Raw genomic sequence first — 72,089 nt, forward strand, 5'->3', positions numbered from 1 at the left:
TAATTCTGCGCTACTGGTACGATAGTCGCCTCACTTCAAGATGTGAACACTGCTTCTGGCAGTTTATCGTCAATTCTGATTTGTTCTGGTACTCGTGTTTGCCACAGTATTATGCAAATATTTATGCATAGAATAATAAAAATATTTTGATAATTAAATGTAATAATATACCAGTATACATAAAATAGTTCTAATACAAATGGTAACTTCCAAATCAGGGGTGTATATAGTTCTTTTGCGTCGAACTTCTTTTTACACAAGTATTTTCATTGGAAAATGTGTACAAAGGGTCTAAATCATAGTGAAGTAGTGTTCATTACTTTTGAAATTTTTGAACTTACATACAAGTAAGTACATATATGTACATTTTTTTATCTTGAGGCTCTTCTCTATCCGTCCATACCCTCAGATGTGAGGCCAAAGACATCGTAATTTTGCCCAAATATTTTATATTATTTGTCGTGACTTAATAACATATTTTACAACAGTAAGTTTTTATGCGGCGGTTCTTAAAATTCGTCTTTTCTGAATGCGCATCTGTATTCACAGTAATTAGGTGTAAATATATATTGACATATCTGTATTCAGAATTAAGTCGTGTTGACTTTGTTAAAGGTTTTTTGCTATAATAGATATAGGTATATCTCATGTTTATTTTGTGTTCGTGCACTTAATATTAACTTAAATTAATTTTAATCAATATTTTTTCTTTTCCCCTTTATTTACATTTTTTATAATTATTACTATTGTATAATGCCGATTGGCGTACGTGTATTAAATACAATAAATAAATATATGTATATTGCTTACGTGTTTCCACAAATGTATTCTTCTATTATTATTAAACACAAAATGCAATAACGCATTTTGCATGTGTATACCTGTTCATATATTTTTTTAAATCTAAATTGTCGTTTTTTCTATGTATTTCTGCCAACTTTGTATATCTGCCAGCAATCTGCTCAATTAAGTATACAATCGCTTTCTTTTTTTCCATTTGTTTAATATATATAATTTTTTTTATTTTTATTTCAACGTTGTTATTAATATTTAACTTCACCAAAAGAATAACAAATTCAACACATTTGACGGGTGATCTAAAAAATCGGCTGATAATCTCCTTTGGCTATATAAACGGTTAGATTGTTGAACCAGCTTAAAACGATATTATTTTCATATGTAAACGTACTTTTGTGGTGGCACCCTTGACTTCCTTCAATTTAAATGCTGGCTACCCTGTAGAAGTGTTCGATTCTTACATTCAATGAGTTGGTAACACTTCAAGTATAGAGCACGCCAAATTACTCGTTACTCGTTGACAGTAGCTGCCATCTTTGTTTTTCCTTATTTTTTTATAGCAGCTTACTTAATTTATAGCGTTTCTACGCAGTCTGGTTTATTACAGTCTTCGGTAAATCGAATTTCAAAAGCAATGTCTAAGTATTAATCTTTAATAACACTTAATATAAAAGTTGTTCAAATAAGTTTTATGTATATGTGCATAAAAGGATGTGAAATATACATATGTAGATGAAGACAGTAATTGTCATAAAACTTGTTTTGCGTGCAAAGTGAATTAAAACAAAATTTTTTTAAGAAGATATCAGTTGTGTCAAATTTGAAGTGCGGATTGGTTTTTAAGTATTTGGATTCGTCATTATTCGTGACTGAAACGAACTCATTTTGAATAAACAGAAATTGTGTATATATAGATAATGGATAATATTATTGTAATTGGCTGCGATATTGATATATAAATTTAAAAAAAAATGGTTTTAATTATTGTATTTGCACTCGTACACTTGCGTAAAGAGCCATATGTCTTTTTATAATTTTGTATATATAAAGAAGATTCAAAGAAGTGTCATATTATGTATATGTAGATACACATGCGTAAAAATATTTGTTAATTTCTAGTAATGCCATAGTATTAACAATTGTGTTAACATTCTCATAAACATTGGGCTAGAAAATAACTAATTTAGGTAATTGTATAGTATATAGCGAAAATAATTTTTTGGGGGTCAATTTTAGCGCAGGGATTTAATAGCATCATTCCACTTCGGGGTTAGAATGAATATGTATGGATTGAGGAGGTTCTCCAGACTAAGAAAATATGGCACGATTACGATTTTTCTGGCGCCGCGATCTGATGGTATGGGTGGATACAGAAGGTTCTCAGGATTGAAAAACATATGCACATATACCAGCCTCAGACTTATAGATTTCAACATATTTTTATTTACAGTTCAACATTTGTAAAGTAATGCACTCACAGTTTCAACAAATTTGTGTGTTTACATTCCTAACAAATACCAGTGTTGCCACATAAGGTGTTATGAAAATATAAAGAAAAAATTTTCTCTACCATATCAAGGGACAATGGTCCAAATGGGGCCAGCTTCAGAAAACCGGGAAAACTTTAGTTAAGCATCCCACGATTTCAGGGTTAAGAGGGGTATGGTTAGATAGAGGAGATTCTCCAGATCACGAATATATATAATTATTGCCGCCGGAAACTTATAGTTTTCGAGATATTTGCATTTTAACTTGAAAATTTCAAAAATTTCATTTTAAAATTTCTCGATTTATGGTTATCTTTTCTTTTATATTATGCACTTATTATACACTAACTTTTCACTTCAATGTTTCTACATATTTATTTTGGGAAAACTTTAGTATAACGTCCCACGCTTTCGGGGATAAAATGGGTATGGGCGGATAGAGGAGATCCTCCAGATCAAGAATATATATAGATATAGCCGCGGGAAACTTATAGTTTTTGAGATATTTGGGTTTAAAGTTCAAAATTTCGACTATTTGAAGTACGCATTTTTCCCATTTCGAATGAGTTATACACTTATATTTTCCACTTTTATATCCACTAACACTTCACTAATTCGTTTGTACACATTTATTTTACATTATATAGTGCAAAAATAGTTTAATTCAATAATTAAATTATTGTTAAATTCTATTAATTCTGACAATAACAAAAGGGTTGCAAAATTTCAAATAACCAGTGTTACCTTATCGACATCTTTTGTAATTGAACTGAAAGAAATTAAAACAGATAATACCCCAAATACAGGTATCCAAAACCTAGAGAAATAAACTATTACAAAGCATTGATGTTAAGTATTATGCTATACCCTCTATGACAATATTACTTTTTTCTTGTAGAACTTTTTGCGTTGGCGGCCTTCGGCCGCGCTTCAAAAAAATAACCCTGGTCGGTCCAACACCGGGGTGTATCAAGGTTTTTTTGCGCAGAACTCCTTTTTGCGTTGGCGGCCTTCGGCCGCGCTTCAAAAAAATAACCCTGGTCGATCCAACAACGGGGTGTATCAAGGTTTTTTTGCGCAGAACTTATTTTTGCGTTGGTGGCCTTCGGCCGCGCTTCAAAAAAAACATAACTCTGGTCGATCCAACACCGGAGTGTACCAAAGTTTTTACGCGCAGAAATTCTTTTTGCGTTGTTTCCCGTATCTAGGATACAATCTCTCTGTTAATTTTATTTTTCTTCGTTTGCAAAATGTATTAGTATGGCAACACTGATGTTTTGACATTCACAACCATTTTGTTATTGTCAAAATTAATAAAATTAAAGAATGATTTAAATATTGAAATAAAGCTATTTCTGCAGCATCTAATATAAAAAAAATTTCTAAAAACGAATTAGTCAAGTGTTAGTGGATATAAAAGTGAAAAATATAAGTGTATAATTCATTTTAACTCGCAAAAATACGTACTTTAAATAGTTCAAATTTTCAACTTTAAACGTAAATATCTCGAAAACTATAAGTTTCCCGCGGCTATATCTATATATATTCTTGATCTGGAGGATCTCCTCTATCCGCCCATACCCGTTTTATCCCCGAAAGCGTGGGACGTTATTCTAAAGCCGACCCTTTATTTTATATTAAATATTTAAGTATTTGCTTTAAATAAGCATTTAATTTTTACACATTTTTCGTAATATGAACAATAACAAATGGATTCCATGTTGTCAGATAATAAGTGTTGCCATATCTATTATATATATATATATATATATAAATATATATTTTGAACGCGAATTAAAATGAACAATAAAAGAGGATTATACCCCAAATACATGAACTATAATTTTGTTCATTCCCTTCTATTGATAAATTATGGTATTGGATTGGCCAGGGTTATTTTTTTAAAGCGCGGCCGAAGGCCGCCAGTACAGAAAGAAGTTTGACGCGATTGAATTATGAACACCCCGGTGTTGGACGGACCAGGGTTGTTTTTTTGAAGCGCGGCCGAAGGCCGCCAGTGCGGAAAGAAGTTTGACGCGATTGAATTATGAACACCCTGGTGTTGGACCGACCGGGGTTATTCTTTTGAAGCGCGGCCGAAGGCCGCCAGTGCGGAAAGAAGTTTGACGCGATTGAATTATGAACACCCTGGTGTTGGACCGACCAGGGTTATTTTTTTGAAGCGCGGCCGAAGGCCGCCAGTGCGGAAAGAAGTTTGACGCGATTGAATTATGAACACCCTGGTGTTGGACCGACCGGGGTTATTTTTTTGAAGCGCGGCCGAAGGCCGCCAGTTCAGAAAGAAGTTTGACGCTATTAAATTATGAACACCCCGGTTTGGACCGACCGGGGTTATTTTTTTGAAGAGCGGCCGAGACCGCCAGTGCAAATAAAAAATCTTAACAAAAAAAAAGTAATGTTAAAGAGAATATATCACTCTCTATAAACTTCAATTTTTATTAAGGATAATTATAATAACAGTTAAGATTTTGAAAATTTGATATATGAATACATATGGCGTAAAAATATAGTAAATCAGCATCATGATCCATTTGTTAAATTATCAGATGCAATAAAACATACCTACCATAAAACCTTTTTCGTTTATTTAACGCTTTTTGCGTGCAACTCGCCCATGATAACCAGCCCTTTTTAATAATTTTATTGCTGTCTCGCTGCATATTGTTTTTTTAAATTGTAGTTTTACATCTTCTGCTATTTGATATTTGCTATACAAGAGATACATTTTTGCGTGTTTCCCGATCAGTCAATATTCTCGGACGTCCAGATCGAGGCTTTGAAGTAATAATTCCCATTTTTTTTGAAAGTCTGGGTGACGCATCGCTCTGATGGCTCCGTTCTGTTGACAACTCGTTTAATTTCACGAAAGCTTCTACTGTCCTCCCTCAATTTTAATATTATATTATTTTCCGCTCATCAACACTTATTTCTTTGCCTTTTGTATTTATTTCGATTGAGGCTGAATAATTCGAAAAATGTACTCACAAATTTGATATTTTTCCTTCGATTATCTGTGATATTGACAACAACGCACAAAAAATGATCAGGTCTTAAACGCGTAGAAACTACAATAAACTAATGTATTAAGTAGTGAGCGGATACTTTTTGTGCTTATTCTCCATTAGTAGAATTCAAAAAATGCCATTAACTTTGCAAACATAGGAATTCCATGAAATTTAGCGACTGCAATGCTATTAGCATGCACATCTGATATTCTGAAAAGAACTTCAAAAACGCATTTATTTTATTAATATTTTTATTGAAACGCATTCCACGGATTGGTGAGCAGAGTAGATATTGCAAGACTTATTATTTGTCACCATGGATTGTTATTGTGCATATAACGAAAGTTGTGTAATAAATAAAATGCTTATTTAAAGCAAATATGAAAATAATTGATATAAAATAAATATGTAGAAACAATGTAGTGAAGTGTTAGTGTATAGTAAGTGCATAATATAAAAGAAAAATTAACTATAAATCGAGAAATTACAATATAAAATTTATCAAATTTCTAATTTCAAATGTAAATATCTCGAAAACTATAAGTTTCCGCCGGCTGTAATCTATATATTATATATTGTATATAAATAAAACCCGTTTCCCGTTGTCACGCCATAACTTGAGAACGGGTAAACCGATTTGGCTGTTTTTTTTGTGTAGTTTTCTAATACTCTGTAGAGTAAGAAAATGTCTCAGAAAGATTGAAGAAATACATTTAATTTTGCATATTTTAAAAAACGCGCGTAACGAATGTTATCGTCATTCACAGCCATAGACTATATTGAAAGAGCATCGTTTGTTCAGAAATGTGATTACTTAATTAAATTCTATCGCACTAATTTACTAATTTTTGAAAATTACTTGCCACAATTAAATGTACCGACTTTGACGGTAATATTAATAATACCAGTGATGATTTCACTTTAATGTAAGTATTTAATAATAATAAAATATGTATACTAAGAGTTAGATTTCAGAATTGAAGTTAGATTTCATATACTAACTTCAACCGAATATGAAATGCCCTAAACTTCCAGCCAATTTCAGCATTATTGTACGCGGACAAAATTAATTAATTGCGCGTATTTTTCCAGTCGCACAAATTAATTATTTAAATCATAACTGGCTCGGTAATCGAGCTATATAGACAAAAAAAAATGCTGAAATTAGTTTTGATAATAACATTTTGCTAAATTAAACTGCTTACTCAATATAATTTTTAGTAATTATATATATTCTAAATGTGGAGAATCTTTTATATACAACCATACCCCTTTTAACACTGAAATCGTGGAATGGTATACCGACCCTTACTTCGGGTAAATGTATAGTTTAGGTCCCACGTCGAAGGAGGCCCCGAAAATTAAATTTTTTTAAACCATTTTTTTACGCGAATAATTTTTATTGTTTTTTGAATATTTAAAAACAAAATGAATTTTTACAAAAATATTACACACTTTGCACATGTTTTTTCGCGTGCAAACTTCTTTTAGCACTGGCGGCCCTCTTCAATTATTCTTGCACTATATAATGTAAAATAAATGTGTACAAACGAATTAGTAAAGTGTTAGTGGATATAAAAAATAACCCTCATCGATCGAACACCTCTGTTAGTCGTAAGAAGAAAATTACTGAAAAGAGATATTACTAATTAGGCTGGGATTAAGAATAGCATCCCTCGACTTCGTTCTCCAGATTAAGAAACGAATTAGTGAAGTGTTAGTGCATTTTAAATAGTTGAATTTTTAAATTTAAAATGCAAAAACCATAAGTCAACGGCAACTCAGTGTACTATATATAATATACTTGTATACTAACTATTTAAATGGCTATTTCTTTGATATATAATGAATTTTACACTAATATTTTTAACTTTTATATGCACTAATACTTCATTCATGTCTAAACATTGCTTTGTATTAAATAGAGCAAAACTAATTTTAATTCAATATTTACCTTTGGTTCAAATACATTTATTTATACAATAACAAAATGGTTGCATGCAAACAAAAACTGTTACTATACTTTGCAAACAAATAAAAAGAAAGGATAATACAATACCGTCAATACAAAATTCATAATCGTGTGATAAGTGACATCAAATCTTTCAGAATTTCGTTTCTCTTGTTAAATCCCGGTGTTGGATCGACCAGGGTTATTTTTTTTTTGTGAATTTTAGAATAGCGTCCCCCGAATTTGGAGTTAAATGGGTATGTGCGGATAGAGGAGGTTCCCCAGTCTTCTTGTAGGATATTTTTTACCCCGGCGTCGATTTTAGATAACTAGGTGTTTAATTTGCTTTAGTATCCAGAACGAAGTTGCGTGAGGGAAGCTTAAGATTCGCACGACAACCTGAGTTCTTGTTGTTGTAACGATTATCCAGACCCTGTTTGGGGGAAAGTAACAAGTCATCTAGCATCAAAGACACTTACCGATAGACCCAGGAAACGAGCTGTTTCGACAAGTTCGGACCATAGGCAGAGAGGGGTTAAGCAACAATTCCCACAAAAACAAAATTCACCCTGATTTTTTCCGGCCAAGAGCTTTTTCGGCGATCGGGAAGTTTTAGTTTAAGTCGTCTTTGGAGCTATACCTAGCAGTAGGGTTGTACCGTATCCTTCTGACCCGTGCTGGCATCGACCCCAACCCGTGCCCCGCGAAATTCTTTAGCTGCATTTGCGCGAAAAGGCTCCATCCAAACTCCACCTCTGTTAGGTGCAACACCATATTAAGAACTGTTCAGTCCCTAAGGCTCATGGAGAGTGGACCATCAGTTTCGTGGCCACATGATGCCAACGCACAACTGCGACACCTGCCTCAACGGACGTGTAATCTGTAATCACCATGTTCGCGCACTCGTAACAAGACCACTTGACCATAATTATCGAGAAACCTCCCGTATTTATTTCTGTGGACCTTTGTTAATTTTAATAAAGCTAACTGGGTCGGCTTCACCGAATTTACCAAGAGCACCTCCGTCGCACTACCCACTCTTACGGACGTCATCGTTGGCGAGCGTCAACTCCGCAAGGTGATCGCTCTTGTTACCGCTCACTTCATACCGGCTGGAAGTATCGCGGAACTCCGCCCAAATTCCCAACGAGCGCGATACCTTATGCCATGCCAATCCCTGTGTTCCCCGAATAAGGGATCTCAGTTTGGTGATTCGGCAAATGGTAAACTAGCATAAGCGGACAAAATGGAGCATTAGAAGGCCTGCAACCTCTCCACCGGTGTAAGTAAGCTTTGGACTACTGTCAAGGCCTTGTCTAATTCGAGGAAACATGACGATCGGGTTGAAATTTAGTTCGATGGCTATGGCTTCGCGGACCCGAAGAAGTGCGCGAGCTATTACAGCCTGCAATTCACACTGCACGCTTCGACAGACAAGACCAAACGATAAAGAATGCGCGCCACTTTCACTGATCATCGTAGCGTTGGACTTTGACACAGTCAATCATATGTACAACGCTACTTGATGTCATAGAACATTCCACGATACCTCCAGGGCTAAAGAGGTCAAAATTCCAAGCTGAGAAGAATTAAACAGGGGGTCCCTCAGGGTGGTGTCCTCTCCCCTCTACTCTTTAACTTCTATATCTCAAAACTGCGCCAACCACCAGAGGGAACTTCCATGACCTCGTACGCTGATGTCTGCACGAAATTGAAGTCGGGCAATGGAATCGATGACATGTGCTTACAAGTAAACGGCTATCTTTTCGACCTTTCTCGCTTCTTCGACGCAAGGAGCTTAACACTCTCCCCCACTAAAGCCACAGCGACCATATTCACAAACTGGACGAAGGAGTACAGACTGGATCTAAACATTACAGTCGATGGCGATAAGATTCCGACGGTCAATAACCCTAAAATTTTAGTTTAAGGTGGGACGGATATATTGAGATCCTGTCTGTACTCCTTCGTTGGTTGTTGGAGTTTCGAGACGTATTGATTAAACAGTTGTGGGGATAGGACTCCACCCTGCGGGGTTCTGCAGGTTCTGTTGTTTAATACTCCTTCATTTTAATTATTTACCTCGAAATAATACCGATGATTGACGACCGCTAAGATAGTTCATAGTCCACCTTTTCAGTCCTGGGTAGTTTGTTCAATGTCCTCGAGTAGCGTTGTATGGTTGACTGGGTCAAATGCTTTTGACAAGTCCAACGCTACGAGGACAGTCCTCTCAGGGTGACTTCTGGTTGAGTCCACGAGCTATTTGGGCGTTTATGATGCTTAGTGCTGTGGTGGTGCTGTGCACTTTACTGAAGCCGTTTTGATGTTTGGCTAGACTCAGGTGTTGTGTGAAAGGCAAGGTCTCAAGTATTTTCACTACTGGGGAAAGGAGAGTTATCGGACATACCCTAGGTTGGCAGGCTTCCCATGTTTCAGTAGCGGGACCATCCTTCCGATTTTCCACGCATCGGGTATGTGAAGGGTGGTCAGATTGGACCTTGATGAGATAATTTACTCCCTTCGAGCCTAGGTGTTTTAACATCAGCATATTAATTCCTTCTGGGATTTAGATGTCAGCTTTGTTGATGGCACTCTGCACGTCCTCGCCGGTGAAAGCAAGTGTTTCGCAGTCTTTTGGCATTTTGCTCAACCGGATGTGTTACCCATCCTTCCGCATAAAAACGAGTATGATTTCGTCAGATCAAACACTCGTGCCGAAAACACAATCAATTCAGTTCGACTGATCATAGTATACAACATTGTTGATCGACCGACCAGCGTCAGCTCATTTGATGCAACACGAACAATGAACAATTTATTCTTTGGCAATAACGATCGAGTAATGCTGGAAACATTCACCGACGCAAAACCGTAGACCGAATCAGCTGATACGATGAACACTTACCACCGCTTCTACAGCCCGTACGGTAGGATATCCGCGAAACTTGGATTTTTCTCGTAGAAACGAGTCAGCTGATAGCTCTCTTGCAACGCAGGGTTTCCAGTTTCGGTATTTTGTACTAGTAAAAAAATAACTTTGGAACATATTTGAAATATTTTTAAAATAACTCAAAATCACAGTCGAATACATTTATTTATAAACAGGTAGACTACTTTTAACAGTTGGATTTTAATTTTAATCTTTTACATTATGAAACATTATAACTAAAAAACTAAATGTGTGCAAAATCATATATAAAAATTGCGAAATGGCAAGAGAACCCGCTGACTTACAATTTTCGAGATATTTGCATTTAAGGGGCATGACCACTGTAGAATTTTGCAAAAATCGTATCTTTTTTTTCGCTTAAACTATGCGTTATAGTCAGAAAAATAAGTTTAAAGTGGATTTGTATAAAAAGATATTTACAAACGACCTTAAGCGTATATAGTAAGCCCACCTCTGGCTCATCTATACAAACAAAATGTGTCAACAAAATTAACCGAAAAAAAATAATTTTCATCAACTTAAGGTTAAAATGTCACAAGTGTTTCATTAATTCTGTAAATAAATGATTATATCATAAAAAAAATTAATGAATCTGCACATGATTTTATACCCGCTACAGTGGTCATACTCTTGAAGGGGGGACATACCTGTATATTTTTGAAGATTAACATGTGATTTATTTATAATTTAAATTGATACAAGAATTTATTTATCGAATAGTTCGACTTCTTTTGCTTCGAAAAAACTATTTCCTAAACAAATTTTCCAAAACATGTTGGTTTTTATAGAAAATATTGCTATAAAGAAGATATGTGCAACATTTCAATATAATTTATTGTAGATCAAAAATGATAATACCACGAAAAATATTTTGATCATGATTTTATACCCGCTACAGTGATCATAACCCTTAAAGCTCAAAAATTCAACTATTTAAAGTAATGCCGGTGAAGGACAGGCAGCATCCTTTCAAATTAGTTTAGAAATGTTTTCTGGCGCTATAAAAACCACAGCTGATTTCAAGAGAGTATGTCTCATGGGACATGTAAAGAAATTGTTACAGGCATGAGGGTAGTCACTGCTTGTAGGATATTTTTAACGCCGGGGTCGACTTGAGATAATTAGGAGTTTAACCTGCTTTAGTATCCAGCTCTTCTTCTGCAATGGGTGGTTGTTGAACTCCAAGGACGCCATTTACCAAGTCAGTAAATTCCTTTTCACTCCAGCCAAAACTGGAAATAAAATTTTAAAATCTAATTGTTAAGCCCGTGTTTTGTTATATTTACAAAAATAAAATACGGGTAAAAATATGTTATGTGGTTAGTAATAAGAGCCATTGATAGGCTTAATTTGGTACTTAACATTTTCCAAATATTTATGTATACCTATATAAGTTATAATATAAGCTTTTTCAATATATGTCAACACCGAGTACTATACCATCTGAATTAGCTTTAAGCTTTGCTGTTATATTTTTATTTCTGTTGTCTACTAGATGCGATTTAATGTTAACCTCTATATGCCCATCGTGAAGACATAAGAAATAAGCTATAAATTACATTGACTTTAGTAGCAGCAATCATTAAAACATACAAGAAAATTATTAACGGCATGAATAAAAAATTCCACGAACTCCGTTTCAACGGTACAGTAATTGGTCCGAATCGATCCGATCCTCGATCGATATAAATATCGATATACCTATATCTTTAGAATTGGACTTGGCATAGAAGTACGTAGAGACATTGCGATTTCGATCAATATTTTCAAATTTCTCTACGTCTATGGGTATTCTCATGTAGATTAAGGACGTTTTTTTTTATATTTTGCTCCAGGACGACAATTGTGGCATCGCTCGATTTGTTTATTATAGTCAAAAAATTAACCGAAAATATCATCAGCCTGAGGTTCTAATTTTATAAGTGTTTCAATACTTCTGTGAATAAATGATAATAACACAAAAAAAAAAATTATGAACTTGCACATGATTTTTACCCGCTATAGTGGCCATACACCTTTAAGTTCAAAAATTCAATTATTTAAAATTATGTCGGTCAAAGACAGGCATCATTACTTCAAATTACTTTAGAAATTTGTTTTGTCGCTACAACAAACAACTACAGCTGGTTTTAAGTGAGTGTGTCTCATGGGACATGCAAAGAAATGGTTACAGGCATGAGGGTAGTCACTGCTTGTAGGATATTTTTAACGCCGGGGTCGACTAAAGATAATTAGGAGTTTAACCTGCTTTAGTATCCAGCTCTTCTTCTGCAATGGGTGGTCGTTGAACTCCAAGGACGCCATTTAGCTTTAGGGAGTCAGTAAATTCCTTTTCACTCCAGCCAAAACTGGAAATAAAATTTTAAAATCTAATTGTTAAGCCCGTGTTTTGTTATATTTACAAAAATAAAATACGGGTAAAAATATGTTATGTGGTTAATAATAAGAGCCATTGATAGGCTTAATTTGGTTCTGAACACTTTCCAAATATTTATGTATACATATATAAGTTATAATATGCGCTTTTTCAATATATATCAACACCGAGTACTATACCATCTGAATTAGCTTTAAGCTTTGCTGTTATATTTTTATTTCTGTTGTCTACTAGATGCGATTAAATGTTAACCTCTATATGCCCATCGTGAAGACATAATAAATAAGCTATAAATTACATTGACTTTAGTAGCAGCAATCATTAAAACATACAAGAAAATTATTAACGGCATGAATAAAGAATTCCACGAACTCCGTTACAACGGTACAGTAATTGGTCCGAATTGATCCGATCCTCGATCGATATAAATATCGCTATATGATGCGAGAGTTCGTATAGGTCTCCAGGTTACGCTATTTATCACGGCTAGCAATGGAAATATCAGGCGAGCTTGTACAATTCCACATAATTCTGATATGAGATTCGTCATTTATTGTTGAATAGTCCATCAATTCCTCCAGCTCCATCCCGATATGATTGTTTGACAGGCTTAAATGCCAAACATCGTCATGCGCGCAAAACTCACTTAGCATTAATCGGTTCTCACCATGAAGCGGCGCACCTATGCTCGGGTGATATCCTGTTATACACAAGCGTATATGACCCTTTAACTATTTATGTCTCAAATTTGAGCAATGCTGCTTACTTTCAACTAGCTTCAGTAGCCATCCGCAAAGCAAAATTCTACGTACCGCAAGTATAATTCGGTAGCCTTCCGCTGTAGGGGTGTATATTTTTATTCATTTGTCTATTTGATGCGATAAAATACCTTTATGTGCGCATCATAAGAAATACATTTTTAACCCTTGTGCGGATACCTAAAAACTTTACCTTATATTAGAAATTAAACGCATTTGTTTTGGTTTTTTATTTTGCTTGCATATATGTGTATGCATCTTTTTGTTGTTTTCGCGGTTAAAATGGGAGACAAATTTCCAGAATATCATCCCCCGAATTAGGTGTTAAAATGGTTATGCGAGGATAAAAGACGTTCTCAAGGTTGAGAATATGGGTAAACTTTAGAATGGCATTCCTCTTGTTCGGGTAAATGGTTATGCGAGGATGGAGGAAGTTTTCCAGATTTAAAAGATGGGTAAAGACTTTAAGCGTATATAGTTAGCCCGGCTCCGGCTTAGCTATAGTTATATGTGAAACTTTAAACGCGTTTTTGTTTTTAAACTATTTTTTTCCGATTGGCCAGACAAATAACTAACAATTTTTATCCAATCGACTTCAAATTTTCAAACTATTTTTAGAATTGGATTTTGCATAGAAGTACGTAGAGACATTTCGATTTCGATCAATATATTCAAATTTCCCTACATCTATGGGTATTCTCATGTAGATTAATGACGTTTTTTTATTTTTCTCCAGGACGACAATTGTGGATGCTAGATGTCTCGCCGCGGCGCGCTTAAAAAAACGATCAAAGAGGCATCGCACGATTTGTTTATTATAGTCAAAAAAATTAAGCGCTTGAGGTTCTAATTTGATAAGTGCTTCAATACTTCTGTGAATAAATGATATCACAAAAAAAAAATTATGAACTTGCACATGCTTTTTACACGCTATAGTGGCCATACTCCTTTAAGTTCAAAAATTCAACTATTCAACTATTTAAAGTAATGTCGGTCAGGGACAGGCAGCATTACTTCAAATTACTTTAGAAATTTTTTCTGTCGCTACAACAAACAACCACAGCTGGCTTTAAGTGAGTATGTCTCATGGGACATGCAAAGAAATGGTTACAGGCATGAGGGTACTCACTGCTTGTAGGATATTTTTATCGCCCTGGTCGATTTTAGATAACTAGGATTTTAACCTGCTTTTGTATAGAGAACGAAGTTGCGCAAGGCTCACTCAAGAGACAATTCATGCTATTCTCCTGCAATGGGTGTTTGTTGAACTCCAAGGACGCCATTCACTGGGAGGGAGTTAGTGAATTCCTTTTTACTCCAGCCAAAATTGAAATTCTATTTTTTAATTTAACCTTTTTTAAGCAAAAATATATAGCGGCCATATAAATTAAAGGATCAAAATAAAGTTCTTGGAAGGAATCTTTTGTGTTTGTGGAGATGAAACTGAAGTTAACTTGTTTTTTTTTATTGTTTTTTGTATCAGAAGCTTCATTTTGATCATTTGGTACGTACGTAACATTCGTTATCAATTCACGTACTTCAGCATCCATCTCTTCACGTTGTTGTTATTTTTGTTGTAACAATTATCTTGAACCTGCTTGGAAGAAACACAATATATTTGTTGCGGCTCTTTATTTTGGTAGCAAATGCTTTCGTGCGCGGAGTGAAGGAGGGCAGACTGTCGAATGTAACATCTAAAATTTTAGGGTTAGGGACTGTCGGAATAGAGGTCCCGGTTTTCGGCTTATAGCAGTGAAGAGGTGAGGAAGTTCTAAGGGATAGGCGTTCACTTTTGAACACATGCCGTCTATACCATGGTCCGACGTCATTATCGTACAATCATCGGCGTATGAGGTAATAGAAACTGTCTCTGGTGGTTCTAGGAATTTCGAAATGTAGTGATAAAACAGTAGCGGGGAGGGGACGCCAACCTATGAAACTCCGGTTTAATTCTTATTTTGGAATGTTAATGTCGAAATAGTACGGATGATTGTCTGATCAGATAGTTCATGGTCCACCTCTTCAGTCATGAAAGGATCATAGGTTGTTCGATGTTCTCAAGCAGCGTTGTATAGTTGACTGTGTCAAAAGCAAGGTGTTGCCGGGTGGTTAAATATCCCGAGAATTGGAGCGGGATGAAGTTTGGCGAGGGATCTGATCAGTCTTTCTGCCTAGTTGAGCTCCTTGGGAACGTGGAGGTCCTTCGTTGGCCAGTCGTTGTAAGTGTGGGTGCATTGCGCAAACTAGGTACTAATTGAACCTTCTTTGAAGCATTTGTCACAATTGGGCGTTAGCACCATAGGACCACATAACTTGTCAATTTTCTACGTGTCTGAAAGTCTGAACAGGTGTTAAAATGGATTCATTCATTGCATATATTACACCTAACTGAGAAGGTTGGAAATTTCCTGCGGGTCCGGGCTGGACCCAATACCAGCATTTATTAAAAGGATAAGGAGCAGCCCTGCTCCAAGGATGGCAAACTACCTTTACTACTTATTATTACAATCAGAGTTACATAGCCCTTTTTGGGGGTGGAGTCCAGGTCATTTCCGGTAACGTGGAACCGGCTGTTGTGGAAATTAAATTCCTACTTATCTATTTTCGGTTGCAGTAAATATGTGCACCGGTGCGTTCGAGCTACGTAATAATTGCAACAGTACAGCTACTGTGTTGCATATTTGCTGATACTCTGCTGATTAAAATTTAGTGTTGCCAATTATTTGCATAAATTGCGTGCAAAAAAACAGAACGAGAGGCTTTTGCAAGTGTCCAAAAATTCACGCAGAACGGGACTAATTTGCAACCCTGCTGTCGTGATTGCCATCACGAACGCACCCCACGCCTTTTATGCATTTAAAATTTTTACTAAATTAATATTCTGATATCAATTTTTAGATAAAAACGGCACATTATATTATCTATCAATTTATATAATCAGAAATATGTTGTTCACATAGAACATGTTTTAAAGAAGCAGCTCTTAGATTATTAAATTAATATAAATACCAAGTTTACAATATGGAGTCTTCTGACTTTATAAGCACCAGCGAAATGTCTACTACGAACACTACCGAAAATGAAACAATACAAGAGATACCTGTTGTTCGAACTCATACGAACATAAACGGTTCAACTTTCGATAATATGGAAATTCAAATGGAGAATTATGATGAAGACTGTGAGTGTTGTTTGAACGTAAAAAGTAAAATAAAATTAAAGTTATAGAGAAATATTGTATTTCAGGTACGAATATTAATAATAATAATGCCAATAAGTTTTGTTGGAAACGGTTAAGTAATCCCTCTGGACCTCAGCCACGTCCTAGACACGGACATCGAGCCATCAACATAAAAGAATTAATGGTCGTGTTTGGTGGAGGTAATGAAGGCATCGTCGATGAACTTCATGTTTATAATTCTGGTTTGTGAATATTTTAATAAGGTTGAATTTTTCATTAAACCTAAATTATTTTATTAATCCTGCGTTGTAGTTACTAATCAATGGTTTGTACCGGCAATGCGAGGTGAAGTTCCACCAGGTTGTGCCGCATATGGTTTTGTTGTTGTTGGTACTCGTATGTTTGTTTTTGGTGGTATGATTGAATATGGAAAATATTCTAATGAACTTTATGAGTTGCAAGCAACAAAATGGGAATGGCGCAAAATGCAGCCTGAATTGCCGGATAATATGCCAGCCCCATGTCCACGTTTAGGCCATAGTTTCACAATAGTAGGGGATCGCATATTTCTCTTCGGTGGCTTAGCTAATGAATCTGATGATCCTAAAAACAACATACCTAAGTAAGTTAATTTTTGTAAATAATATATTTTGCTTTAGTAATTTGTTTATTTTATTATTTAGATATCTAAACGATTTATACATTTTGGAAACCCGGGGAGTACACAGTCATAACGGCAAATGGATTATGCCAAAAACATATGGAGAAAACCCACCTCCCCGAGAGTCTCATACAGGTGTAGCATTTACGAGCAAAAACACTAATAAACTACATTTATTGATTTACGGCGGAATGAGTGGTTGCCGCCTTGGTGATTTGTGGCTCTTGGAAGTTGGTATGTAGAATCGCTATTTTGCTACTAACATAATCTATTAACCGCTTTTGTGTGGTCAACATTCTAGAAATATAAATTAAATGCATTTAAAGTTATCATAAAAGTTAAAAAAAGATTTTTTTTGTTTAACTAAAATTAAATATGTAGTTTTCATTTTGGTCCATTTAAATAACAAATAACTCGTCTTAATATTACCATATAAGTGGGTAAGCTCCATTTTACAATTGGAGGGGCGAAAATACATCTAATAAGCGAAAATAATTATAAACAACTATTTAAAAATTCTAAGTTGTATTTTCAGAATCTTCTTTAAAATATATAATAACAAAAATACAAGTCAGACTTATGAGATAAGTATTTTGTCTGACATATTGCCTTTTTTAATTTATAGATTCCATGACATGGTCAAAGCCACGAACACGAGGTCCTGCACCGTTACCCAGATCCTTACATAGCGCTACAATGATTTGCAACAAAATGTATGTCTTTGGGGGATGGGTGCCTTTACTCACAAATGATTCTAAATCAACAACGGAAAGAGAATGGAAATGCACAAATACTCTCGCGGTTCTTGATTTGGGTAAATAAGCTTACAGTTATATTTAATCAGGGTTTTCAATCAATATCTGCCACAGATTCAATGACTTGGGAAAACGTAACTGTCGACTCGGTTGATGAAGATGTACCACGAGCTAGGGCTGGCCACTGTGCAGTAGGTATTCAAAGCCGTTTGTATGTGTGGTCTGGTCGGGATGGGTATCGTAAAGCATGGAACAACCAGGTTAGGGTGAGCTGAATATTGGATATGATGTTGTTCATATGAAAACCTAGAACTATAACCATTATTATACACAACTTTTTTAAACTAACGCTTAATGATTACATATATGACGTATAGACATTGTTTAATTTATTTTAGGTTTGCTGTAAAGATCTTTGGTATCTTGAGGTCACTAAACCACTTTATGCCGTTAAAGTTGGTTTGGTGCGTGCTTCTACTCATGCGTTGGAACTATGTTGGACCGCTACCACTTTTGCAAATGCCTATGAGTTACAAACACAAAAAATCGAACCTCTAACAATGGCTGCTAAAGTTGTAACACCGTCATTTGCTCCTAGTGCCTGTGCTACGACAATACCACCCAGTCAAAATCCGGTTAATGGAATGACAACGTCTATACAACCTTCACCAGTATTGTCAGCGAACAAGCATCAGAAGATCCATAATACAGCCCTACCTACTGTTACTTTGCAACAATCTACTGCCAAAGTATCTAGCAATGCTATTATACAACAGCAGGCGCAGCCACAAACGCAAAATCAGCAGCAACAACAACCACATTTGCATGGTTCAACTATCTATATAGCGCAGCAAGTCCAGCAATCTCAACAAATCGGTCAAATCAACGCTAAAATTTTAGCTTCGTCCCCGAGTATTGTGGAGAATACTATGCCTACCCCACGCATTATAAATGCGGCAACATCAGCAATTGTAAATTCCAGCACGTCTGTTAGTGGTAGTGGAGGTGTAATAGCAGCAACGTTAGTAAATGTATCCCAACAACAACCAAGTGTATCAATGATAAATAATAATATAACTACCATATTGCAAAAATACCGGCCGAATGCAGTTGTATCTCGGACTGCTGCCATAACTTCACCAATTGTCACAGGATCGGCTGCAATATCGTGTACACAGGTGAATGCTGGTGGTACTAGTTTACGAGTTGTAAGTTCTGCGTCTACTCCTGTAACAACAACTGCTCAGACGAATACTGTTCGCATTGTATCGGGAAATACTGGTCAGACTTTGCGTTTAGCTACTACACAAGCTACAGGGAATACAGCTACCATATTGAAAACCGCTCAAAATACGGGCGCTAACATGACTGGACAGGTACAAAACACTGCTGTTGCTAATTCAGGAGCGTCCATAGGTACTGCTACTACAATTGGTACCAAACAATATATATTGCAAAAGCCTTTAACATTGGGTACCAACGTACAGTTTCAGTTAGTAAAAACTAGCACTGGCGGAGTAGCCGTGCAAACCCTTCCGAAAATTAATTTGAATTTGGCCAAAAATACTAATGCCGCTGGCACAATAGCTATGGGTCCGCAACAGACAGCAGTTGGAGGACAAATGGTGACAGCTTCACAATCAGTAGTTAGCAATGCTGTTTCTCAGCCACAGCAACAATTTATTGCTACTGTGGGCGGTGGTACCAATGCAAATTGTATTACATCCATAGCAACTAATGTATCCGCCGGACAGCAAAAACCCATAGTATCTGGTAATCTTGTTAAATTGGTCTCCCCACACACCGTTAGTGGCGGTAAATTGATTATGAAAAATTCAAATATACTACAAATGGGAAAGGTTTCTTCAAATGTTGCCGGCAAGCCAGCATTTGTTATCACTAACAAGCAGGGACATCAGTTAACTAATCAACAGATCATAATTGTTACTACTGGTTCGGCTTTACGAACCATATCCACATCAAATGTATCTCAAGCAGGTGCATGCAACATTGTCTCCATAGTAGGTTCTACATCGACAACAGCTACAGCTGCTACGACTAGAAATGTGGTAGCTACTCAGACTGGTGTTAAAATGATACGTGGAGTTACAAGCACAACAGGACGCCCAATTACACTAACATTGCCTTCAGCAACAACACAATTATCTCAGCAACATGTTACCGGTCAACAGCATCAGCAAAAAATCAATGTGCATGCTGCAAATATCCAACAAAAAACAATAACACTTGGAGGTAAAGCAGTAACCGTTCAAATGGCTGCAAATCCAAATATTACTGGGCTAACTAAAACTGTTACTATTGTTGGATCGAGCTCAGGGCACACTCAACCTCAGACAATAGTTACAAGCGGTATCACTGGCAACACCACCGGCAAATTAGTCGTGTTACCTGCTAATACAACCATAGCTAATAAAGGGTTCGTTAATATTTTAAACGCAAGTGGCGTAAGTAATAGCGGTGGAAATACTTTGCAACGGTCGATTACATTAACGTCTAAAAATATAGTGGGGACAACAAATTCACACGTCGGTTTTGCGACACAAATCAATAGTAATGGGTCAAATGAACCGACCGTTGCTATAACGGCATTGACAGATTCTAATTATACTGAGGGTGATACTATGGACGATATAATTGAACAATTAGATGGTGCAACAGATGTATTTGGAAAAACAACTGACACTAATTCCGAATATATTGATGACGAGGCAAACACTTGCGGAATGAATTATCACCAAAACCAAATAATAGAAATCGATGAAGATTTTGGAGAAGTCGACATTACCTATTCAAGTAAAGCAAAAGATTCTACAAATATTCATGCAAACACGAAATGGAAACCTGAGTTGTCAATTGAATGCGTGCAAGTCCCCAATGCGTTAGTCATGAACTCAGAATCTTCCCATATAGCAACAGCAGAAGCAAATCCAAGTAAATAAAGGAAACACTTCAGAAAGACGACTTACAGTACAGGTTTGTAAAAATATGCTTTCTAACATTTTTTATCTGTAAAGCCACGTTAATGTGTAAAGCTTTCGTTTCCTTGATTTCAAATTCAAAATATACGGTAGCACCTCCATTTCATTATAATTTTCTGATTTGTCACTTCGCACTCTTTCGTCGTAGTTTTTTTTTATTTCTATACTTAAAGGGCTGATACATTTTGTCTATACGACACCTCAAGTAACTAATATACAAATTTTAAAAAGCTGAATAACTATAAATTTCTCAAAATTTTAAAGATTCACGTTTAGTGAAAAGGTGAAAAGTTAACTTTTTTTTTGGCACAAAAGTTTTTTACTTCACAAAAGTAAAAACATAACGTAGCAAAAAAAATCAATACTTCTAAAGGTAATGGCTGCTTGTGTTGATCCAATTTACACTGAAGCTCCTTCATTTAAAGTCAAACATTTACGTTTTGGAATGAAAATATCAGATGAAAATAACTTTTGCTGTAGCTTTTGTAACTTTTTTTTATGAAGAGTTCTTTTTACCATTTTAGTTTTAACGAAACAAACTGTTGCTGTGTTTCTGCAGAACAACAAATAACAACTTCTGATACTGTGGCGCAATTAGGCGTTACCATAATTTCTTCATTTTAATTTGGAATTTTGATAACTTCTTTGACATTACGATATACTTGAAAAATACAAATTTAAAAACGAAACGACCATAAAAAATTCAGAAACTAAAAGCAATAGTTGTAGCTTTAATTAAGTCCAGTTAGCTTCGAAAATTCACAGATCTTGTTCCTGTAGCGGCAGAGGACATCTATGAAGTAATTTTGAGGAATGCTGCCGAGTTGGCAGTCCTTGGTCGGATCAAAATTTGGGTCCGTTTCGGTTTAATAGACCAGACTGTCGAGAGAACGTATTTCAAACGATTTCTAGATTTCCTACTCCATAACATTGTGTTTTAATCATATCGAAATCAGTGTGGCGTTGAAATCTTTATATCGTGTGAGAATGTCCCTATTACAATCCATAGCGCAACTTTACTTTCGATGAAGTTTTAAAGCTTGGTATTATTGATAACAACACAACCTGTACAAAAAAAGTTCAGTAAAAATATTAATGTGTTTCAACTTCGATTCACCAAGCGTTACTCTCCAGCGAATCAAACTAACCATACCAGATACTCAAAAAAAAGGGGAGAACTTGTGGTGCAACCCTGCTCTAACATGTCTTCTGACCCATTCGCAATAGTATGGAAATTCTTTTTTTCGCGTTAAAAAACGTTGCTGTAACACTTAATTTTTGTTTTCTATAAATTTCTATAATTGACTAGAAGACCTGGCCTCTCGTTATATGGCTAAGGTATACATTATCTTATATTATAGTAAATTTTTCAATACAGTGAAAATATTCTCACGCATAAAGACGAAAACGCTATAGCCGGCAAATTTAAAGATGATTTATAAAAAGTTTTATAGATCTGTATTATGTGCGTAACAACAAAAGGTAAATTTTGTACAATATAGTGTATTAATTATCTTACATCAAAGTTTGTAACAAATAAGTAAATTAAAAAGTTTATAGTTGATGTTATGTAGCATTTAAAATAATGATCTTTGTACATTTACAATTGCTAACAATTTGAAATTAACATAATAGGGGTATCCACATCAGCTTTGTTTATTCGTTATTCGGTAGTTTTTTACATGCTTTTTGTTTTTTTTTAATTAACAGATTATCGTTCTACCGATAACAAAGTACCAGTGTGACAAGCTCGATATATTTATTTTTTCGTTACTTGGTAACATCAAATCAGCAGTTTGTTTTGCGTCGTAGCCTAAATAGTTCATTTGCTGCTCGCTACAAAATAATTTTAGACAAATTTTTGAAAAATAAGTATTTAATAAAATTGAATCAACTGTTGTAGAACAAAATTTACCACACTCCTGAGATAGAACAAAATATATGTTCACAGTGAAGTTTTTTTTAACGAAGTATCAACTAACGAATTACCAGATTAACATGCTCCGACGTAATATCCATAATATTTTTGTCTACATCAAAAACAAACAGTGGACAAAAGACGTCCCCTGTCCCACATAGTTTTTTTATTTTATTTTTTTGAGGGTGAGGGGGTGGAAAATGCCTTCCACATCATCAGTGCTGTTGTCACAACAACGGTATGAGCCACTTGCAGATCACTAAAAACCTCCCTCTAGGGAACTGTCGGCCACCATGGAACCGCATTTGCATTACTTCAGGGTGGCGTTCCATTTTCCTCATTGAGAGACTTACATTTGCGCACCAGCTAGCTTCGCTCTCCACCATGACGCTGATTAAGTTGTACGCGTTTCTTGGACCGACCAGGTCTTCTACGGCGGTGCGTTCCCTTTGCCATCGCTCACATTTAAAACATTTGTGTTCAGCGTCATCTTCAGTCGCATCGTTGTACAGCCATGACGGCTCTTCGACTTTCCCTATTATGTAGAAGTCGACTTCTCGGAATTTACGACTTGTCCATAAGTTTAGTTCACTTATAAGTCTAGCCGTCCATCTGCCGCGACTCTCATTCTCCCATCTTCGTTGCCATGCTGATATCGTATCTTTCTTTATTTGGTCTAATGCGCTCTTTTTGTATTCAGACATTTTCTTTAGCTCCCACAGCGGTGCGGTATACTTTTGCCAATACCTGACGCCGGTTTTCCTTTTTTAACACATCTGCCCAAATCTGTGCTCCATGTGTGCTTATTTGTTAGCAGTAGTAGCTCTGTTTTTTCCGTAGCGAGTTGGAGATTGTGTGAGTCAAGCCATACTTGCGCCCGTATCCTTCGCGCATCTTCTGTGTCTCGGGCTGTAATTACTGTTGCGATGTCGTCCGCGTAGACAATTAGGTACGATTCGTCTGGCATTTCAAGTTTTAGTATGGCATCGTAGCTGATGTTCCACAAGTCTGGGCCTAAAATGGATCCTTGTGCAGCTCCTGACGTAACCGCTATCTGTCGTGATCTCTCTCTGGATTGGTATAGCAGTTTTCTATTGCTGAGGTAGCTCCGCACCACAGCTCTGAGGTAGTTGGGGATTCTAAAACTTTTTTCAAGAGCTTCGATTATGTCCGCCCATCTAGCACTGTTGAAGGCGTTTTGGACGTCTGGAGTCGCCAGTAAAACTACTCTTTTGTACTTATGGCATCTACGCTCTGCGGCTTCTACGTTTTCAGTGATGCATCTTATAGCTCCTAAAGTTGACCTGCCGGGTTTTAAGCCGTGTTGTCTAGGGGAAAGTCTTCCGGCTTCATTGATGGCCGCTTCGTGTCTGGGTTTAAGTAGCCTTTTATAAAGCTCTCCCGCTGTGTGGAGAAAACGTAGTGGGCGGAATGCCGAAGGTAAGTTGGGATCACCTTTTCCCTTACTGATTAGCACCAGTCGTTGTTTTTTTCAAGGTTCAGGGAATATTCCGGCTTCCAGGCAGGCGTTGTACATGTTCAAAAGTAGTGCCGGTCGCTCTGCTCCCGTCCGGACCGGGTGATTTATTAGCTTTGAGCTTGCCAGTGGCCAGTTGCAGCTCTTCGAGGGTGAACTGGGGGATATGTGGAAGTCTTGTTGTCTGTTCTGGATCACTAATCTTGTTATCGTGTGTGGGGAAGAGAGCGCTTATGATGTGATCCATTTTGGCAGCGGTTAAGTCAGGTGGCTTTGGTCGAACTCCGAGTTTCTTCATTACTATTTTGTACCTAAGTCCCCAGTGGTTTTTGTTGACGTCCTCGCGTAGTTCCTCCCATTTTCTCTTTTTGCTATCGTCGATGGCGTGCTGCAGCTCCTTTTTCGCCGCTTGATATTGCTTGGCTTCTCGGGATGCGGCTCCTCTTCGCATAGATCTCGTATACGATCTACAAAGGCGAAGGCATGTGCGTTTGAGTTGGGCGATATTTTCTGTCCACCAGTAAACTGCTGCTTTATGTTTGCTGCAGGAAGAATTGGGCGTCGATTTGTGACATGCTCTTGTTATATTAAGCATTGTGTGCTTGACAACTTTTTTGGCAATTTTTGGGGAGCTGCTAGATGGGTTATGGTCGTCTATGGCGGAGATTAATTTCGAAGTGTTTAGTTTCGAGACGTTTCATTTACGGGTTCCAGTATTTTTCATGTACTAGTTGGCGTTTGCTCCGGTGTCCACCGAAAAAGAGATTATTTAAAGCTCTCTTATAACTTGACCGATGATGGCCTTGTGATTTATGAATGGTTATTGCAAAAGCCATACGCACGGGAAATTGTAAACGCTTAAATGAGAATGACAAACTCCATTGTAACCATCGGTATAAGCGGGATCGAGACATCCTCTATTTTGTATTTTCCCTTCTTCTCAGCATGTCTAGTTCTATTGCAAAGTTGAGGTTGATTTATGTTAAGCAGCATGATGACAACTGATCCCACTACGAATTGCAAATAATGTCAACTTATTTGTAAGTAAACAGGTCTCTTGAGTGAAATCTGAACTGTCTCATTGAGATTATCGACGTCTTTGTTTTTTTTTCCCTAGTATTGCTCGTTCACACTCCCAATTATGGTTATTATATTGTTGTTTTGGGAAATATTATTAATCCGGCCGATGTGTAACCTTATCATTTCCGATATCTAACAACTGCTTCGAAAACACAATCGCGGTTTAATCTTGTTGCAAAAACACTCGTAAAGAAAACGGTTTCTTTACGTGCCGCCACAAGTCAGTTGATCGAGGAATAACTGGAAGAGTCTGGCGGAAATCGCCTGTCAACAGAATCATGGCTCCACAAAAAATGTGTTTGTTCTCACGTAAATCTTTAAAGTCCTGTCCAGTGCCTCCAGCGACTTCTTGTGGGCCATTGTACATTCGTCCTGAATTATCAATTTGCATATCAGGAATATCTTTGCAATAGCGCTGTTTTTGGCGATGTTGCAAACTGATGTTTCGTTAATTTGCATGTTTAGTTGTAATTTTTGGCAGAATGTGCATTTCGTAACTTTTTTTGAGCCTGATTCATTGCTTTTTTTTGTGCATTCAATTTCGAATTATATGGACGAAAGGTTTCACTCAATCAGCCATGTTCTTTAATTTACTTTTACATACATAGGATATGATTTTGAAATGGAATACCTTGTTCTGAAAACCGAATTCACATATTTAAATGTACTTTGGAAACGAAATATTTATAACGTGTGATTTGTTCTCTGCGTACATGCCAATAAGAGATATGTGATCACAACGAACCGGCGTTTCTTGCTGTCCAAGTCGGATCATTCGTGATTTTATGAATATTAGTCCGATTACCTAACATAACCTAACGGTGTAAAATTTTGTTGATAATGAAAACTTCTTAAATTCGATAATATGAAGATTTCGCTAAAAGATTTTGAAAGGAGACAAAATACAGATTGAAACGTGAACTCAATAGCCACTGCAATACTGTAGTAATAATCTGACCTGCCATCATTCCCAATACAATGTCCGCTCTGTTAGTCAACTATGAACATTCCATACAGTACTTCTTCCTACTGAAGTATCCGTATGTTTCCTAATGGTCACTTCGAAACGTCCTTTTGCTTCCTGTTGCAGATAAAGGAGAATTGTGCTTCAAAGTTGACTAAAAAGTTAAAATATTCAATAAACATATTTGAAAAGCCTTCTAATCTTCTGCCACGAGAAGTCATTATTTTGCAAAATTCTTACTGCAGCACGAATCTTACTTTGAGAAAATTAAATTTTTTGCAAAATAAAATATTTACATTTCAATTGGAAATAAACGTCATTTGCTGCAAATGGCTGTTTGGATGTGAAATAGAAAGACTTCGAAATAAAAGAAATCATTCGGTTTGCAGAACACCTTAATTGAAATCATTCGGTTTGTAAAAACGAAATCACATCAATTTCATTCACATGCTTGTATATTTCAGTGTCTTTCTGTTGTTCTCTTTTTGTTCCATCAACTGTTCTAAGTTGTTTAATAACGTTATAATGGTTACAAAATGACAGTTAACTTCATAAGTTTTTGTGTGGCAGATGGCTAAAATATATACATATATTTACGAAAAAATTTTTATTCATTATGTCAAAACTTTTTTGTTTTTCTCATGAATTTCTTGTTTACATTTTGATAATTTTGTGAGGTTTACAATCTATAATATTCAGTTATCACTCAAAAAACAATTTATTGGCTGGAATGTTTGACAAATATTATATATTTTTGAATTATAAATCAAAACAAAATACCTAATTTTGACGTTATGAATTAAAACACTTTTATCAAATTGTTGTTTTTGGGCAATCGACACAACATTATATATTTGAATTATGTTTCCAATAAGTATAATCATAAAAATATTTCAATACAATGTTGTAAACTCAAAAAAATAAAATTTCTTATTATTATTATCTTCCTCGCAATTTTTTTAATCCATATTTTCCAACTTTTTAAACTCTCTTGGCCTACGATAAACATTTCAAACCCAAACTCAACTATATCGGTCCAGCTCCTTTCCGCAGTTTTTGCAAGATAAACGAACATCAACTGATTCTTATATGTATCGAAGATTATTCCAAAAAAACTGAACCGACGGGACAAACATCAGTTTGTATGGGAAAATAAAATTTGCGTTTTTAGTGTTTTCCTCGCAATTTTTCCATAGTTTCTTACCTTACCCTTGGCTTCCACGAATATTTCAAGGCTAAAATTAGCCGGATCGGTTTAGCCGTTCTAGAGTTTTAGCGAGACTAACGACCAGCAATTCACATTTATAAAAGATTTCAAGCCATAAGTTTTAAAAATGCAAGGAATAAAAAAGAATTTGTATTTTCATTTGTCATTTGAATCTTTCACAATAGAAAAACTGATCAACAATATGCAAAACAAAACTTGGTACCACTAAATATAGCCATATTAATGATAACTTTGTTGTTGCTTTTACATGAAATTTCTTTAACAAGAGAGCAAAAGCGAGCAGACAAATGGCGAATCGAAGACATCCATTATCTATCGCCCGAATAAATTAAGATTAGTGAATATATCCAATTGCCGCATTTCCTGGAAAACATCAGCTTATTAGATTTAGGTTAAAATACTAATTCCGTTTAAAATTAGTTTATCCAAATCCATCACTGCATTTCGAATTACAAAAAAAAATTTGATTTATGTTTAATGTCCATTTTCTTGTAAACTTTACACTGACAAACCTTCCCTGTACTTTTATAATGGGTCGACGCATTAAGCTCTCTACAGCTACAGGCGGTTTTAAACAGAGGTCTTCGCAAAAATTCGGTATGCAGAGCTAAATCTCTAGTGCAGCTATCGCAAAGAGGGCATAGTTAGACTGTTAAGCAACATTCAAACTAATCTCGTCTTCCCAGATGAAATTATTAGGTCCAGGAGGCGTAGAAAGTCGAACAGCTTAATTGGGTACTAGGACTTAAGGGTATAGCCGATAATAAACTGGCTGATGAACTAAACCGCTTTGCATCGGAATCCAGGCTACTGTGAGACCATTCACCATTAAGAAGCTACTCCGGAAGGCGGAAAGAGTTTAAGACAACATTCGCTGGCAGCAAACTTCTGGACACCTTGTAAACTAAGGATACACCAAAGGTATGGCTTCTGGAAATTATCGCTTCTGTGATACGGAGCACCTGCTTCTGGAATACGTATTACTACAGAACTAGTAGTAAAATCTTGGGATTTGCATTTCTGAAATGGGAATACATTAATTCTTTGACCCCAAGCACGATCCTGGAGTTTTTGTGGGTGCGGGGACTAAATGAGACTTTGTAAGAAGTTACGGCGCAATAGCTCAGAGGTCGCAGTGAGCACTTTAAACTTATTTAATCTAGCTGTTATTCGCAATGGCAAGTGGGAGTTTAGTTGATTTAATGTTGAATTGTGTTTCTTTTTATTCATCTGAGTCGAGTGGTAAACAGTAACAAGGGTATAACTATGATGTACAGTACCTTAATTCACAACCAATGTGGAGGTACGCTTGGAACTAACAAAACGGTTTTTTTTTCTTTAATTTGGGACTTGATTCGTTTTTGTGTGGACCCATTCAGCTGAGACGTTAATTCGTTTGTTAAAATGTACTATGTCATTCCCCGTGTAGTTTTAGGAAGCATTCCTGGGGTAAAACTATTAAATCTTATATACATCAGAACTTTTTTCGTATATGCAGGTCCAGCTACCGTATTAAAGAAACGAATCGTTCCGAAAACTGTGAAATTGTGTCACCCGACAGTATTTTCCTAGAAATGAAAATTCGATTGGGTGCTTTGTCGAAGTATACAACTGTTGGAAAATTCAATTTGCTATAGAAACTTCGGTCGTTTAAAAGCGTATGCCCAAGTTGAAGAATAAGAATTCATAAGTATATTCTGGAGGAAAAAAACATGACTAAATTAATCAAATGATTCCTCCAGGATACCGGAGACATACCAATTGGTTTTGTTTTCGGTATATAGATGCATCATAACAAATAAACAGATGTGAACCTTCTCTGACTAAGACCTTGTCAAAGTTATGTAAAGCTTTCTCATAACATTCTGAAATCACCACATTTCTAAGAAGGGTCGAGTTTCTTTAAAGTTATAATCTCTTCACTGCTCTAATTACAATGTGATGCGCCTATAGCAGTTATTTTGGCAATTAATACTGTGTTTTATTTGCAGATAAACTCATTTGAATTAAATGTGTTAATCTCGTTCTTCTGAGAAGGAGCTTACCCTAGCGTTCAATACATACCCATCAAACTGCTGTTTTTCAGATATGTTTCCCGATGCCTGTTTTTAAATTCTAGAAACGTATGATTTTCCCTGCAGAAGATTCCAATATAACTCGGATTTATCTTCGTTGTAAATTTGTTCTGGACATAGTCCAATTTCCTGAATTTTAGCTTATAGGTTAGTTTTGAACGGCTCCATTAAGTCCGGTCGCGAAGATAATTTTTCTTCTGAGATTGAATTCCATAACGCTTTTAATAATTTTGAAGCCATCCATCACTAGCAAAAATCCTTGAGCTGTCCATGCTTAATCTGGCATAAAACTTCTTAGCTTTTTATACTCTCGCAACCTGTTGCTACAGAGTATAATAGTTTTGTTCACCTAACGGTTGTTTGTATCACCTAAAATTAATCGAGTTAGATATAGGGTTATATATATATAAATGATCAGGATGAAGAGACGAGTTGAAATCCGGGTGACTGTCTGTCCGTCCGTCTGTCCGTCCGTCCGTCCGTGCAAGCTCTAACTTGAGTAAAAATTGAGATATCTTTATGAAACTTGGTAGACATGTTTCATGGTACCGTGAGACGGTTGGTATTGCAGATGGGCGTAATCGGACCACTGCCACGCCCACAAAACGCCATTAATCAAAAACAAATAACTTGCCATAACTAAGCTCCGCAATAAGATACAAGACTGTTATTTGGTACACAGGATCACATTAGGGAGGGGCATCTGCAGTTAAAATTTTTTTTAAAAAGTGGGCGTGGTCCCGCCTCTAATAGGTTTAATGTGCATATCTCCTAAACCGCTAATGCTATAATAACAAAATTCACTGGAAGCAAATGTTTTTAGCACTTCTATTAACGGTGTGAAAATAGTTGAAATCGGGTGGCAACTCCGCCCACTCCCCATATAACGGTACTGTTAAAAACTACTAAAAGCGCGATAAATCAAGCACTAAACACGCCAGAGACATTAAATTTTATCTCTGAGATGGTATAAGATGACTTTATAGGAACCGCGTTCAAAATTAGACAGTGGGCGTGGCACAGCCCACTTTTAGGTGAAACCCCATATCTTGAGATCTGCTCAACCGATTTCAACCAAATTCGGTGCATAACGTTCTTTTCATGTTTCTATGTCATAGTGCGAAAATGGGCGAAATCGGACTACAACCACGCTTACTTCCCATGTAACACCATTTTCAATTCCATCTGATTCTTTCACTTTCCACTATGCAAATCAGGTAACAATGATTATATCGGGGTAAAACTTTGCGTGAATAATGCAATTAAAGTATGCCACCTTGCGGCCAAAAATTGTCTAAATCGAACCAAAACTGTTCAAACCCCTAAGTACTAAATATGTGGACCCCAGTGCCTATAGTTGACCTTCTACCGAAAATATCAGTCAATCCACAAAGAAATCTCAAACGAGTATACCATTTGACCTTGCAAGAGTATAAAATGTTCGGTTACATCCGAACTTAGCCCTTCCTTACTTGTTCTCTTTAAAATAATATAAATAAATTAATAAAAACCATTTGTAAAGTGCCTTCTCCATTGTCGGAAGTTCTGATTCACGAAGCATTTTACATTTTCCAGTGGCCGATAGTGTATTGTTAACACACTATAAAAAATTTTTTTCGTTTTTAACAATTCCACAAATTGTGGACTTATCAATAGAGAATATTTTAGTGTTGGGAACTATAGAATGATTTCAACTATCGGCAGTTAATAACTAATTGATTTGGACAATCGAATAGCTTTTTCGTTCATTCATTCCTTTATTTATTCAAGTTTAATAGCTAAGGCCATGTCGCGTTCTTTAAAGAACAATTCAAAGTACTAGTATTTTATTAACTTTTATTTACATGAATACAAAGGTTTTTATGTTTTTTTTATTTGATTATATATTTTATTAAAACTTAAAAATAGTATAACGCAGTAAGAAATTTAATATAAAAATAAAAAGTATGTAAGAAAAAATACTAACTATATATCAAAATTGCAAGTTAAAACAAGTTCGGATGTAACCGAACATTTTATACTCTCGAAAAGTCAAATGGTATACTCGTTTGAGATTTCTTTATATATTTTAATAATTAGAAGTAGGAACTGTTGCCTCAGTTATTTACTGACAACATCATTTATTATATGAATTTCAATTATATATCTTACACATTAACCGATTCAGTAAAAAGTCAACTATGGGCACTGGGGTCCACATATTCAGTACCTAAGAGCTTGAACAGTTTTGGTTCGATTTAGACCATTTTTGGTATTAAGGTGGTATACTTTAAACTCGTTATTCACGCAAAGTTTTACCCCGATACAATCATTGTTGCTTGATTTGCATAGTGGAAAGTGAAAGAATCAAATGGAATTTAAAATGGTGTTATAGGGGAAATAGGCGTGGTTGTAATCCGAGTTCGCCCATTTTCGCAATATAACATAGAAATTTGAGAGGAATGTTATGTACCAAATTTGGTTGAAATCTGTTAAGCAGATCCCAAGATATGCGTTTTCACCTAAAAGTGGGCGGTGCCCACTGTCTAATTTTGAACAGAGATAAAATTTAATGTCTCTGGCGTGTTTAGTGCTTGATTTATCGCTCTTTTAGTAGTTTTTAAAGGTACCGTTATATGGGGAGTGGGCGGGGTTGTCACCCGATTTCACCCATTTTTACACTGTCGATAGAGGTACTAAAAGCATTTGTTTCCAGTGAATTTAGTTATTATAGATTTAGCGGTTTAGGAGATATGCATATTAAACCTATTAGGAGGCGGGACCACGCCCACTGTAAAAAAAAATGTTAAACTGCAGATACAGCTTGCACGGACGGACAGATAGACAGTCACGCGGATTTCAACTCGTCTCTTCATCCTAATCATTTATATATATTAAATCCTATAAATATATTAATTATATTAATCCTATAATACAAAACTATTATACTCTGTAGCAACAGATTGCGAGAGTATAAAAATGTTGAGAAAGAATTAAACATCCATTATTTAATGAAATTGTGATCAAATTACAAGCAACCGTTAGGTAAACAAAACTATTATGCAACATGTTGCTAGAGTATAAATATTATTTGACCAAACTTTTGACCTTTTAGTCTTTTTAATCAAGTAGAGTTTAAAGATATAGTTTACTTTTATCCACGGGTAATTCTATTACTGGAACTGTGGAATCTCTCGATTTCTTTGTACTAAAGCTGTTACCTTTTCTGCCAACCATTTTTGAGCAATACCTGAGTTAGTTTCATCTCCAAAGGCAATATTTTTAAACCGTGGGCTTAAGAAAGTCAATTTGGCGCACACTATGTCAAACTCTAATTCGCCAAGTCGTCGCTAAATAACTTCCAAAAAACTAGTTTTTAAGCATTCTCCCTATGTAGTTTTGTTTTGCTGGTATCTTATTGCATATTGCAGCCCTCTGACTATAGGCACAACCAGTGATATTGTTAAATGCGCTATCGGCTTCAATACGTTGATAGAATCACGTAATCTTTTCCATTCTGATACATTTAGAAAGTTCGATGCAATTGGAAACGCAGTTATTACTGCAGAGAGCAGTTCTTTTGTCAAGCATATACGTACTAACATCAGAAGGCCCGAATTCCATCTAGTAGCAACATCTTGCTTCATCTTAGGTTTAGCAACATCCATTTGCTTTTAAGTTTTCTGCTGCTCGAGAACTATGATTGAAATATGTTACTATAGCTTTGCATTTCGTTATAAGCTCTGAAATCTAAGGAACAGCCTTTATGGCATCAACAACGCATAAATTTAGGGTGTTAGCCACACATGCGTGGTGGCGTTTTTGTAAAATATCACTTATCGCTTTTTTGATATTTGCGCCGTTATCACTTACTATCATAAATATTTTGGTAAAAATTGATCACTAGTCAAAAATATTTTTTAATTCTGTGGAAATGGAGAAATGTGTGAAATATTTTGCAAAATGTTATGAAACTTTTCCATGTTGTATTATATTTTGCATTCAACATCGTGTTGGAAAGAAGTTTCCTGTTTGGGATGCAATACAAAGGCTGAAGCTTTTTTGTATATTCACAGAATTTTTCATTTTCGTCAATAGAGAGTTGTTGTAGATCTCTTGTAATCATTTTAATAAGAGATTCCTCGATACTTCTATTTTCGTTTTCTGAAAGCTCAGACCGCGTGCGTGTAACAAATAACTTTCTTTGCAGTGCCCTTCTTTTTTAATAGTTCACCACCTGAAACATGTCTATTAGGTATTGCTGAAGAACTTGTCGCAGTTTCCACGTTCACAGTTAGTATCAAGGAAGCATCATTGAAAAATTTCTATTGATACTGAATTCACATATCTTTCCATTGTAGAACAGCTTGGCATATCTAAGTTGCTTATAGCAGATGCTCGCCCGACTATCGCCGAAGGAATCTCCTCCACGCTAAGTGATAATGGATGCCTTCGTCGTAGGTGATCATTCAAATTTGAAGTATTACCAGAAATTTTAAAATTCTTTTTGTTTTTTTTACAAATATTACAGTTGACAATTTTTAATTTTTTACAAAAAAAATTCCTGGCCGTATTTTAGTTTGATTTAACCATATATTAAAATATTTTCAGCACTTTCTTTATAAAATAAAATTACATATTACCAGATATTCCAACAGAAAATATTGCAATTTAAAATGTTATACCAATATTTATATAAGTTGGGATCCAATGTAAACGTTTCAATATTGTTTGGTGGAAATACCTGACGTAAATATTACTGACAGTTAAAATTGCTTGCTTAATTCAAAACCATTGACATTTTTTTCAACCAACTGGAAACTGTTAAAAAAAGCTTGCCAAAACTCATCGACGACCACATGAATTTACTTTAGTCATTTTACTTATTTGTTGATGACCACTACATGATTCATAAATCTTTATTTATTACGAGTAGTATGAATATTTTTCACTTAAATCTATTTTAAGCATCTATTCACTTCTATTAATTAATATAATTTAACATAAATCATTCACCATAATTTAGAAATACACAATATAAGCATTATTCGTACATTTGCTGAATATAATATTAACAGTATACGAATAAATTAATTCGTACAAAACAGATTTGCTAGAAATCCATCGCATATACAAAATATCATTCATGTGATAAATCGTTCAAAATCTAAAAAATAATCATTCACGAAAACTTAGTAATAAATGAAAAAACTAGTAACGAACGAAGAATTTTTAATAAACGATGATTTTTTGAAAACTATAGAATGAATGTAATTTGCTGAACTATCGAATAACTTGAAAGTTTTTATTCGATAGTACCCATCACTAGAATTTTTTGGATAGAGCTGTGACACCTTCACCATTTTGACTGCGCTAATTAATTTAGCGTTTTTTGCTAAGCTCAAAACATTTAATTTCCGTTCCATTATGCAATAAAATACACATGATCTTAACCGCGAACAACTACGATTTCTAATGTATCCGTGTAATCCGTTCCCACGACAGTCGGGTCTACGTAACCGGAACGGACCCGGATTTTATCCGGCCAAGGACTGTCAACTCGGCAGAATTCTGCCGCTTCAACAACAACAACAACGATTTCTAATGAAAAATATCAATTAAAAGCGATGCAAACGTAAGAAAAAAGCCACCAGTATAGTATATTCAAAAGAAAAGTTACTAGTCGCGCCTTTAAATAACAAATGCTAACAACAACAGTGCACGCATTGGCTGTTACACAGCCACTAGCTGGATACTAACGTGGACATATTATATTAACAAACAACATGTATGAGTGTGCATGTATATAGTATATGCTATGTTTTCGCGTATAAAATACTAGAAAACTACTCTGTTCGAGTTTTAAAGCCATCAAATTTGGTTCGAGTTTTAAAGTAGCCAATAGAGAAGAAAAAAATTGAAGTTTCCGAACGTTCGAGTTATTGTGTGTTCGAGTTTTCACGAAAATATAAAATCTCTCGTTTGTTTTCTGGGCCTTAAGTTAGAGAATGTCGACTGTCAATTCCCACAACAGCTGGTTGTACGTTGCCATATTTTTTCCAGCCTACGGCTGTTGTTTCGGCAATCTAAACTTATTTGTCACCTTTGGAGCAACACCTCGCAACAGGTCGATCCTTGTGGCCAAAGCAAAAGGGATCTCCATTTGTCAAGGTTAAGGAACATAGCGAACTTCCTGCAGTCAGTTTTTACTAGGAAGGTTTTGCAGAAATAAATTTTTGATTACGACGACGATATGTACACCTCATTGACCAGACTACGGTCTTTCAGACATGAACTGAACTCCATTCACAGTGGACCTATTAACACTTTCATTGCCTTCTTCCCAGTGAATTGAGTCCTTGGAGTCAAACCACCACCCATAGTAAAAGTAAAACAGTAAAACTCTACTTATCCGGAATGGACTCCGAAATGCCAAACCCATGTCCGGCATGGAAAGAGTGCCCGTACTACTTTAACCAACTCCTTGCAAGCCCTAGGAAACGAACTCATATAACACCCTTTTCCTATGGTCCGACCTCTTCGAAAGAGCACGTTAGATGATTTTGATGTCAATTAATTTGCCTCTTGTCACTTAAATAGGGTCTGGATAACCACTACGACAACAAAAGAATGTCAACTACAAAATTTAAACTCAACCCTGAACTTCTTTGTAGATGTAAAATTAATTTAATAATAAGTCTTGTGGCAAAATACTAAGAAGCATTTTTTTTCTTTTTTTTTTTTGCAGATTACATTGACTTTTAATTTGATACTGTAACACATTTCATCATACGCAGCTGTATATAGTGAATCCTAGCTATAAATGCAATATAAAAATGTCTGGATCAATTTACCGTGCATAAACAAATAGACTACAGACTATGTACTAGTTACAAATGCACACGCTAAGATAGTTTATAAAAAAAGCTTTTATTTACTATTAATTTAAAGATTGTATTTTTTGATTCAAAAAGACACTTTATTTGCAATTTCGTTGACATTTTAATGTTGAATTGGAATTTAATTTCGACAACTCATTTTGAAACTTTCTTTTGAAAATTTTTAAATTCGCGGAAATATATCATAAGATGCAAGATTTATGTAATACGTTTATTTATATATTACTTGAGTGAAAATGACACAATTTAAGCTTCATTACTAGCTTAAAGAATTTCAGATGAAATTCAAAGTTTATTGTTACTAGGTCAAACATCGATGCATCTGCATGATATCACTGCACGTGTTTTTAAACAAAAACTAAAATCTTTGATGAATTTGATTATGTATCACTTGGTATTTGGTGAAACACGTTTTTGGCTTTACTCTGTTGAATGGCAAAAACGAGGTTTACCTCATGCGCATATTTTGATTTGGTTGGTGGATAAAGTACGCCCAGAAGAAATCGACAAAATTAGTTCAGCCGAAATTCCAGATCCGAATGTTAATCAAGAATTGTTTGACATTGTAACTACTAATATGATCCATGTTCCATGTGGCACTCTAAACATGATGTCACCATGTATGGACAATGGAAAATGTACGAAACGTTTTCCAAAACCATGCCAATCTGATACTATCACCAGTATTGACGGTTATCCATCTTACCGGCGTAGAGACGTAGACAATGGCGGTCAATCATATGAATTGCGTCTGTCAAACGATGTGAGAGTAGATATTGATAATCGCTGGGTAGTTCCATATTCACCATTGCTGTGCAAAACTTATGAAGCGGACATAAACGTTGAAATATGTAGTTCAGTGAAATCTATAAAATACATTTGTAAGTATGTTCACAAGGGCAGTGATAAAGCTGTATTCGCTGTTCAAAATGTAAATGACAATGACGAAATTACACGTTATCAAATGGGTCGATACATAAGCAGTAACGAAGCTATTTGGCTCATTTTTACGTTTCCTATACATGAAAGGGATCCTGCTGTTATACATTTGGCTGCACATCTTGAAAACGGACAGCGTGTTTACTTTACAGAACAGTCTGCACTATAACAAGCTGTAACGGCGCCAAAAACAGCTCTTACTGAATTTTTCAACCTTTGTTGCAGACAAGATGTTGGTCAATTCGCAAGGACATTAATGTATACTGATATTACTAAATTTTTTACGTGGAATAAACAAACAAAAAATTGGGAACCACGGAAGCGAGGCATTCCAGTCCCAGGATTTACCGACATATTTATGACAAATACTTTAGATCGATTATATACAGTTCATCCTAAGCAACGCGAATGTTTTTTTTTTTGCGTTTGTTATCTTTCCGATTTTTGCGAAAAGTCAATGGTATATTATACGACACTTTCTTCGATGTGTGTCGTGAGTTACATTTATTGGAGGATGATAACCATTGGGATCTCACACTTGCAGATGTAGCACTGAGCTCATCTCCACAACAAATTCGTCAATTATTTTCAATAATATTGACAACGTGTTTTCCGTCTGAAGCATCTGCTCTGTGGGACAAATATAAAGACTCGATGAGTGAGGATATTTTACATCGGATTAGAATTACTAATCAAAATCAAAATATTGAATATAATAATGATTGAGGATATTTGTATTCTTATTTCGAATATGATGCTAATCCGTTTCGGCATGTCAGCGCCGAACCGCCTAGCAGTAGCTACCATCACCAGCGATGTTCAACGGGAACACAACTTCGATAGAACTTCTTTGGTTACTTTTGTTGCCAATAATGAACAATTGCTCACTGCTGAGCAACGAATTGTATATGATCAAATTAATGTATCAATTGCAGCGCAACAAGGTGGATTCTTTTATTTGGATGCACCAGTTGGTACTGGCAAAACATTCCTCATCTCATTGATACTTGCGCGCATCCGATCACAAAATAATATTGCATTGGCTATTGCTTCATCAGGAATCGCAGCAACGTTACTTGATGGTGGACGGACGGCGCATTCAGCGCTTAAATTACCTTTGAATGTTCACACAAATCCCGAAGCAATGTGTAACATAAAGAAGCATTCAGGCATCAGCCTCAAGTTTTGAGAAAATGCAAAATTATTATCTAGGATGAATGCATTCGCTTGAAGCTCTCGACAGATCCCTGAAAGATATCAAGGATAATACTAGGCTTTTCGGTGGTGCTCTATTGTTGCTGTCTGGTGATTTTAGACAAACGTTACCAGTCATTCCACGCGCAACATATGCAGACGAAATAAACGCATGTTTAAAAGAATTTTATCTATGGGGAAGTGTCAGCAAATTATGCCTTACTATTAATATGCGCGTTCAACTTCAAAGTGATCAATTAGCGTCAAGATTCTCTGAACAATTGTTGGATATTGGTAATGGTAAAATTGAATTGTATGAAGATACACAATATATTCGGCTTCCAGAGAATTTTTGCAACATGGTGGCTACCAAAGGTGAGTTAATAAACAGTATCTTTCCAGTTTTGAGACATAATTATACTAATCACGAATGGCTACGAGAGCGAGCAATTTAAGCTGCGATAAATTTAGACGTTGATGCCATTAATTTCAAAAAAAAAAAAAATTACTGCCTGGTAATGAAACTACGTTTAAATCGATCGACACTGTTGTTGATCCTGATGAAGTTGTTAACTATCCTGTAGAATTTTAAATTCATTTGATTTACCTGGAATGCCACCACATAATTTGCGACTGAAGATTGGTTCACCTATAATTTTGCTTCGAAATTTAAATGCTCCAAAATTATGTAATGGGACGCGATTAGTTATAAAAAAAAATCATGGGCAACATTCTTGAAGCCACTATTTTGAGTGGAAAATTTCAAGTGATGTTGTACTTCTACCACGGATCCCAATGATGGCTTCACATTCGTCTATACCATTTAAACGTTTACAATTTCCAATCCGATTGCTATGACTATATATAAGTCATAAGGCCAAACAATGACAATTTGTTGCTTAGATTTAGAAAATCCGTGCTTTTCTCACGGTCAATTATATGTTGCGTGTTCTAGAGTTGGAAAACCATCGAATTTGTTTGTTTATACGCCTCAAGGATTAACTAAAAATATTGTACATCCAATAGCATTAAGATAAATTAAGTTTTTGTAAATTAATAAATAAATGTTATAAAATAATTTCAGTGTAAGATTTTTTATCTTTACTTAAAACAAGTTAAAGTTTGTATTTACGATGCTGTTATTACCACACTCCACGGATAATATCCCAGACTGTAATCACTCATTTCATTCGCTTAAAATTTTCGGTGACGCCTAGAAATATCCGTGTCAATAATCATAGTGGCTGCTATTGTCCAGTCTACAAATTTCATCCGTGGAGTGTGGTAATAGATGCATCTTTTTAGTTAACAAAGCTTCTACATTTCACTTCACTCATACAGTATATGCATGCTTACACACACAGTATATGCATGCTTACACACACAGTATATGCATGCTTACACACACAGTATAGGTATATTCACATGCTACCGATTGGTCGAATTTGAATAAGTGTACATGTAATGACGTTAGATATTAAAATAACTCTTGAATAATAATTTTCATCAAAACGGTCCAGATTGTTATAGCTTATTAAAGAATGTTTGAAATTTTCGAATTAACGACGTGTGTACAGGACAACGTCTGTCGTCTGCTAGTGTATATATATATATATACATATACTAGCAAACCTGGCGAACTCCGTTTCGCCACCAGATGGCTTCGTTTTATGTAATATTTCGTTTGGTGATTAAAAGATGAAGAACATTTTTTTTTTGTTTTATATATGGAAAGGAAAAATTTTATTTCATTTCACAACAGTAATGAATTCATTTCGATTACAAAAATGAAGTGTTATTCTCTAAGTAAATGAAAGTGGATCCAAAGTAAATACTGAATCGAAGCGTTATACGTGTCCGCAAATTATCCGTTTCATTGAAGTGCTCTTTGGAAAACCACATTTTTTGTTTTTTGGTCTGACGTTAACACAAACAAAGCGGATGGTTTCCCAACTCGTGAACACGCAACGTATAACTGCCCATGTGAAAAACAATGATTTTCTAAATTTATCCCGCAAACACTAAGCGATTGGCCATGCGACTTGTTAATTGTCATTGCGAACGCAAGGCGAACTGGAAATTGCAATCGTTTGAAGTCAAACGGAAGATCAGTCGGAATCATTGGTATCCGAGGAATATATACATTTTCACCTGCGTAATTTCCGTTAATAATGGTTGCCTTAATCAAATTCGGCATAAGTCTTATTACCGAAAATCGAGTACCGTTGCAAAGTCGCGTTGGACGCGTTACGCAATATCATAATAACTGTACCAACTTTGAGTTGCAAGTTATGTGGTGGAAATCCTGGTAACTCCAGAGAGTTCAAAAACTCCGTTGGATAATTTACTACATCATCGGGATTTGTTATGGAATCAATGGAATTGTATGTCACCAAATCGCCAGCAATTTTTGATTGAATGGTAAAACTCAGTGCCTGTACATCATTATTCTTTGCGGGAAGAATTGCTCGTTGACTTAACCAAGCATAATTCTGATAATTCGCACTAATGGTTGGGAAAACATTTTCAAAAATAGCTAATTGAGAGTCTACAAATCGGCAAAAGTCGTTGGTAAGAGTAATTAATCCAGATGTCGCATCAACTGGGACTTTTCCATTTCCAACAGCTAACAATTGTTTGGAAAATTGTGCAGCAATTTGATCATTTTGAAGTTGAACTCTCATATTAATGGTCCATAAAGGTGATGCCTTCAGGCAAGCAGTCAATTCATCTGCAGCCGTCCACGGGGAATTACTGGCAACGTCTGCCTGAAATTGCCTGCCAACAATAATTGCAGCAACATCATTAACGGTGGGTGCATTGAATCTTCGCACATGTTTACCTGTTGGGGTACAATCCGCTCTTATGACAAATTTTTGCGTATCCGATGGCATTCGTTCCAATGCTGTTTTGAACATATTAACCACAGCATTATTAGCGTGAAAAAATGCTTGCAACTGTTCAATAATTCGTCTCTTTAACTGTTGTGTTCCCTGTATATTGCACCGCTCATTCAGCTGATCCACCATCGACGAAATGAAATATATTTGCAGAAATTCATGCGGTTCATCTGGTGTTGGCACCATTGAACCATGCAAATGATATATTTGTCCTTGTATCTGTAATTGCAAACAATCATTTGTTGAAGAATACGGTGTAACTTATGATCGTGTGATGGTGTTTTTTTTTTGTTTTGTTTTTTGTTTTTTATAGTAGGGGGAAGCATCGAAAGCCGAAGTGCGAAACTTTAATCCGCTAAACCTAACCTACTTTCAACCCAAATCTCTCCCACGGAACCACTGGACAAAGTATTACTTCATGGGAGAGAAGAAGACATTTAAGTCTCCTCTACGATACGGACTAACTGACTCCTAATCTGTTGTAAGTGTCTCAATCTTTTCATTATCAAAGCTGACGCTTCGCTGACTGTTTTCCATTTAATAGAGGACTCACACATAAGTGCTGTCAAATTTTCCACCGAGAAACTACCGCCAAGTGTGGTTTTCAGATTTTCTCTTATACTTGAGAACCGAGGGCAATGGTAAAAAACATGTTCAGAGTCTTCAATACACTCTGTACACGTCGGATAGTACGGACTGTAGTCATGTCGAAATTTGTAAAGGTAGCTTCTAAAGTACCCATGTCCACTTAGCATTTGGGTCAGGTGGAAATCCAGGTCCCCATGCTGTCTATCTATCCACGGTCTGATGTCTGGTATCAGTCTGTGAGTCCACCGTCCTTTGGATGAGGTTTGCCACCGTTGCTGCCACAGCGTAATGCTCTTGGTCCTTTCCTCTCTTTTTGATGGGATGGTGTAGTATGTGGTGTATATGTAGTTGTTATGTGTTGCAATTCATTGTGTTGGTGTGAGTGATTGGTTATGTGTGTCTTCTCGAATGATATTAGCTCCAAAGGAAGTCATGCGAAAGCAGTTATTGTATTCAAGGATGTGTTGAAGAAAATGGCTGGAATCGGGATCACTTCCATCGAACAATGATTTCAGTGGCTGTGGTGGTGTAAGTAATGGATCCAGTTTGACTTTTCCACTTGCGCAGCACAATCCAGCCGTTTCTCTTTTGAACTTTAACGCATTGCAATATCGGCATATAGTCATCATTGGTCCAATATCTAAGTTTGCATCATCACTGTAGTTCGCAGTGGGATCAGATTTGAATACCAAGCGATTGTATGGTGCCAATGATCTTCGTGTGCCACGCGTTGTCTCAATCGGGCATTTTCACTTATTATATAATATTTTGTCTTTCTTTGCTTAAGTTCTGTGAATACACTTGTTGCTGGCTTGCATGCTTGTGCGGCGGCCGATGTTGGCACGTCGTCCTCTAGGCATTTTGGACTATGGACAGAGTGGTGAATTTAACCTCAAATGCACGCTCCACATAATTTATACAGTTCAACTTACCACCTTAAAGACAAATGCCTGTTGTTGAAATTGAATAAAAATTTGCACAATACACGTGATTGATTTGATGGTTTCCAATTGAAATGTTAGGGAACGAATAACTTATTTTTCACAATTTCACAGTGAACACAATACCGGTTTGTCACATGAAATTAATGTATCACAATGTATCACGCACCGGCGCCATCTACTTAAAATATTGGTTTGTAGTACATGCTATGTATCAGAGATGGCGCTGTATGTGAAAAAAGATTTTCCCGCTTTTCTGTTGAAATATTTCCTGAATTTTCTTTGCTATAAACTTCACGGAGCCCGAGACCTTTCCAACGAATACAAATCCGTGGAAATCGGTTCGTGCTTTCTGGAGTTATAGCGTCAGGAAGGAAAACCCGACTTATTTTTATATAATAGATATGTACGTATACATATATATACAATATATATGGAATTGTAATAAAATGTGGAAAAATGGATATTGATAACTATTTTAAATGGTAATGTAATTTTTTTCTTTGTATTAAAACTGTGTGGTTAAAATAATAAGTTCCCAGAAAATTTTAAGCTTACACATTTATGGATATATTTACTGTATGTAGATTTATACAAAATAAACGGAGTAATATTTCCGTTATGAAGAAAAATTATTTTAATATTAACTGGAGCAGAGTAAAATAGTACATTCCCCATCATTGAGCACTTGTAACTAAATATTATAAAATACATATTAAAAGTTAAATTCAGAAGACATCTGGAAAATATATTGGTTTACAGTATTATATATTATATTATATAGTTTTGTTCTGTGGTATCTTTGTATAAAATTTTCCAACGAACTGCTTTGCATTAAAATTTTTTTAGATTACAGGTCTTGTTACGGTTACTAATTCAGCTGGTTTTCAGTTGAGGTTTTAAAATTTGGTATTATCGATATCGACTAAATGACAATCCGTAAAATAATTTTAGTTGACGATTTGACTTTTTGGAACAATAGAGAAGTTTATTTCCGAAAAATTAGTTTTAAACCATTTTTATTAGTTATTTTGTAGAAATACATACAAGAAACTAAAAACTTGTTGAGTTCGAGGAAAAAATCGTAAGAGACCTTTTTGTAGAGCATTCAATTTCCTACAAAATCTATGAAATGAGATATTAATTTTTTCTAGTAGTTGGAAGCGAGAATTTTTCTATCTAATAAAAAAATGACCTCTGTAAGGCGGAGGACCTACCCGTTACAGTTAAGAGCTAATAATTGGAAAGACCTTCTTAGAGATGTCTAAGAAACTATTTTTCAGAACACCAAGCGAAAACAAATTATCGTTTATTTTGACCAACTTTAATATACACGTATGTAGATCAAACATTAGGTCCATTTTAATATATATTCACCCTTTCGTGAGCAACGACTGAGTTGATTTGTTATAATTTTACATCTAAAAATGTAAAACCTGCTTAATTATCTCCCAATTTTCACTTTTTAGGTTCGTAATAATATCAATCAAACTTTGACTGAAAGTTTTAGTTAGAGTTGCAACCCCTAATATGTTCCTCCTATATGTATTTCAAGTACATACAATAAGCGGCCTTTCCACGCTCATTTTTGTATGCAAACATGGTATGATGCAAAAAAAAAACTGGTTTGTGCCGTTTCAGACAGGGATTCAAAAGAGTCTGAGGTTTTTCAAATTTTCTTTTGGTGTCGCTCTGGGCATTCACACGGTCAAAAAGAGTCCAGCAACTCGAGTCTAGTTTTTCTGCATTCCTTTTCACAAAATGTTCGTAAATATTTGTGCGGTTCGACTGCGCAACACCACGCAACACTGCGTGCTGCGTATTTCATTTGTATGTTGGGATAATGGTCACACATTTTGCTTGCAATGAATTACCATGAATATGGTAGAACAATATGCATAATACAAGTACCTACCCGCTAAATAGTTTCAAAGAAATACTAAAGACGGGAATTCCCTAATCCACAAGAATGTATTGAATATCCGCTACTAATATTTTCAAGGCCAAATTTATAATAGGAATTTCCTAATCTTTAAGTATTAAAAACTCATAATTTCTTTACTCCGTATTAAAAATTCATAATTTTTTTACTCCATAATCTATATCTTAATTTTCTCCTTATTTACAATTTGTCATAATATTTCTATTATTCTATGCATACGTATTTGCATATTACATACAAAAATAGATAACAGAACTCAAATTTGCGATCGAATTCATTTGAAACCGAGCGCTCTTGCAACCATTCAAAGGATTTGAAAGTGAAAAGGAATGCTGAAAAGGGTAGCAGCGAGCTGTTACGAACAAGAACACAAAGCGTGCCACCCGAACACGAGTGGCACGGTCCCTTCGTCTTTCCTCGTCGTCCCCTCGCCCACAATAAACTGGTATGAGACTCTTTTGAGTCCCAATGTGAAACGGCACTTTTCGTGTAAACGGTCGAACATGCAATCATACTTTATTTCTCTGTTATTTGTGAACGAAGCAACATCAAGGATGAAATGACAAGGATGACATGAAGCGAGACTCTCTCATTTTCGCTGATTTTTCTGTTATTATTTTTCCCTGATTATTAATATCAGGGAAATTCGAACAGCTGATGTCAAAAAAGGCGGGATGCCAGAAATAAACCCGCTAAAAATAGCTAACAAAAGCAGTGCGAAACGAAATTTCAGGGAACGACACAAATATTTTTGAACAACGTGCAACTACATTTTATTTGCTAATTTAATTTAAAACGTTCATCATAAAACCATGATATTTTATTATGACTTGTATTGTTTCTTTGTTATAATTTTTTTTTTATTTATATGTTTTTTTTTTATATTATATGATTTTTTTAAAAATTTATAATCCAGCCATCCAGAACGCTTAGATAAATTTCAAAGAAGTCCTTCCACAGTTCTTCGTTTATCCGTGACGTCATTACACTTCAATGTTTGCTTACGACTGAAAAAATATACTGCGTGCATGATGCAAGCGTTTACACCATAAAACATGTCCATAACAACATCATGTTTTTAAAAAATTTTAAAAACCATCGCACATGTATGACACACGAATTTATTATGTTTACACGCTCATTCATCTCATCACGCCGCACATGCTTGCATACAAAAATGACCGTGTAAAGGCCGCTATATATACAAATAAAACAGTATTAACGACAACATAAACGACTGAGTTGAATTGTTTTAATTTTACATCTAAAAATGTTTCCCGGCTTAATTATTTGCCAAATTTTCACTTTTTAGGTTGATAATAAGATCAATCAAACTTAGACCGAAAGTTTTAGTTAGAGTCGCAACACCTAATATGTTTCTCTTATATTTATTTTAAGTACATACATAAAAATAAAACAGTATTACTAAATCGCTTGTTCTGTTTGGTGTCCACTACCCAGCAAGTCACGACTTCCGAAACTTCAATGCAATACATTGAAACAATTTTAGCAACTACTGATATATACACACATGCAACAAATGGTGAATTGAATACGAACATATACCCTAGTTTTTCCTCGTATTGAATTCCCAATGAAAAAAAGAAACAAGTAATTTTCATACTTGAATTAAACAGGTCTGCTAATTGATTAACGAATTAGTAATTTCTATGTTATGTATGTCTAATTTTTGAGAGACCATGGATAATCCCACTTGGAGCCAACCAACTCGCCAAGTTCGTAGAAAGTATGGCAACCGAGATGCTTCAACCTTTGCCTTGCGAAAGCTGAACAGTGGAGGAGAAAGTTTTTAGACGTTTCCACCTTATCTTCCTCCTTGCAACTTTAGCAAGTTGTGTCCTCCAAAATCTTTAGCTTCACCGCATGAGTGCCAAGTTAGGACCCCTATCATTGCGGTGATGTGAACTTTGCAAAGAACTAGTCATGGGACCTTTTACGTTCCACTCTGGGCAACCCCACAAGTGCTGGTTGCTAACCGACCTTTGCTGAGCTCGCGGGAGGTTCATAGGTTCAGCGCCTGAATGCACGGAGACAGGGGAACACCTGTCCGTTTTAATCCTGATAGAATCTTGGTAAGTTTCATGCAGCCTCATAGACTTAACAGTTTCCGACTATTCCTGTGTGGCCAGGCACTCATATAAGTTTGGTATGGAAGTAGGTTGAAGTACATTTGCTGCTACCTTGATCACTGCCACTTCTGCTTGAAAGACACTAATTGGGTCTGGCAGTCTGAAATAAGAGTTAATTGAGAGCTCCCAACAGAAGAACCATTTATACGACAGTTGAAGCAATACATCTGGGGCTCTATTCTGTAACTCGATTCGAAAATCAAACATGTTTCAGCATTCTGTACAAATGAGAAGACTGACTTCGGGTCAAGCTTATAATTATGCGAAAGTTGTACCACCCTATAACAGAATTTTCGAATGCTTGAAGTCAAAATAAAATAAAATAAGTGCAAATTTATTTAAAAAAAAAATGGACTCTCTCGCAATGTCGGTGGTGGACGAGGAAATTATTGAGTTAAAATTTGTGAGAAGAGCTTTAAGAATTTAATATAATGGAGTTATTGCAAAAAAGGTAATTTGTTATATGCATATGTATTATGTTCGGTTATAAACTGTTTTTGCATTTGGGATTATAGCTTCATAAAAAACTTTAGACTTTCCGAAAAGGACTTGTCTTAATAAGCCTAACTCAGGAACTAGCCGTGTCTATACGATCCAAGGCAGTAAATCCAGCTGTAAAACTTGATGCTACTTTAAAATTTCTTGGCCAAGGGGGCTATCAGCAGCAAATAGGGCAAGACCGGTTTGCATGGTTAGCACAATCTACTATTGTACTAATGTATTGCAGAAGTGTTGAATGCGATTGAAAAGACATTGAGTCCGAAACAAATTAAATTTGAAATGAACTCACAAGAAGAGCATGAAGCTAAAAATTATTTATACTTAAAATTTGGATTGCCAGGAATATTAACATAGGTGCCGTTGATATAACTCACATCCAGATGGTTAGACCAGTAAAAGATGAACGTCTCTTTTTTAATCGAAAGCTAAAGCTGTGCTAGGGTAGTACGTTTATATTACGAGTTTTTATTCACACCTATTTATTTTACTTTGTGATTAGATTTGTGACCATAACATGTATATAAGAGCTGTAAATGGAGTCTATGTTGAAGCGGCGCATGATGCCCAAATATGGAGCCTTTCAAACGAACGACAATATGTATATGCTATCCAACTACCAAAATGGAGATAAATCTTAATGGATAATTGGTCGGTGATTTTATGCATAGAACTTGTATTTATCTTTAGCTTAATACTTACTGGTTATATAATCCACGTTTTATATTCACAAACATGTGGGGGTTATCACGAGTTTTCATATATTTATTATCTTCTCTTTTTATGGTGATTCTGGATACCCATTGGAACCATGACTCCTTCCCCTTATCGTAATACAGAAGAAAATTCACTGGAAAGTTTGTATAATGAAAAATTTACAAAAGCAAGATCAATAATCGAGCGTGTGCGTGGAATTTTGAAAAGTCGTTTTCGATGCCTGGAAGAGAGCTTCACTTTACACCAAAAAAAGTTGTCCAAATTTTGAACGCTTATTGTGCCCTGCATAACAGTTGCTTAACATACAACGTTGAAGTACCAACAGTCATTCAAATTAATGAAGATCGATCTTATTTGACTTTACCCAACATAGAACAAAACGAGTTTTCACGACTGGCGCAAACAGTTCGAGACCGAAGTAAAATCACCTTACGTTCATAGTTTTCATCACGTAACTATGCAAAGCAAATTAACCTTATTAATAAAAAAAAGTAACAAAAGATTATATGATATTCGATTTATTTGAATAAGAATATTAAAATTGAACCGTTGTTTCTTAATTTAAAATTTGGAATTCTTATTTTGCTTCCCTCCATGTCGTTTTTGATTTTATACTCATGTTTCAACTTTAGTTTTTGTCTTTTTAGTTCTGTTTTTTTTCCATTTGTTAAGCAAATTTCTAATTTAACTTTGCTAACGATTTTAAATTATAATTAATGTCTTTCAAAATCTGAACACAATCATTGAGAAACTTTCATTTTCAGAAGATTGTTTTTGCTTCCAGATAATTCTTCAAGATTCTGCAAATCACTTATGTTGGGGTTGTTGTTGTAGCGGTTTTCTAAGCCTTCTAGACCACTAAACGGTAGGTCCCGAAAACAAGCTGTTTCGGGTTCGGACCATAGGGAGAGAGGGAGTAGAGTTCATAGGAGATTCAAAGAGGTGATCAGTGTGGTGCGGGGACTCATTGAATGCAGCACATAAGTTTTGTATGTCGGGGTCTATTCTGAATAGGTAGGAGTTTAGCCTGCTACAATATCCAGAGCGAAGTTGCGCAAGAGTCACTCTAGATTCTCGGTACAATTCGTGCTCTTCGTCTGCAATGGTTGGTGGTTTGACTCCCAGTGAGAGGGAGTCAATGAAGGTGTTAATAGCTCCGCTGTGAACGGCGTTCAGTGCCTAAATCTTATCCATTTGCGTTCTGCTTCATTCAGGCGACCATATTGCGGCGGCGTAGTTGATGACCGGTCATCCGATTGCTTTGTATGTTGCCAACAACGACTCTTTGTCTTTGTCCCAAGTGCAGCCGGCTAGCGACTTGGTTTTCTGGAAAACACCTATATTAGTTTTTAATAAAACATCGAAATTAAAAAAAAATTCTTTGATCAGGCACTATATAAATTTCACTGAAAACATAGTTTTGAGGAAAATGAATTTCAAGTTTTGTGTTACAATAAATTTATGGTCGCTTGCAGTTGCTGCTAACACCCGATCTCGAACGTTCCAGAGCGCCCGAGAATCCCCTGCTAATTATCGAATATCTTGAAAAGTATTTGTTGAATTTACTTCAAATTTTCAAAGTATACTTCTAAGAAAATGCAAAAAAGGTCGATTCGAAACTCGCAAACAAGGATTAAACCCTCAACATTTTACCATGTTTCTCGTATTAGTCATTTATAAAACCTTTGAGGACATAATCGCAAAACGAAAAACGATCGAGTTGAAAACCAATTATCACGACTACCGGTTTTTAAAGGATTGACCCCGATTTTATCCAGACAATGGAAGATATTTAGTGAGCACTGGAGGAACATCTAGCAGCAAGGATGCTCTTCTGAGCGGTGTAACACAACGTACAACACAAGCGAGATAATGGTGCAGGCTTATTATTCATATTGCTCAATATCCACTGCGGGAAGACTACATTAAGGCGGGACTATCAGTTAAGACGATGTTAATCTCAAAATATGAAATATATCTCTCATGTTACATGTCGCTCAACAAGATATAACAAGACCATAGACTTTTCTGGGTTATAAAAATCGTTTGGTTTTACGCACACCCCTTTTGGATATTCTTCTCTTCAATTGATCACAGCGAGATGGACCCGGCTGAACATATAAACGATTCAATTTCCTGTCATGAATTACAAAGCTTCCATTATAATTATGATCCAAAATTATACTAATTGAGAAACTTTCCGACCTGTTTTCTTTGTATTACCGCGCCATCGCTAGCTTTTACAAAAATTTCTATCTCGGATTAACCGAATTTATAGCGAATACCTTCGACGTTTTAGCTATTTCTACGACAGTTAACTAGTTATTTCGGATGAGGACTTCGTGTTGCATTGAGAAGTTGCCAGACTGACTTGTAACCTAGTGCAATTGCAACCATGGAAACAATTTCCAAATGAACAGGAATGACGAATTGCGTAACAGCGAACTGATACGAACAAAGACACACAGCGTGCCGCCCGAGCAAAAGCGACATGGTCCTTTCCACGTTTCCCTTCACATACATAAAATAGGTTTTGTAATAAGTTTTATCACATCTACATATTTTGTAAACGAATGAGTTTTGGAGAATTTTGGAGAATCGACTGCTGATAAAACGGACGAACGGGATGAAATACTTGTAACTTCTTCAAATGATTAAGTAAACTTTGGACTGCGAAATTGTCAGTAATCGAGCTGCAAAACTATCGATAGTCGGATCACTCGAAAGTTTAAAAAAATACTATCGATAGTATTGCAATCTACTTACTTTTCGCTGGTTTAAATTAAAATACCTTGACTTTGTACACTTCATTTTTATGAAATAATTTTTGGATTTATTTATAAAACAAAACATGAACAATAAACGAAAACACAAAAAACAATTTATAAAAAGGTACATTTTTAATACATTTACTAATGTAATATGAGGTCAAGAAATTTTAACTTAAAATACGTTTCGGTAGAGTACTTCATTCCTTAATAATGCACTTGTTTTTGTTTCAAAATAGTAATTGGTTGACGCTTCTAGCCTTTAGTGCCGTTCTTTTATCTGATATTAGCAATCCAGCTATTTTCTCCAACTTTGTACATCGTCCACCAATAGGGATGACGTGATTTTTACCTGTTCCTATAACAGTCGGGTCTGCGTAATCGGAACGGACCCTGATTTTTTCCGGCCAAGGCCAGTCAACTCGGCAAAATTCTGCCGCTACAACAACAACAACGTGATTTTTACAGCTTCGCAGCCCTTTTTGTTTAGGGATGTGTGTCGAATTTTGTCATGTAATGTTTCATTTTGGTACAACGCTTTGAAATTGTCCAACACTATTACGCAAACTTATATTATGTCTAATTTGTTTATGGCTTAAAAACCGGGTTGAAAATAATGCATTAAAAAATAATTGAATTAACATTTGAATTAAAACTGTTTTTATTTTGTAATCCTAAACACCGGATTACAACACTTCAAGCTGTAATTTTTTGGTTGTGAATTTTGGTGCATTTATTTAACGAAAATCTTTAATTTTAATTGATTTTTTTTAGTAATTTAATTGAATATTTGGTGATTTGATTTTGAATTGCAAGCTAAGTATAAGTGTTCTTAAGTTCTGTGCATTATCTTAAAGCTTAAATAGTCCAATTTTGGTGCCGAGTCAGCTTTTGTTTCGTTTTGTTTTATTTTATGCTTTGTTTATTTTATTATCTCTCTTTATTTATCTCATCTATTTTTCTTTTTACAGCTGTGTTACGTGTAGTTTTTTATTTGTTCCAGTGCATCTAAAACTGCTAGCTATATTGTATTTTCAAAGTCTTTGTTTTGAACTTTGCTAATATTTTTGTGTTCGTTTTTAATTGTATTTATTATTATTAATATTTTAACACATTAATTTATTATATATCTATTAGATTTTATTTTACTGACTTTTTTATTTTATATTCTTTTAATCTTCTTTGTTGTTTATTATGTCGTGTAACTTTTCTATCTGTAACATTAAAGGCGAGTCAGGTCGCTACGTTTCATGCTGGTTTTGTAATGGGTTTGCCCATATTAAATGTGCTGGACTGATAGGTCGAATCTTAGATTTTATTCCCGACTGTAACGGATCACGTTGGCCCTGTTTAAATTGTAGGAATTCGATTGAAAAATTTACGTCACCGAAAAATTTAGGCACTACGAAAAATGGTTCAAACCTTTTAAGTGCCTGAATGATTCTCACGAATCCTCCAAACCTGCTCCTAAGCGTAAACGTCCTTCCGATGAAATAATACTTAGTTCTTCTGTACAGAAGAATACGTCTCATCCAACTGACCTCATAAATCTCTCTTCTCCTTGGTCTAAAGATGATAAGCCGTAAACTTCCAAAGAGCTTAATTTCCCAAAAGCTCTACCTAATAGTAATAAGTGTCTCACAATTCCAGAGGCTCCTCCTAATAACTTAGTTACATCTGTTAAAAATTTGGTGGTTATTCCACCTAAAAAATCTATATTTATTTCTAGACTTGCCAAAAATACCTCGGTGGAGGACATTAATTCTTACATTTCGTCTTTTCGTTTAAAAATTGATGATATCAATATCCGTAAATTTAACTTCAGTTATGATAGAAGTATGTCATTGTTTAAAATAAACGTTTCTCTTGAAACATTCACAAAGATTTTAGATAGCTCATTCTGGCCACCTGGCTTTTGTACGCGAATTTAAGCCCAAACTTAGAAATCATACTGAGGAAAACATTGTTAAATTACCAAAAGCAACCACCGATATAAAACACAGATTGGTAGAAATTCGCTAAGCATTTATTATCAAAATGTTAGAGGTCTTAATACAAAATTAACCGACTTGTACTTAAATACTTCCAATTTTAATTTCCATATAATTGGATTTACAGAAACATGGTAAAAACCTCACATTTTCGATTATGAGATTTAAAACAGCGATTTCAAATATTTAGATATGATCGACTAAACAGAATCGGAGGAGGTGTTCTATTTGCCGTTCATTCCCCTTTCCCATCTGAAGATGTTCTCGTTCCAGGAACCAACTCATTTGAATTTAAATGTATTAGAGTCTACGTTATAGTTGCTTTATTTATTTAACCCTATCTTACAAGTATATACTACCCCATTCGGACTTATCTGTATATATGCAGCATGCTTTTTTAATAAATAGTGATACCTCGTTGGCAAATTATGCTGATTCAATAATCGTATAAGAAGATTTCGATTTACCATGTGCTTCGTGGAAAGCTTTCGATGACTATATCGTACCGATTTGCAATCGGTCTTGTTTTCATGAGTTTTTCGAAAAAATGTCCGAGTTGGGTCTGAACCAAATTAATTTGATTCCGAATAAATTTGGTAAATGCTTAGATTTAGTATACGTTGATACCTCTTCAAAGTGTTCCGTTATTCAGAGTAATCCTCTTGTTCTACCAGAGGACTCGTATCATCCTGCTTTGGAAATATTTGTCGAAATCATGAGCAATGTACACGATAATAATTATCAAACTTCGTGCTTCCGTACTCGGTTCAATTTTGCAAAAGCTTATTTTAAAAAGTTTAATACAGAACTTTCTACAATATATTGGCCTAATTATAATGGTGATATTGATTTGAGTGTCTCTCATTTTAATAACATTATTACGAAATTATTTGAAAAGTATGTTCCAATAGTAATTGTTAATAAAAGTAAAAGTAGAAGTCCGTGGTCTTCGAAAGAGTTACATAAATTGAAAAACAGAAAAACTCGAGCCTTTAAACATTTTAAAAAAACCGGTTCACTTGTCGACTATTCTAAATATTCTGTATTGCGTCGACAATATTTTGACCTAAACAAAAAATGTTATAATAATTACTTAAATAAAGTAAAAAAAAATATTGTAAGTAATCCAAAATCGTTTTATGATTTCGTCAACTCCAAACGCAGGATTTCCAAATTTCCGTCCGCGATGAAATACACATCTATCATTTCAAGTGACAATGATATTATATCCAATATGTTTGCAGAATTTTTAACTACTGTAATAATTCTTCCAAAACTTTTTCTTATCAGCAAGTGCTGTGTTCGAATACTTTAATTAACGCTCTTATTATTTCTGAAGCAGACGTCCTACTTAAATTAAATAAGTTAAAACCATCTTTTAGTTACGACCCAGACATGATACCCTCATGCTTCCTAAAAAATAGTGCCAACTATATATTCACTTGCCTTTGACAAGGATATTTAATTCCTCTCTTAAACACGGTATATTTCCTTCAATATGGAAACAGTCATTTATAATTCCTTTGCATAAAAGTGGATTTAGATCCCACATTGAAAACTATAGAGGTATCGCAAAACTATCAGTTATACCTAAACTTTTTGAAGCTATCATCACTGCCCATATAACCTTTTCGATTTCTCCGTTAATTTCCTCATCTCAGCATGGAATTCGTAAAGGGAAATCGACTCTAACAAACTTGCTTGAATTTGTAAACCATGTATCATTGGGTTTTAGGGAACATAAGCATACGGATGTTATATACACAGACTTTAGCTAAGCTTTTGATAAAGTAAACCTCTCGATTCTGATACATAAACTTGATCTACTGGGTTTTCAGCCAAGATTTCTTCAATGGGTAGTTTCCTATCTTTATAATAGAACACAACGAGTGATATTTGAGGATACACCTTCAGATACAATTAATGTTTCTTCAGGTGTTCCGCAAGGTAGTCATCTTGGCCCGATTCTGTTCTTGTTGTTTATTAACGATATGTCTTCAGTAATTGAATTCTCAAAAATTTTATTATATGCTGACGACGAAAAGCTTTTTAAATCATACACTTCAACTGAGGAAAGGTGTCTGTTGCAAACAGACTTAAACAATATGGTTGCATGGTGTAATAGAAATGATTTGCCATTGAATCTGAATAAATGTAAGACGATGTGCTTTTCCCGTAGATCTGTGCACCCCTCTTCTTATGTAATAAAACACCATATTCTGGAGCAAGTTTTTAACTATGTTGATTTGATAGTCAATATGGATCCTAAGCTTAATTTTTGTCTTCATATTAACACCATGGTCTTGAAAGCAAAAGCTGTCCTCAGTTTTGTTAAACGTTGGTCTAAAGAATTTAGAGATCCGTATATTACTAAAACACTTTATACAACTTTGGTTAGACCTATATTGGAATATGGCTCTGTTGTATGGAACCCTAACTACCAAATCCATTCTGACAAGTTAGTGTCTGTTCAAAAACAATTTTTACTTTTCGTCTTAGCGCATTTCCGATGGGATTCTAGGGTAAGTCTACCTCCATACACTAGTTGTTTACAACTTATTAATATACCTACACTTTCCAGTCCTAGGGAAATGCTTGGCATAATATTCTAGTCAAAATCTTGAATGGAACAATTTGCAGTTCTTTTCTCCTGTCTGAAATTAAATTTAATATCCCGATTCGCTTTTTGTGGCAGTTTAGACCTTTACTATTAAAATCCTGTAGATCAAATTTTGAACTAAACGAGCCATTCCGCCGTATATGTTATGCTTTTAATTCTCATTCCAGCACATTTGACTTATCTGACTCACTTTTCAAAATTAAAAAGACTTTTTTGCTTTCTCTTAATAAATAAAAATGTAACAATTTATTATGTCGTAACTATAAATCCTAGCTGGTGAAATGGTCTCTGTACCTGAGCAATTTTTGATCTCAACTTTTAAAAAACTCTCTTGCTCTTTCTGACTCGGCCAATTCCGCACGTATGCGGATTGCGCCCTTCGCGTCGGTTGGCGGGTGGAGGGTAATAGTTGGGTTATTATTATTATATTAATATGAAAAAAATTTTAATCGCACAAACCAGATTGAAAAATAAAAAAGAAAAAATTTAATCCTAAGCATTTAGTCAATAATTATGATAATTTATTTTTTAATGCAAAATTTTTGAATTGAAAGGTCGCAATGAAATAGCTATACACTTATATTTATATCTAGTTCCAACAACTTAACACTTATTGCTCGTTATTCGAGTTTACAACATATTGCTTATAAAGGGTGATCTATTTCGTGGTTCCCTACTTTTTTAAAGAAAAAACACAGAAAATTCAAATTTATGGGAAATCTTTTTTATCATTCGAAAGAACATAATTTGGCCTTTAATTTTGAAGATGATTTTTTTCACGTGGTGGCCGCGGCTACGCCTCAGGTGGACCGGCCTAAAACGTAAAATTATCTGTGAACATGTTCTCTCAATAAATTCATTGATAGATGCGATGTGTGGGAACAGGCGCCGCCTTGTTGAAACCAAATTCAATTTAGGCATCAAATATTTAGTTGTTTATCATGGTGCGATAACGGTCGCCATTGACGGTTGTACTCTCATCGGCATCATTTTTGAAGACATATTATGTATGAAGACGATGATTCCACCACACCAAACTGTTGTTTTTTCTGGATGAAATGGCAGCTTTTGAATCTCTTCAGGGTGCAGGGTCAATTTTGCTTGTTTACATACCCATTGAACCAGAAAAGGGTCTCATCGCAAAACAAATTTTGGCTCGAAATAAAGTTGATTTGTAATCGTTATAGAAGTAAGTCATTTTATGTTGAAATGCCAAATAATACAGAACAAAAGTAACATAACAACTTACGACTCACGCTTGATCTGTCAAAAAGAGGCTATTGAAAAAAGTACCTCTACTTGGTTCAGCTGTTAGCTTAATTGCTCCTTACACGACAACACTCTAAATAGATCTTTAACAAAACTTTGTCTCTAAAACATTTTGGCAACTACCAATTCGCCGTCTACCAGAATAAATCAGAATCGACGTAAACTGCCAGAAGCAACTAGAAAGCCAATTCGTATTTGTAGAATGTCCTAGTAGCGAACTTTTGTTAAAAATTTACTATATAAGGGCCGCCGGATTGTGCAGCAGACACAGTTCTAATTAGATTGTCCATGTAAAAAGCCAGTAAGCTATAAGCAATAAGTTGTAAACTCGATTATCGAGCAATAAGTGTTAAGATGTTGGAATAAAGATAAGTGTATAGCCATTAAATTGGGACTTTAATTTAACAATCCAGTGATCGAACTCAAGAGTGAGTTACAGGTAGACGATTTATCGAGAAATCCGTTACAATTGATGTCAGAAGCGGGATTGTCAAATAAATTCCCTAGGAGATAATTATTCGAAAATGGCCAAGTTTAGAGATCTGAAGATTCCACAACTGAAAAATGAGCTGGAAAAACGTGCCAAAAACGTTTAGCAACAAATGGGGTAAAGTCCTAATTACAATCACGGTTGCGAGAGCCCATGGAGGCGGAAAACATTAATGTTGAGGAATATGTCTTTCACATGGAATTAGAGAAGGAGACAACAAAGATAGAAGAAAAGAAGAGGCTCAATGCTCGTCAAAGATGGTGGACATAAACATGATTTTTGCTGTAATATCGCAGATGGGGAAAGAACAGAATACACGTATGCCTCAGATGTCAACGCAAATATCGACACAATTTAAAGAGCAGGATGCACGTATAATCCAACATATAGCAGAGGTGTCATCACAAATGCTGACACAACAATCCCAACTGTCCTCGTTAGTACCGCGGTTGGAAGAGCAGTTCGCAGCGTAAGATGCACGTATATCAGCACAGGTGACCTCACAAATAGCAGAGGCGTCCTCACAGATTTCGGAAGAGTGGGATAAAATTAAAACTGAAATAGATTAATAGAAAGATCGTCTCCGCGAGCTACAATTAAATCCAATTGTGTCAACAGCTTCTGCCAAGGTAAAACCTCCATCCCTTGATGGCAACCGTTTTTAAGCTTCAATTGGAAATAACGGCATCTTCAAATAACTGGAAAGCTGAAGATAAAGTAGCTGCATTGTTCGTTGCATTAAAAGGATCTGCAGCGGATATTTTAGACTATTCCAAACTGCGAGGCGAGTAGTTATGAAACGTTGATGGGTGCATTAGAAAGACGGTATGGTAGTGAGCAAAGGAAGCAGATCTTTCAAATCGAGTTGCGAAATCGCCGCCAGAAAGCCAATGGGTCTCTGCAGGAATTTTCTACAGAGATTGAGAGTTAGCTCACTTAGCTTATGCATATAAATCCATGAAATACATCGATGACACGAAAATTCAGACTTTCGTCAATGGAATACGAGATAACACCACACGCTTCGCTGCATTAGCATGTCCAAAATTGATGTTTGCAGAAACCGTTTCGTATGCTCTGACACAGGAAACTGCATCTCTGCTTTGCAATCAAACATTTAAAGCTCACAAATTAGGAATAGAGGATCACACTTGGGTCAACCAATTACTTCAAAAAATTGACAACATGCAGAAAGCACTGGAAAAATCTACGGAATCGCATAAGAAAAATTATGGTGTGCTTAAATGCTTCAACTGCGGAAAAAGTGGCCATATTGCACGCAACTGTAACCAGCCCAATAATCCAGTTGGACGTAAACGCAAAGCTGATTATCAAGCAAATGTCAAATCAAATCAATCGTTAAAATAAAGCGAGCCAGCCGAAAAGGGCACGGGCTGGCTCCCGCAAGCAAATGCCCTGTGAGCTCCATTTCACAAATAAGCAGGAATACGAGTAACGTTACCGTTACTGGATGTGTAGACGGTAAAAAGCGCATACTGACTGTGGATACGGGCGCATCACATTCCATAATTCGATCTGATCTGGTTGAGAAAGAAGTGAGTCCGTTACCTTGGGCAAAGTTGCGTACTGCAACTGGAGAAGATACCCTAGTTCTCGGAAAGGTCACCAATCAAACTCTCCAAAGGGGCTGTATTAGGGAAGCGTCAAGAAATTGAGGTCGTGATAAATTGCGAAATAGGTCTTGCGGAAGATTCCATGGGCGAAGACGATATATCGAGCGAAATTAACGCATGGACCGAGGAACTAGACGAAAACTATCAAATTACGGCTAAACAACTTCTTCTCAGATACTCATCCATATTTGATAAAGACGATGCCAAACCAGGAAGAACCAATATTGTGAAATATTTTATTAACACAGGTGAGACAAGACCAATACGCCAGGCTCTTTGGAGGTTTCCTTTAGCAAAACGTGAAGTTGTAATATTATGTTCGCAAAGACACAAAATTCGTGTTCTCATAGACAAAAGAGGTTTTCACGCGAAAACTTGTGTTTTCATCCATACAAAATCTGTCAAACGAAAACACAGTTTTCGCTGAAAACCCCTTGAAAACTTACATTCCACTCATTATAATCGGTGCCTGCTCTAGTTTAATCGATATTATTAGAAGACATATTTTGTCAGTTGACAGTTTGTTTACATTCCATAATTGGCCTAAACGTACCCTACAAGAAACTGCTGATGGGTTCACCAATACACTCACATTTGATATGTTAATACTGTTAATTTACATTTGCATTTTTAAATTCAGAACTATCCACTGATTGGAGAAAGACGTACGCAGAGCTATTGAGAGGAGGAGATGGCATCAAGTGAAAATTTATTTTTATATATTTATATTTTATTATATATATTGTGTTGCATTCCTTTTTATATTTAAGTATATTATTATAACTAATTTTGATTAAAAGTTTGAAATTTATTCAAGAAATAAAAATTATATTATCTACTGCGCAAAAGAATTTGTGATGAACTGACAATTTTCAGCTATGACGGATTTATAGTCAGCAATGACTCCAAAAAAACAAAACAAACAAACGAAAAGAAAACAAGGCTCTTAAGAAAATGATATGACTGTCATATTACCCATCAGATGACCGTCACTGTTCTTGTAGGGTACATAAAAAATGTAAACAAATAGATGTATGAACTGTCAATGAAAACTCATGGAAAACACACAATGTCGGTCAGAACGACTTTGGTTTCACAATCCACAAATTGTGTTTTCTAGAGGATTTCAATTCGGTGCGAACATAGTATAAGCCAGACCATATGTGAAATGAGCAAAAGCGGCGTAATCGAACCATCAGAGAGCCCGTGGAGCTCACCTGTAGTACTTGTGAAGAAGAAAGATGGCAACATGAGATTTTGTGTGGACTATAGAAGGTTGAATGATGTAACGAGGAAAGCCAGTTATCCACTACCTAGAATCGATGACACACTGGACTCGTTATCAGGCACAAAATGGTTCTCAACACTTGATTTGAAAAGTGGTTATTTCCAAGTGAAGGTAAACGAAGAAGACAAAGAAAAGACGGCTTTCAGCGTTGGAGATGGTCTATGGCAATTTACCGTAATGCCCTTTGGATTATGTAACGCTCCTGCTACTTTTGAGAGACTTATGGACCAGGTATTGAAAGAATTACACTGAAAGACCTGTTTGGTATACCCCGACGATATCATCGTGTTGTGTAAAAGCTTCGATGAACACCTTAAGGACTTGGAAGAGGTTTTCCAACGGATAGCTAGCGCTGGTCTGAAGCTGAGTCCAAAGAAGTGTTCCCTTTTTTAAAAGGAAGTAAGCTACTTAGGGCACAAAGTGACAACGGAGGGCATTTGCACAGCTAATGAAAATATCGAGGTAGTAAGAGATAGGCCCACTCTTGAAAATGTATATGAATTGCGGAGTTTCCTTGGACTGTGTACTTATTATAGACGATTCGTTCTAAATTTTGCCTCCATGAACTCACGAAAAAGAACAGAGTTTTTGAATGGAATAAAGCACAGAAAGTGGCTTTCCAAACTCTGAAGAAACAGTTAAGTACTGCGCCAATGTTAGCATATCCTGTCCCAAGATCAACGTTTATTTTGGATACGGATGCTAGTGGATTTGCAGTAGGAGGCGTTTTATCACAAGTCATTGATGGGCATGAGAAAGTGGTATTATAGCCAGACCATTAGCAAGCCAGAGAGAAATTATTGTGTTTCTCGGAGGGAATTACTGGCGTTGGTGAGTGCATCAAACATTTTAATAAGTACCTTTATGGCCAGCGATTTCGGGTGAGGACAGATCATGCAGCATTAAAATGGCTTTTACAATTCAGGAACCTAAAAGGACAGTTGGCACGGTGGATTGAGAGACTCCAAAGTTACAACTTCTCTATATAACATCTCAAAGGTAGTAGTCATGGAAATGCTGATGCCATGCCCCTCCGTCCATGTAATCTGGAATGCAGACATTGCTCAAGAGCTGAGGATAAAGAAGACATTATAGATGTCCGATTAATGACTATAACAACAGATCCCAGAACTGGGATCCGGAGAAGCTACGAAATGTAAGCAAGAGGATCCAGATTTGAAAAGTGTAATACACGGGTTGGAGATGAATAAACGTCCAACGAGAGAAGAAATAGCTGCAGAAAGCCCAGTCGCAAAGACTTATTGGGCACAATGAAATAGTTTAAAGTTAGTTTCTGGCTACTTGCATCGCGTATGGGAAAGCGAAGATGGGCAAAGTTCACGAGTTCTGATGATTGTTCCAGAAGTAAGAATTCCTGAAGTTCTCAACGAACTGCACAACGGTCCAAGTGGTGGACACATGGGTATCACTAAAACCTTGGAGAAATTAAAGCAAAGATTTTATTGGGTTGGTTGTCGTCTATCAGTTACGGAGTGGATCGCCAATTGTGTCGAGTGCATTGCTGCTAAAGGGCCGCGGTCCAGGAGTCATGGCCTGATGAAGCAGTACAATTCAGGTGCGCCGTTTGAACGAGTAGCCATGGATGTAGCTGGTCCATTTCCTATCAGTAAATTAGGAAACAGATATGCTTTGGTAGTCATGGACTATTTCAGCAAATGGTCAGAAGGATACGCAATTCCTAACCAAGAGACAGGAACAGTAGCGGATGTATTTATCAACAATTGGGTATCGAGATATGGTGTTCCAATAGAATTACATTCTGACCAAGGGAGAAATTTTGAATCAACTGTAATACAGGATATATGCCAGAAGCTCGGTATCCGGAAAACCAGTACAACTGCACTACATCCGCAGTCCGATGGCATGGTAGAACATTTGAGAAAAGTTGTGGACAAGTATCAAAAAAATTGGGATACCCATATATCCTTGTTCCTGATGGCTTATCGGTCTGCTGTACATGAAACAATGGGGCAGACTCCAGCAAGGCTAATTTTTGGTAATGATCCTCGACTACCGATTGGTTTTAAATTTGGAATTATCGCCAACAGAGGAAGGAATACTAAGGAATTCAATAGCATCCTAGAAGACGAGATGAGGGATCTACATGCTATGGTGAGACAGCGCACCAAAATTATGAGCGATAAGATAAAAGCAAAATACGACAAGGCAATAAATTCTGATTGTTTTATTGAAGCCGATTTGGTATTGTTATATAACCCACAACGAAAGAAAGGGTTATCTCCCAAATTACAGTGTAATTGGGAAGGACCATATCAGGTTATTAAACGACTCAATGATGTAGTGTATCGCATACAGACCATTGGAATACCAAGGAATAAAATGAAAGTGGTTCATCTGGAACGGGTTGCAACGTTTGGTACCGCAAATATGTCTAATCGGGACGATCAGACTTAGGTAGAGGGCAGTTCGGCGAACGCGAATACCAGAACAAATCAGAATCGACGATAAACTGCCAGAAGCAACTAGATAAAGAATTCGTAGTTGCCAGAATGTTCTAGTAGCGAATTTTTGTTAAAAATTAACTATATAAGGGCTGCCGGATTGTGCAGCAGACACAGTTCTAATTAGAGTGTCCGTGTAAAAAGCAATAAAGCTATAAGCAATAAGTTGTAAACTCGATTATCGAGCAATAAGTGTTAAGTTGTTGGAATAAAGATAAGTGTATAGCCATTTGGACTTTAATTTAACAATTCAGTGATCGAACTCAGGAGTGAGTTACAGATAGACGATTTATCGAGAAATCCGTTACAATATGTATACTGTGAAATTCGATCACAACAGAATGTTCGCATAATATATTTCAATTTCATAATTTTGCTCTCCAAGATCAGGATTACTAAATAAAATATATCTTTCTTTACAATTTTTGTTTTTCCACGGTTCTTAATGCTTTTTAAGGTACTGGTAAACCGTGGCATCAAAAATACTTCTGAATTGCGGTTGCATGTATAGTGAGGTTATGTGCAGTCGGCAGTACAGAATAATTGAAATTCTTTGCTAACTGTATTACCAGACTATATCTATATTATTATGTAGCTATATTAGTTGAAATTTTGCAATGTTATGAAAATTGTTAGTAATTCTAGTTTAGGCATAAAGCATCGATAGTCAAAATAAACTATCGATAGTGAGACGAATATTAAACTATCGGCAGTCTCATCGATTGATTTGCAGCTCTAGTCAGTAAACTATATCAATTATTGATATTGGAAGAGGATTTGTCGCGCTCGATTCGTTATGATTTCAATTAAACAAATTAATATGAAACATTCACTATTATAACATCGACTAATCATGCACATATATTCATATGAATTTATGGTGTTAGGTGTAGTCCGAATGTCGACATCGAATAGCCAGCAGCAGCTGCAAGCGGCCAGGTAAATTGAGTGTAAACTCCAAATGCGCTTTCTCAAAAGTACGAGTATGTCTTTTGAACTGGTGATCACTTTTAGCTCGAAAGTCGCTCAGAAGATTTCAATGAAATGTGTACAGCTCTTTGAAAACATGAAAATTTAGTGCCTGTTCGGAGTTTTTTTTTCATTTCAATTTGTAATATACAATTAACCGTTGTTTTTTTCCCGAAAAACTGGAAAAAAATTGTCCTGAGGCCGCCATTTTGCTAATTAAAGAAATAAGATTTAATCAGGCACTAGAATATCTATTAATAAAACAAATGTTTTTGTCCAATTGATTTTAAATGAATCACCAAGGACTAGTGATGGAATAACGAACAGGATTACCCGCTATTACTTTTAAAATAAATTATTTTTTCTAATTCCTATAAAGTCGAGTCGAAACCTTTAAGTGCATTATTAACTATGATAAAAACATTGTCTTTGACTAGACCAAACCCCTTATTTACTTTTTTTCATTCTGTTTTTGAATCTCACATTGTCTAATTGAAATTTTCGCATGAAAACTGAAAATCATCCAAATACTGAGGAAATGTAACAGTCACAATTTCTTTTGCGCCGCGATCTGGGGGACTCATAATTCAATCGCGTCAAACTTCTTTCCACACAGGCGGCCTTCGGCCGCGCGTCAAAAACATTGCCCTGGTCGGTCTTACACCGGAATGTTCATAGTTCTTTTGCACCGAACTCCTTTCAGCAGCGGAAAAAAAAAGAATTTATTTTAATGTGTCACAATTTTTTATTTTTAATGCATATGTATTAAAAACAATAAAAATAACGTTTTTTTTGGTTATTTTTGTTTGAAAAAAAAATAAATAGAAATGTTGAAAAAATTCACTTTTCGGTTAAAACTGGAACTGAAAAACTTAACATTATTTTAAAAGTTTTTGTGACTACGTAGTGCCGCATTGTATAAGCCTACAAGTAGCCAAAGAATCAGCTGTTTTCCTATGTGTGTGAAACAGCCGTGATCACCTGATCGAATATGCCTTTTTTTGACACAGAGTTTTAAATAAAAGGATGTAGTTTAACAATTTGGTAATGAACATGTATTTGTTATGGAAATAATAATGAAAACTCTCAAGAATATTTTCAAAACAAAATATTATTATATATTAATTGCTTTTTCTCACCACCTCTGAGGTTGCAATATAGGCGCGTTACCGATCTTTTTTGGGTGTTCGGTTCCCCAGGACTAAACCGGTAAACTAAGAATTTAAATATTCAACAGACAAAGGATTTTCACTCACAAAAACATAAACATGTACGTTTAAAATGATAAAATTCGAAACATTTAATAATATTTCAATACAATAAATAATAATTTAAATAATATTTTGATAAAGACGATGCCAAACCAGGAAGAACCAATATTGTGAAATATTTTATTAACACAGGTGAGACAAGACCAATACGCCAGGCTCTTTGGAGGTTTCCTTTAGCAAAACGTGAAGTTGTAATATTATGTTCGCAAAGACACAAAATTCGTGTTCTCATAGACAAAAGAGGTTTTCACGCGAAAACTTGTGTTTTCATCCATACAAAATCTGTCAAACGAAAACACAGTTTTCGCTGAAAACCCCTTGAAAACTTACATTCCACTCATTATAATCGGTGCCTGCTCTAGTTTAATCGATATTATTAGAAGACATATTTTGTCAGTTGACAGTTTGTTTACATTCCATAATTGGCCTAAACGTACCCTACAAGAAACTGCTGATGGGTTCACCAATACACTCACATTTGATATGTTAATACTGTTAATTTACATTTGCATTTTTAAATTCAGAACTATCCACTGATTGGAGAAAGACGTACGCAGAGCTATTGAGAGGAGGAGATGGCATCAAGTGAAAATTTATTTTTATATATTTATATTTTATTATATATATTGTGTTGCATTCCTTTTTATATTTAAGTATATTATTATAACTAATTTTGATTAAAAGTTTGAAATTTATTCAAGAAATAAAAATTATATTATCTACTGCGCAAAAGAATTTGTGATGAACTGACAATTTTCAGCTATGACGGATTTATAGTCAGCAATGACTCCAAAAAAACAAAACAAACAAACGAAAAGAAAACAAGGCTCTTAAGAAAATGATATGACTGTCATATTACCCATCAGATGACCGTCACTGTTCTTGTAGGGTACATAAAAAATGTAAACAAATAGATGTATGAACTGTCAATGAAAACTCATGGAAAACACACAATGTCGGTCAGAACGACTTTGGTTTCACAATCCACAAATTGTGTTTTCTAGAGGATTTCAATTCGGTGCGAACATAGTATAAGCCAGACCATATGTGAAATGAGCAAAAGCGGCGTAATCGAACCATCAGAGAGCCCGTGGAGCTCACCTGTAGTACTTGTGAAGAAGAAAGATGGCAACATGAGATTTTGTGTGGACTATAGAAGGTTGAATGATGTAACGAGGAAAGCCAGTTATCCACTACCTAGAATCGATGACACACTGGACTCGTTATCAGGCACAAAATGGTTCTCAACACTTGATTTGAAAAGTGGTTATTTCCAAGTGAAGGTAAACGAAGAAGACAAAGAAAAGACGGCTTTCAGCGTTGGAGATGGTCTATGGCAATTTACCGTAATGCCCTTTGGATTATGTAACGCTCCTGCTACTTTTGAGAGACTTATGGACCAGGTATTGAAAGAATTACACTGAAAGACCTGTTTGGTATACCCCGACGATATCATCGTGTTGTGTAAAAGCTTCGATGAACACCTTAAGGACTTGGAAGAGGTTTTCCAACGGATAGCTAGCGCTGGTCTGAAGCTGAGTCCAAAGAAGTGTTCCCTTTTTTAAAAGGAAGTAAGCTACTTAGGGCACAAAGTGACAACGGAGGGCATTTGCACAGCTAATGAAAATATCGAGGTAGTAAGAGATAGGCCCACTCTTGAAAATGTATATGAATTGCGGAGTTTCCTTGGACTGTGTACTTATTATAGACGATTCGTTCTAAATTTTGCCTCCATGAACTCACGAAAAAGAACAGAGTTTTTGAATGGAATAAAGCACAGAAAGTGGCTTTCCAAACTCTGAAGAAACAGTTAAGTACTGCGCCAATGTTAGCATATCCTGTCCCAAGATCAACGTTTATTTTGGATACGGATGCTAGTGGATTTGCAGTAGGAGGCGTTTTATCACAAGTCATTGATGGGCATGAGAAAGTGGTATTATAGCCAGACCATTAGCAAGCCAGAGAGAAATTATTGTGTTTCTCGGAGGGAATTACTGGCGTTGGTGAGTGCATCAAACATTTTAATAAGTACCTTTATGGCCAGCGATTTCGGGTGAGGACAGATCATGCAGCATTAAAATGGCTTTTACAATTCAGGAACCTAAAAGGACAGTTGGCACGGTGGATTGAGAGACTCCAAAGTTACAACTTCTCTATATAACATCTCAAAGGTAGTAGTCATGGAAATGCTGATGCCATGCCCCTCCGTCCATGTAATCTGGAATGCAGACATTGCTCAAGAGCTGAGGATAAAGAAGACATTATAGATGTCCGATTAATGACTATAACAACAGATCCCAGAACTGGGATCCGGAGAAGCTACGAAATGTAAGCAAGAGGATCCAGATTTGAAAAGTGTAATACACGGGTTGGAGATGAATAAACGTCCAACGAGAGAAGAAATAGCTGCAGAAAGCCCAGTCGCAAAGACTTATTGGGCACAATGAAATAGTTTAAAGTTAGTTTCTGGCTACTTGCATCGCGTATGGGAAAGCGAAGATGGGCAAAGTTCACGAGTTCTGATGATTGTTCCAGAAGTAAGAATTCCTGAAGTTCTCAACGAACTGCACAACGGTCCAAGTGGTGGACACATGGGTATCACTAAAACCTTGGAGAAATTAAAGCAAAGATTTTATTGGGTTGGTTGTCGTCTATCAGTTACGGAGTGGATCGCCAATTGTGTCGAGTGCATTGCTGCTAAAGGGCCGCGGTCCAGGAGTCATGGCCTGATGAAGCAGTACAATTCAGGTGCGCCGTTTGAACGAGTAGCCATGGATGTAGCTGGTCCATTTCCTATCAGTAAATTAGGAAACAGATATGCTTTGGTAGTCATGGACTATTTCAGCAAATGGTCAGAAGGATACGCAATTCCTAACCAAGAGACAGGAACAGTAGCGGATGTATTTATCAACAATTGGGTATCGAGATATGGTGTTCCAATAGAATTACATTCTGACCAAGGGAGAAATTTTGAATCAACTGTAATACAGGATATATGCCAGAAGCTCGGTATCCGGAAAACCAGTACAACTGCACTACATCCGCAGTCCGATGGCATGGTAGAACATTTGAGAAAAGTTGTGGACAAGTATCAAAAAAATTGGGATACCCATATATCCTTGTTCCTGATGGCTTATCGGTCTGCTGTACATGAAACAATGGGGCAGACTCCAGCAAGGCTAATTTTTGGTAATGATCCTCGACTACCGATTGGTTTTAAATTTGGAATTATCGCCAACAGAGGAAGGAATACTAAGGAATTCAATAGCATCCTAGAAGACGAGATGAGGGATCTACATGCTATGGTGAGACAGCGCACCAAAATTATGAGCGATAAGATAAAAGCAAAATACGACAAGGCAATAAATTCTGATTGTTTTATTGAAGCCGATTTGGTATTGTTATATAACCCACAACGAAAGAAAGGGTTATCTCCCAAATTACAGTGTAATTGGGAAGGACCATATCAGGTTATTAAACGACTCAATGATGTAGTGTATCGCATACAGACCATTGGAATACCAAGGAATAAAATGAAAGTGGTTCATCTGGAACGGGTTGCAACGTTTGGTACCGCAAATATGTCTAATCGGGACGATCAGACTTAGGTAGAGGGCAGTTCGGCGAACGCGAATACCAGAACAAATCAGAATCGACGATAAACTGCCAGAAGCAACTAGATAAAGAATTCGTAGTTGCCAGAATGTTCTAGTAGCGAATTTTTGTTAAAAATTAACTATATAAGGGCTGCCGGATTGTGCAGCAGACACAGTTCTAATTAGAGTGTCCGTGTAAAAAGCAATAAAGCTATAAGCAATAAGTTGTAAACTCGATTATCGAGCAATAAGTGTTAAGTTGTTGGAATAAAGATAAGTGTATAGCCATTAAATTGGACTTTAATTTAACAATTCAGTGATCGAACTCAGGAGTGAGTTACAGATAGACGATTTATCGAGAAATCCGTTACAATATGTATACTGTGAAATTCGATCACAACAGAATGTTCGCATAATATATTTCAATTTCATAATTTTGCTCTCCAAGATCAGGATTACTAAATAAAATATATCTTTCTTTACAATTTTTGTTTTTCCACGGTTCTTAATGCTTTTTAAGGTACTGGTAAACCGTGGCATCAAAAATACTTCTGAATTGCGGTTGCATGTATAGTGAGGTTATGTGCAGTCGGCAGTACAGAATAATTGAAATTCTTTGCTAACTGTATTACCAGACTATATCTATATTATTATGTAGCTATATTAGTTGAAATTTTGCAATGTTATGAAAATTGTTAGTAATTCTAGTTTAGGCATAAAGCATCGATAGTCAAAATAAACTATCGATAGTGAGACGAATATTAAACTATCGGCAGTCTCATCGATTGATTTGCAGCTCTAGTCAGTAAACTATATCAATTATTGATATTGGAAGAGGATTTGTCGCGCTCGATTCGTTATGATTTCAATTAAACAAATTAATATGAAACATTCACTATTATAACATCGACTAATCATGCACATATATTCATATGAATTTATGGTGTTAGGTGTAGTCCGAATGTCGACATCGAATAGCCAGCAGCAGCTGCAAGCGGCCAGGTAAATTGAGTGTAAACTCCAAATGCGCTTTCTCAAAAGTACGAGTATGTCTTTTGAACTGGTGATCACTTTTAGCTCGAAAGTCGCTCAGAAGATTTCAATGAAATGTGTACAGCTCTTTGAAAACATGAAAATTTAGTGCCTGTTCGGAGTTTTTTTTTCATTTCAATTTGTAATATACAATTAACCGTTGTTTTTTTCCCGAAAAACTGGAAAAAAATTGTCCTGAGGCCGCCATTTTGCTAATTAAAGAAATAAGATTTAATCAGGCACTAGAATATCTATTAATAAAACAAATGTTTTTGTCCAATTGATTTTAAATGAATCACCAAGGACTAGTGATGGAATAACGAACAGGATTACCCGCTATTACTTTTAAAATAAATTATTTTTTCTAATTCCTATAAAGTCGAGTCGAAACCTTTAAGTGCATTATTAACTATGATAAAAACATTGTCTTTGACTAGACCAAACCCCTTATTTACTTTTTTTCATTCTGTTTTTGAATCTCACATTGTCTAATTGAAATTTTCGCATGAAAACTGAAAATCATCCAAATACTGAGGAAATGTAACAGTCACAATTTCTTTTGCGCCGCGATCTGGGGGACTCATAATTCAATCGCGTCAAACTTCTTTCCACACAGGCGGCCTTCGGCCGCGCGTCAAAAACATTGCCCTGGTCGGTCTTACACCGGAATGTTCATAGTTCTTTTGCACCGAACTCCTTTCAGCAGCGGAAAAAAAAAGAATTTATTTTAATGTGTCACAATTTTTTATTTTTAATGCATATGTATTAAAAACAATAAAAATAACGTTTTTTTTGGTTATTTTTGTTTGAAAAAAAAATAAATAGAAATGTTGAAAAAATTCACTTTTCGGTTAAAACTGGAACTGAAAAACTTAACATTATTTTAAAAGTTTTTGTGACTACGTAGTGCCGCATTGTATAAGCCTACAAGTAGCCAAAGAATCAGCTGTTTTCCTATGTGTGTGAAACAGCCGTGATCACCTGATCGAATATGCCTTTTTTTGACACAGAGTTTTAAATAAAAGGATGTAGTTTAACAATTTGGTAATGAACATGTATTTGTTATGGAAATAATAATGAAAACTCTCAAGAATATTTTCAAAACAAAATATTATTATATATTAATTGCTTTTTCTCACCACCTCTGAGGTTGCAATATAGGCGCGTTACCGATCTTTTTTGGGTGTTCGGTTCCCCAGGACTAAACCGGTAAACTAAGAATTTAAATATTCAACAGACAAAGGATTTTCACTCACAAAAACATAAACATGTACGTTTAAAATGATAAAATTCGAAACATTTAATAATATTTCAATACAATAAATAATAATTTAAATAATATTTTGATAAAGACGATGCCAAACCAGGAAGAACCAATATTGTGAAATATTTTATTAACACAGGTGAGACAAGACCAATACGCCAGGCTCTTTGGAGGTTTCCTTTAGCAAAACGTGAAGTTGTAATATTATGTTCGCAAAGACACAAAATTCGTGTTCTCATAGACAAAAGAGGTTTTCACGCGAAAACTTGTGTTTTCATCCATACAAAATCTGTCAAACGAAAACACAGTTTTCGCTGAAAACCCCTTGAAAACTTACATTCCACTCATTATAATCGGTGCCTGCTCTAGTTTAATCGATATTATTAGAAGACATATTTTGTCAGTTGACAGTTTGTTTACATTCCATAATTGGCCTAAACGTACCCTACAAGAAACTGCTGATGGGTTCACCAATACACTCACATTTGATATGTTAATACTGTTAATTTACATTTGCATTTTTAAATTCAGAACTATCCACTGATTGGAGAAAGACGTACGCAGAGCTATTGAGAGGAGGAGATGGCATCAAGTGAAAATTTATTTTTATATATTTATATTTTATTATATATATTGTGTTGCATTCCTTTTTATATTTAAGTATATTATTATAACTAATTTTGATTAAAAGTTTGAAATTTATTCAAGAAATAAAAATTATATTATCTACTGCGCAAAAGAATTTGTGATGAACTGACAATTTTCAGCTATGACGGATTTATAGTCAGCAATGACTCCAAAAAAACAAAACAAACAAACGAAAAGAAAACAAGGCTCTTAAGAAAATGATATGACTGTCATATTACCCATCAGATGACCGTCACTGTTCTTGTAGGGTACATAAAAAATGTAAACAAATAGATGTATGAACTGTCAATGAAAACTCATGGAAAACACACAATGTCGGTCAGAACGACTT

At 35.7% G+C, this 72,089-nt stretch overlaps 2 protein-coding genes and 2 long non-coding RNA genes across 14 annotated transcripts; 2 read left to right on the forward strand and 2 right to left on the reverse strand.

Annotated features, from left to right (window-relative positions):
• Positions 1–1,260: 1,260 nt before the first annotated feature.
• On the forward strand, positions 1,261–48,369 carry Hcf (Host cell factor). 11 transcript variants are annotated; one of them, XR_004977086.2, is made up of 11 exons: positions 1,261–1,411; positions 16,249–16,531; positions 16,597–16,773; positions 16,844–17,153; positions 17,215–17,426; positions 17,818–18,006; positions 18,062–18,213; positions 18,346–20,941; positions 45,987–47,671; positions 47,736–48,165; positions 48,221–48,369. XR_004977086.2 is itself a non-coding variant. In XM_070112605.1 (9 exons), the coding sequence occupies exons 2-8, from the start codon at positions 16,372–16,374 to the stop codon at positions 20,905–20,907; spliced, it is 3,762 nt and encodes a 1,253-aa protein (XP_069968706.1). In that variant the 5' UTR covers positions 1,261–1,411; positions 16,249–16,371; the 3' UTR covers positions 20,908–20,941; positions 48,221–48,369. The 11 variants fall into 11 exon arrangements, 6 of the variants coding, with proteins under 6 accessions (XP_069968706.1, XP_036221617.1, XP_014098608.1 ...); XR_004977088.2 differs by having other exon boundaries at positions 45,987–47,163; positions 47,247–48,165; XR_011397353.1 differs by having other exon boundaries at positions 45,987–47,163; positions 47,250–48,165.
• On the forward strand, positions 36,949–37,674 carry LOC138858189 (uncharacterized). The gene has a single exon (XM_070112733.1). The coding sequence runs from the start codon at positions 36,949–36,951 to the stop codon at positions 37,672–37,674; it is 726 nt and encodes a 241-aa protein (XP_069968834.1).
• Positions 42,933–43,253, reverse strand: LOC118681396 (uncharacterized). Its single transcript, XR_011397354.1, has 2 exons — positions 43,120–43,253; positions 42,933–43,053 (listed from the first exon to the last, which is right to left on the reverse strand). It is a non-coding gene; the product is annotated as an uncharacterized lncRNA (long non-coding RNA).
• A 338-nt stretch (positions 48,370–48,707) lies between the features above and the next one.
• On the reverse strand, positions 48,708–51,138 carry LOC138858128 (uncharacterized). The gene is made up of 2 exons (XR_011397355.1): positions 50,641–51,138; positions 48,708–50,571 (listed from the first exon to the last, which is right to left on the reverse strand). It is a non-coding gene; the product is annotated as an uncharacterized lncRNA (long non-coding RNA).
• Positions 51,139–72,089: the final 20,951 nt, after the last annotated feature.

This window comes from Bactrocera oleae, chromosome X (assembly GCF_042242935.1).
Source record: "Bactrocera oleae isolate idBacOlea1 chromosome X, idBacOlea1, whole genome shotgun sequence".
Taxonomy (NCBI): Eukaryota; Metazoa; Arthropoda; class Insecta; order Diptera; family Tephritidae; genus Bactrocera; species Bactrocera oleae.

What these genes read in the sequence shown, in the direction of transcription:
- Hcf (XM_070112605.1), top strand. Translation starts at nt 16,372, where the DNA reads ATGGAGTCTTCTGACTTTATAAGCACCAGCGAAATGTCTACTACGAAC. An exon ending in GGAGAATTATGATGAAGACT is followed by an intron (nt 16,532 to 16,596) that starts GTGAGTGTTGTT and finishes ATTGTATTTCAG; the next exon opens with GTACGAATATTAATAATAAT. An exon ending in CCTAAAAACAACATACCTAA is followed by an intron (nt 17,154 to 17,214) that starts GTAAGTTAATTT and finishes TTTATTATTTAG; the next exon opens with ATATCTAAACGATTTATACA.
- LOC138858189 (XM_070112733.1), top strand. Translation starts at nt 36,949, where the DNA reads ATGTATCACTTGGTATTTGGTGAAACACGTTTTTGGCTTTACTCTGTT.